Source organism: Ruditapes philippinarum, unplaced genomic scaffold, assembly GCF_026571515.1.
Source record: "Ruditapes philippinarum isolate M1 unplaced genomic scaffold, ASM2657151v2 ctg2933_1_1_1_1, whole genome shotgun sequence".
Taxonomy (NCBI): domain Eukaryota; kingdom Metazoa; phylum Mollusca; class Bivalvia; order Venerida; family Veneridae; genus Ruditapes; species Ruditapes philippinarum.
In genome coordinates this window covers 1-72,089 of record NW_026862688.1, presented here as the reverse complement: position 1 = coordinate 72,089, position 72,089 = coordinate 1, and the positions used below count along the sequence as shown (strand labels likewise).

Sequence of the window (72,089 nt, the reverse complement as noted above, 5' to 3'; positions counted from 1 at the left end):
TATCTGGTTATATTTGTGCACATGATACTTGCATACTATTTTTTACTCTTTTTATGAGTTACACAATATTTTGACAACAGTTATGAGAACTATAGGTTTGATGACTTGGATATACCATTAATGAACAGGTACACCTGTGCACTATACTATTATTTAATAAAACCATTAAACTATCTATTCACCACTTATAATGTTACATCAAATTATCCTTGCAGATTATGTTTTGATCAACAATTACTAATATTTTCCTGAAAGAAAGCCTTGAACATCTTTGCTGTATGAACTATGATTTAATCTAAAATACAGTCATAGCGTTACATTCAATGATACATGTATATCCAAATTGTAATTGTAAATTTTATGCATAGGGCGACCCCTTGTAATATTTACCACTATATATACATTGTTATTGCATTTGATATGTGAATTCTAGCCTATCAGTGTTCATTTCATTTTTGCTCCTGGTTTCTTAGTACAATAAGATGGATAAAAAGTATTTATTTAAGTTCTTGCAATTGTCTTACACAGACAAATTTTTGTACAGAATAGTAACACATTTCCTGATAAGAAGCCTGTGGTTTGAAAGTGCAGGTGAGAAACATAAACACTTAATAAAATGTATGTTATATACCATTTATCTATTTCATTGAAGTATTATCACGAAGGATACCATCAATTGGACATGTATATACATCAACACTTTCAAGTTTCAATAAAAATTCTGGCATAATTCACAAATTCAGATTTTACAACATAAATGCATAGTCTTTCAGAGCGTGCAAAATAACGCTATACATTGTACATATCTAACATTTTATATTTAATACAAATCTGCTTTGGTAAAATGTGCTTTTTGTTTGTAGACGTATGTTTTGCAATGCCTACCAATAAAATACAGGTCATTTGTCGAATTTATAAGTTGTGAACAATAACCAATATATGATAAAGGTAAGAGCAAAAACATAACGTTGTTGAAGTTATTGCCTAACACGTACAAGCTTTTTTTCATGAAACACAATTTGTTTAAATCTACGCCATTGGTACAATATCAACGTTTTTAATGTTAAACATTATCTTTTCGTATATAACCATTTCTATCGTATTCTTTTCGACATAGACAAGTGTTATTTGATATAACAAGCATATAAACTGTAACGTATGTATTATATCTGTCATAAAACAAACAAATAAAAAAACGCGTAAAATTCCCTTCTTGTAAACATTTTTAGGACAGGTATGTTGCAACAGTCACGACTCTAAACACGTGTTTTCGATCAGATCAATCAATACTATAGCATTATAAGTAACGTAATAATCTCTTGATTGGCATATTGGCATGATTCTAGCCATGTGGTTGATATAAACATGCTTTCTCTGATAAAATTAATGACAAGTTCCAAAATAATACTACACATTTCGCATTATGAGATAAAATGACATTGAAGCAGATAGAAATGTAGTGTTAAGATGTTTTCTTTTCTCCGCTATATTAATTCATTATAGTAACTGAAAAGTATTTCCTTGTTGCTGCCATGGTATGTTGATGCGTTTCATTAAAAAAAACAATCAGACACATCAATAGTATACGCGGTTTTAGCGACGAAAAATCTAACACATAAAATTTTAAACTGTACCAGATTGTACAGTCTTGAAATAAAATGCAATGGATAATTTTCTTATCGAATAAAACAAAGAGAATTTGTCGAGTTGATAGCTGTTATATGAAATCTTTTTTTTTTAAACATTTTGCAACACTTTTTGAAGAAACAAATTCTGGCAATGGGTGTGTAGTCAAACGAATTTGAAATTTATAGATTTAAGAGAAATTATCTAGGACAAGGAATTTAGACAAGTAGAAGGAATCAAGAATTAATAATAATGTAGCAGGTTTAACTCTCGGCTATTATTTGATTTTCTGCATTGCAGTGTTACAACACGAATAGTGTAAACTACGATATGTATTAAGTATAACAAACGCCATATTTGTGTGGTATTAATGTATAAAATATTTAGGAGACAAACCACATACTTTAATTAATCAAAGTCCGTGCAAAAACTAAGAATAGTGGCTATTTTTTTGGGCTTACAATTATTTGACACCGATCTAGAAGTGATCAGTTAAACAAATGACATTGTGTTTCAGACTTCCAAAGCGTATCCTTCCCGTGATCAAGTAAATTTCTGGTACGCTTCTTGTCCTAAATGGGCTGTAAATGTTCGGGTTGCCTTTTCTTCGCAATACTTTGGTCGGCATGTACGATGCCCGTTACCTTTTTTGATATGACGAATATTTTGTGTAGGTATTTTTAAAGAAAATAAAAATAATAATAATAACCTTTTTTGCCATTGCCAAACTTTGCACATGTGCAGATGTTTCTAGATTCAAAATTTTACCATTTTATGTTAAATGTTGAATTCTGCTTAAGCTTTCACTTTTCAGTAACGTTCGGTAATTGATCGGAAACACCTTTTTAGACGGATATGATGAAACAATCACGACTCTGAACACGCGTGTTTTCGATCAGATCAATCAATACTATAGCATTATAAGTAACGTAATAAACTCTTGATTAGCATATTGACATGATTTTAGCCATGTGTTTGATATAAAACATGTTGTTTTCTGATTAAATAAATGCAAAGCTGCAGGTTACATTTCACATTGTGTGATATCATAACGTTTTAGCACACATTTTAAAGTATATAGTATAAAAATGTTTTCTATTTCTTTTCTACGTCAATGCATTAAAGATAAATATACAGAACGATGTTTGCTTATTTCTGCCATGATGTGTTTGTATTACAATGTTGAATACTTTGTTTGTATAGTAATTCTCGTATCAATTGTGTACTTTCTTTGTGACAATAAAATATACTTAGAAATTAGCTATTAAACTGTACAAGTTAATATTAAATGTATTGGGGAATTTATATTGGTAAAATAAACGAAAAAAAACCATAAACGTCCAAATCAGAGCATCTCTTTGATTTAAACATTTATCCTACAATACTAGTTAAAGCATCAAATTTAATTGTATTGCAGATTAAAGACGCATTTATGATATTAACAGATCCAAAGTTATAATTAGGTCGTATACAGTGAATAGATATCTTATTTTCATATTACTAAAATCACTTAAAATTTGAACCATACCTTTGCATAATATGCAATTAAAGAACATGAACAAAACAAAAATAGCTTAGTAAATCTCCATATTTTGCTTTTCTTCATAATTTCATCTCCTGACACACAACAATGGAAATTTTCTGATATTTTGCGATGGCTTTCTATCACATATGATACGGTGATATGCATCAATTAATATCTCGTCATCTAAGGACAGTAACAGGTTAACTTTTAATATATTTTAATAGTAGTGAACAAGTTACTGCATAAATATGATGCTGTCATCCCTGGTAGTTACAATCCTTGTCATTAGCTATCACTTCTGATGGTACATTATATGCAAGATATTATTTAGTTATGCGCGTATTTTCTTTTGAAATGTTCTACGGGCGTATGCGATTGCTTGTAGTTCATTGACATGTTCATTCAAACCGAGCCTGCAACATTTCCAGGTTTGCCGTTTTAAGCGTTCGTTGGATATTACGCGTTATTTCCATTTTGGTGAAGTATTAGATCTGGGTATAACGTAAAAGAAAAGTAATATAGCATTACACTCTGCGGATAATTAGAGTAAAACACATACTTCCTCGGACATATTTGTAACATAAACTTCGAATTGTATTTTTGATACAACATGAAGTCATGCTTACCTTAGTAAACTAAGCTGATTCTTTTGGGCGTCTTCTAAGTATGTCAAACATAAAAAACCCAAATCAACAAGGAAGGGCGGTTTTCAATGAAAGCATCCCACAAGTCCTACTACTCGTAGTTTACGACAGATGTTCTGTATGGTGTATTTCAAATGCACGTAGGTAGTATGTGTCAAGATAAGTCGAGGTTTATTGGTATTTATCTCAGCCAGACAAACACCATTGGGGAACAAAATTCTATTATAAACATGTGAAGTGTGTACATCTTTATTGCACTATCTTTTCTTCGTATTATATTTTCATCTTAAAAAATAATACAATATGTCGATATGTAAGTTTTATCGCATGTAGAACTCTTTATTCTTTTTGTGTTTTATGAGGAATTATTTAGGACATTAATCATTGGTAAATTTACAAAATATACATTATTATTACCATTCATTTTTAGTAACTATAAATTCTCCAAGTTGACCTACTGATAAACTTCCGATATGAACGGTCATCAAACTCTGTCAAAGTTTACGAAAGTAGCCAAATTTCGACTGGAAAAAAATATTATCTATAACTTATCTGCATCAATCAAAACGTCAGACGATTCATGCTCAACAGATTGGAATGTTTGTAACATTTCATAGAAAAGGCAAATCGTCTATCAGACTAAGATGCTTCTGTTTGAAAGATCTCGACATAGACATTACAATTATAACAAATAACAATATTGATAATAACTATGAAACAACTGTTATAATAATATGAATATACCTAAAACAGCCATTTATATGTTATTTCAAACGTCGCGACTATGTGGTCAACAAATACAAATCCAATATTTCTCATAATTATTGGTCGCAGATATTTATTATCATCAGTAGATGTATTTTAATACATGGAAGTGAATTGGCATCTATTTTTACTGATTTTTACTGATTTTCAATCGGTACATCCTCGGCTATTATCTATAATAACCTCGGAAACAATACGGATTGAAAGTAGTTCTACCACGTGGTTTCATATGTAAACAGAAACGGAGATAATATAAAACAAATGTATATATTTTGACATCCAAAAGAAATGTAATGTCTGTTTCTGTAAACTTATGATTGAAATATGTCTGACAACAATTTGTAATTTAAATATACCCACTGATGTACAATTTTAAACAAATCCGACTAAATGTCAACAGGTTTGGTTTTTTTGTACATGCGGTTTCTACAACCAAAATAATTAATATATAAATAATGTATTGTTTGATTTTGTATCTATGAATTCATATATTTAAGGTGGACTTTTACTACATATATTGGAAATTAACTTGTCAACAACTCTCAGCATTAAATTATTATTTGTTTACATGTTTACTTTCTTAGCGTAAGTTAGACCGAAATACCGCATCCGTTCTGTGTATTCATACTATTGTGTTCGGGGTCCTTATCCGAAGACTGACGGAAAGGGTCGAAAAGTTGCGATTGACTGATTTTTACTGATTTTCTTTGGCCTTCGTAATGATTTAATTTAAGATCGTAGTGTATGAATTATTTTATTTTATTATAAAGATCCACGGAACATAAAGTTTACAATTGTTTAGTATAGCACTTTGTAATAATATAGTTTTTATTGCTATCATCAAAAGTTATTAATACAAGTTTTGGGAAAAGTTTATGTGTTAAAAACGCATTAAGCTTTAATATTAATTTCCCAAAAGCTTTTAATTTTGTTCGCCTATTATAGTTTCTAAAAATACAAAATGACCATATACCTGAAACATCTTTGCTTTGATTGCTGTTTGGCAATAAGTACAGTTAAAGTATTATAATACAACCATATATTTCGATGGGACTCAAAAAACCACATTGATTACGGTTTGCTACTTTGAGGAGAACAACTTATTTCAAATTCTGTACTACTTCCTCCAGTAATGAACATGATTGTAACGAAGGAATGACATGTTATAAATCTATTTTCAAGACATTTTAAAACACGTCCTTTCCAAAGACGGAAATGTCTATTTGTTTCTGATGCTTAATGTACAAATTCTAAATACATGTCAAAGGTCTAAAAGCAATCTTTGATCACAGTAAGAACATTATACTTTTCAAACTACACAAAAAGTATATCATCGAAATACCAGAATATCAGTTTGTCATTTCAGATATAATAAATATTTGCCAAAAACTTCTATTCTATGATAGTGAATGCCATTAACTGAATGTGCTGATGTAGACAATAGTAAGATATTTCATGCTCATGTATTCCAATAAACTTTGCCATCATGTTTAACAGCATTTCTCATAATTTGGTTTGGTTTTGTAAAATAACGATTTTGTCCAACATTTGACGCGCAGTCTGATACAGTTGGGTTTCTTATACATGTGATACGAATCAGAACATAAGGATTGACATTAGCTGATCTTTTCACCCTATCAACCACAAATAGTTGCTGCAGGATTGGCGATAACATTATTCGTACACCAAAAATTGTTGTTTATGGATTGTCTGACTTGAACACCGTTAACCAAATTATCTGTTACAATATTATAATAAATACCTCTCATGAATTTCTGATTAAGTATTATCCACAAATAACAAATGAATTAAGTCAATAATTCCGAGCTCGTTACCATTTATAACACATGTCAGGTATATCTAACCACAATGTAAGAAGATATAATGGCATATAGGTAAAAGGAAAGGTATAAGTAATATAAACACGATGTTATAGAACACAAATACAATATTGTATGATATAACTATTATCTGTAATAAAGTTTCTTTTAAATGAGTTTATTCCAAATCAAACACGCCCGTTTAACTCACAACGAGTGTAAAATGTCCATCGGTAAAAATGTTGTGAGCAACTTCCGTTCCTCGTTGTGAGCACCCATCTATGACGTGTGACACGATAAACAAGGTGAGCTTTTCATAATTTTTGAAGATTACATTTATGTAAAAATATCGGAATGCAGTTAGCTAGCGATGTTTTTTCCGAGTATTCACATGTAAAGATATTGCCTGTTGGTGGACAATTTGATGGAAATACCGTGCGACGCAGGCACTCGGGGTAGCTGGAAAACTGGGGAGAACTTCTCTCCGGACCAAAGATAACATTGAAAACGTCGATTCTGGTGAAGTTTTGTGCATTCTAACCTAAAACAGATGCCCACAAGACTTCAGCGTAAATTATTATCTGAAAGTCTTCATAGAAACGAAGATATACCCTTTTTTGCTTTAATCCTCGTTGTGAGCACCATAACCTCGTTGTGAGCAAGACAAGCGCAGTGCGTGTCTGGTTTTAATATGTAATTCAGATGGTGGAAATATAATTTTCAATCTACCAAATGAACAAAAGGCAATAACTCCAAAATTAAGCAAGGCAGAGTTAAGATTCTTCTGCACTGCATATCTATTTAATGAGATCAATTTTCCTACACAGTAGCCTAATTAATTTGGCGTGAACGGTTTGACCCATTTTACAGACTTTTTTTTTCTTACTGTCAAGCCGTTACGCCTAATTTTAACTGTCATTTTTACGCACGGAAAATCTACCGGCAACACTATCGATAGTTTGGACTGATTTTTACTGCTTAAACCTGAAAGTAACTTCAATGTCCTCTAAAAGTCAATAGAATATAAATTCTAGTACTAACTTCTCCTAGAAAAAATATTAGATTGTACCTGTCTTAACGCATACATGCGATTTATTTCAAATTTGTACTGTATACACTATCTCCGGCGGACATGTTATGACGTCATCGTAAAAAATCGATTCCGTGAAAGCTGGTAGTAGCAACCAGAGTGTCTAGCAGGTAAGTGTGGGTTACGCATGAAGATTAAACTTCAAAAAAATATCGGGGAAATAAATCTATTCATTATTTTTAAATAAATTTGTGCATTATTAAATACTATTGAAAAGTATCAATGTGTAATTTAAACCTAAAATACAATGGTAGCAAATAGGCTCCGTACAAGTACTGTTGTTTAATATTTTTTAAATGTTTTAATACATGTACTCAACATTTATCAAAAGATGGTTTGCCTTCTTGTTTACTGCTAATGACTGCCGATAAAATACTGACTTCATTTATACAATGTACATGCATATTTAAATGACAATTAAGAACGTAAAAGAAATAAAGGAATTCTTTTTCACCAATTGCCGATATATAATACCATATTAAACCTACTGATAAAGTTAAATGTCTTCTTGACATACTTTATTAATTTACTAAAAAAGGAACTTTATTGTGATCCAGCCATATGCTGTGTAACTATAAGGGAAGGGTCACATATTTTAATTGAAATAAATTTTAAGTAGAGGATATTAAAAAAAAGTCATTGAGAAGATAAGAATTTTCAAATGAACAGATTAAGAGACTTATACATGTATAAGGTGTATGTCTTGTTGTTTCATACTGTTTTGGTGACACTTTTGTTTGTGTCCCTTGTTGTTTTCTCGTCTATGGTAAGTATCTTTCCTTTGCCCCTAGTTTTATTTCTTTATTCCGCCCCCTCCCCCTTCCCCGAATTTCCTATCCCCTACCACTGTGCCAGTTTACTTAATGGTCCTATTAATCATTCATTTATTTATTTTCTTTGATTTTGATTTCCTTGTATGTTACCATTATTTCTTTATATTTATCATTTTATATCATTTTAGTGATAAGCCAGACCGTGCTCTCTCTTGCGCCGTCCTGTTTTTGTTTAGGATCCTCCTGGGTTCCTTGCAAATGGTTCTTGTTCCTGGGTCGTGCGGGGGTTGCGTTCATTGAACGCGGCCTTTCCTTGTTCATCTTGTTTATCATATTTTATACTTGTATACTGAACCGAACCATAACAAACAGATAATGATTATCAAAACAAGGTTCGACAAGCAAGCAAAGAAATGTAAAGAAAACAGAAAAAACGTATCCACATATCCGCCCTCCAAAAAAAAAAACACCAAAAAAACGCCTGAAACTGCAAAACCGAAACATAAATACACATGGGTGCCAAAGACGGCTCTGGTAGGTACATGTGCTCCCTTGCGCCGGTTTCAACAGAATTCATCACTTAAACATAATAATGTAGAAATTTTAATCAACACCCACAGATGTGTACAAAATACGGCGGTAATCATGGAACTTTCAATGCAACACATTCGAGGTGCCGTTCAATGAAAAGCGGGAACTAGATAACATGGAATTTTAAATGGATATAGGTTTTGGTGTCATTTTGCGACAGTCGTTCTAACAGACGACTACAGTAATCTAATCAGACTATTTCTCCCATCTGTCTTACATTGTTATGCTATTCTACGTCTTAAATAAGGGTCACTAAATTTCCGCTTGCTGCGTTTTTATCATAAACCATATCTGTTCGACAATTGCATTTTACTGAGGACTGTCTGAAATTCCATTTTATAGTTTGAAATTTTAAGATTTTTTTCTCAGAATTTAAAGTTATTTTTGGTTGTTTTGAACTTCTTCCCCTACACAACTGTCCTCAATTTTTTTAAAGATAATAAACTAGAAATTGATAGGGAGTTTAATATAAATTGAAATTCTTCTTTGCTTCATCATGTATAGTTCAAATTCAAGTTATAATTCATTAAGATGTACCTACAATTACATTGTATTTTCATATGTGCGAAATCATGGCAGGGTTATAAAATAAAAAGGCAGTTCAGAAATTTCACGATGTTAAAAAATCCGACATTACAATTTCTAATTTGACAATTTAAATGGACTTTTAAAATGCAGTATGATCTGACGTCGGACATCTAAGTAAGGTTATCAGAATATCGTTATCACATTTTATTTTTAATGCTGAAATATTCTTGTGTGAAAAAAAAGTTATTCCTGCATAATTCATAATAAATAACTTAAACAAATTATATTATAAAGCTTGACAAATACAATCGATTGCCGCCGATACCTGTGTTACACCATGGAAATACAATTTTTACCCTGTTTTACCCTGTCACCGCTTGCGTCATTTTCCAATATGGCCGCTTACAATAATTTTCAACGATTTAAAAAGTTAAAGTGGAATATTTAGACTTGTGTTCGACTTTAAAGTATGATAACTTGGAACTTTGCATAAAAGACGGTTCTCTTTCAGGTAATGTAGACCGTTTCTTTGAAACTTTTTTAGTTTTCGCTCCCAACAACTTCTAATTGGGAAGCGTCCGTGCATAAAAATGCAGTTCGTGGTTGGACTTGGAAAAAGACAGCGCCCGTCCAAAATTATCTCGGTGTCTCTTTGACAAGTCTAATTAGTTGGACTACCTACACAGTTTCTAGTTGATACATCTTATGGTGTCAGAGCTATGTCCTGGACAAAGTTCAAAGTAAAAAAATGAACATAGCGGCAATAACACCAAAATTAGGCAATGCAGAGTTAGGGTTCTTTAGCACTGCACTTCTATTTTACCTACGTACAAAGTTTCATGTTGATATCTCTTATTCTTTTAGAATTATGTCCCGGACAAAGTTCAAAGTATAAAAATAAACAAAGGGCAATAACTCCAAAATAAGGCAAGGCAGAGTTACGGTGCTTGTGCACTGCACATCTACCTAATGAGATCTATCTACCTACAAAGTTTCATGTTGATACCTAATGTTGTTTCAAATTTAAGTCCTGGACAAGAATAACGGACGGACGGACAAAGCGGCGACTATATACTCACCCTTCTAGGAACATAATAACACCACATTTTATGCAAGTGTTCAAAAAAGTATGTACTTACCACATTTGCCTTGCAAGCAAACAATATGACATGTCAAATGATTTAATTAAAAGCTATCCTAATAATGCTGATGATCTCATCTCTGTCATTTCTTTAAATGACGCACATTTAGGTGGTTACAATTATTTTCATTAACTCCATGAAATAATTTAACCCTGCATATCTATATCTTAAAAAGGTACCGATTCGCAATAAAAAGTGATTCTGAAGCAAATCTATAAAATCTAGGAAGAAATTATAGTGTTGTGATGTTTGCTCTCTTTTTTAACCCTTACCCTGCTGCTGGAACCGAAAATAATATGCCTTTGCCACCAGGGTCATGTAGTCTAGCCAGGCTCTTTATTGCTGTTGACCAACTTAACATTTCCGCTTTGACATCGCTAAAATTGAATGCGCAGTTCCAAAAAAGCAAGCTGAACAAGTTTAGCAGGGAAAGGTAAGGAAACTCTTGTCAAAGGATGAAAGTAAAACCATACATATGTACTACCTCGGACATACTAGATTTGTATTCTTGTAACAATTAAAATGATAAAATAAAAACTTGTGAGGGGAGTAACGCACTGTAAATTGCCATGGTAACGATAAATATACTGTAGAATGTATTTTAAATGCACGTTAGTAGCTAATGTCAAGATAAGCCAATATTTATGGGCGTTAATCTCAGCCAGACAGACATCATGGGGGACTACAATTCTCCAATGAACAGCTGGGATATGTATTGCTTCATTATACTATCTTTTCTTGATAACATTTTCAGTTTAAACTTATAAAATCAATAAAATGTGATAATCGTGAAACGTAAAATTAGGTGCGTTTCTTAGCACGTTTAATTCAGTTCAATATGAAATTAAACTTTGGTTGAAGCTGTGTAATACACCTTTTTATCATTATAATTTAACCAAAACAAAAATCTATCAAACACGAAAGTAGGCATATTTCGACTCGTAAATCATCTTCATCAATCAAAATCAGTGAGGCTATTCAAGCTCAACAACATGGAACTTTTGTTATATTTCATAGAAACAGCAAGTCGTATACCAGGATAGGGTTTTCCTTTTTTAAACCAAACAGAATTGTATATTCTAAAAAAAACGCATACTCTTTTCAAATCAGTACAAGTACTCATAATGGTATAATTGACGATAATACATTTGTAACTGCAATTGTTATGACAATCTTACTTTTTAAACAGCAATGAATATATTATTTCAAATAAAAATGATTTCCCTTTTATTCTAAAGTTGAAAGGAAAGTGTCAAAGTATGTTAATGTTCATTTATTAGAATAAAATGATTTGCGTCATTCCCGAGAAAATTCTATCTCGGGTTAAAATATTAAGATACAAAGCTTCACACTATGCCAAAAAGCTACATCAGGTCCATCATATATCATTAGAAATGTTTCTGTAATCAACAAGTTTTCGCTTTTCTTGAAATAATCGTGTTATCAATGGCTGTCTTACGATAATCAAAACTTTTCATCATATATTGGACTATGGGATTATAATCTGGTGCTACAGTCTACGAGAAAAAATATTAACAGGAAACGTACGAGAATTTGGTTTAATACCAAATTTTTTTTTCAGTTCAAATCGCGTTGAAAACTGAACAGTCTCATACATTATTAAAAGACCTAAATATCTAGTCGGTGTATGTTAACATTTCAGAAACACCAAAAGTTATATTTTTTTAAAACTCAATTTGATAAGCTAGCGCTAGGGAAGGTGGTGCAAATGGTAAGCATATTAAACAAGGAGGGTCGCAGGTTTGTACGAGGTTTACATGCAAAACTAAAATACCTTTTCCATTGGGTTTCTTAATTCATGTGATACAAATCAGTGCCTAAGGATTTACATTACCTGATGCTTTCACTCTATCAACCACAAATATTTGCTGCAGAAATGGCGATACCATTATTCGTACACCAAAACTTTGTTTTTATGGATTGTCTAATTTGAACACCATTAACCAAATCATCTGTTACAATATTAGAATTAATGCCGCCTTCGATTGGTAATATCGTGATTTTTTGACTAATTATTATCAACAAATAACAAATGGATTAAGTCAATAATTCCGAGCTCGTGACCATTAATAACACATGTCAGGTATAACAAACTGTGTACAATTTAAGAAAATATAATGACATATAGGTAAAAGGGAAGGTATGAGTAATACAATTTGATGTTATAGAACACAAATACAATTTAGTATGATATAACTATTACTAGTATCTGGTATAAAGTTTCTTTTAAATGTGTTTATTCTGTTGTATCATTTTTACAAACAAAAAAGATAACACACATTTATACCTTTCTATAAAACTGACCGTTACTATTTATGAAAATTCGGACTGTTTCCTCCTTGTCATAAGTTGCGTTCTCTTGTTTTCTTTACACTTTAGTATTAATCTTGATGTGTAGAGTAAGAAATTATAGTAAAAATGACATTAATTCTATTCGAGAGTTTAGAAAAAAATCGGACTGAATTAGAATAACATACTTTTTCCTAAACCACGATTTTTTTTTAAAAAATTGTTCCATCATTTCTTTTGTCTCTTTTCACAAATAAGTCTAAAGCAATAACGTAATATTTCATGTGAAAGCACCCAGTAAATAAATGTATGTTTTTTCTATTTCATTATCGTTTTACATACCGGTATAATAACATACCGTATACAAGCGGGCCTAGAGGGCCCTGGATCGCTCACCTGGGAAATAGGTCAAAAGATCAAAGTGGAGCCCCTTTTCAACACAGAAGAAATAGCGAAAATTCAAACATCGCGAAAAATATCGGATTTACAGTACATATAAGGAAAATCAATGACCCCTGGGACCGGGCCAACTTTTACCCTAGGGCTTTCATATGACCAAACTTGGTGGACATCGACTAGATGTTTCATGCCAAATATCTAAGCTCTAGCTCTTTTGGATTGTCACAAGTAGGTTTTTAAGTTTTTACTATATACATTAACCCTTTACCTCATATATACGCGAAACAACGCACTTTCGACCACCCTCTTTTAGGCCTCAAATAGTGAAAAAATGTCCTATTTGGGCCCAAACACATGTTTTCATTTGAGAAATGTTGCTAAAAAAGTGAGCACTTTTTCGGCGCCGCCCCCATCCAAAAGATACATCAGGGGGTTGCCAGAATGGGGATGTACCCCCTTCTGTTTGGGGGGGGGGGTTTGGAGTGGGGCGACAGTCCCCCTCATCGCCAAGAAAATTTTGGACTTGTGAGAGGCTAAAAATGACCCCAGGTCGATCCTAGGGTAACGTGTAACCAACGCTGAAAAGCCTTTGACTCTATCTCAATCCCTTGAGAAGTTGTAGCACTTTGAAATAAATTTTGATGGAAAAAATCCAGGCAAAATAGTGATTTTTGGCAATTTTGAGATGTCCCCTCGTTGCCATGGTAACAGGAAATTTAAGACTGAGCATGTCGTTACAAAGGCAATGGTCCAGTGAACATTTGTGCCAAGTTTGATTAGTATTGAAGCATTTTTCATAGTTTTATAGCAGTTTGAACTTGTAACAGTAGGCTTTTCAATGAAAACGGTCATTTTTCACAATATGCTCATGAGGGAAAGGGTTAAGGAAAATCAGGGCAGGGCCGAGTTTAACCCTAGGGCTTTTATTTGAACAAATTTGGTAAACATTCACAAGAAGATGTTTCATGCCAAATATCTAAGCTCAAGCTCTTTCGATTTTTTGACAAGAAGATTTTTGTAACAAAAATCTTTCGGTTGCCATGGCAACCAGAGTTCTTCATGAAATTTAATTCTTTGAACAACTTTGGTAGAGCTTTATGCAAGGAACATCACTGCAAAGTTTCAACAATTTTGTACTAGTGGTTTAGGAGTTGTTTAAAGAAATTGTTGACGCACGCACGCACGGACGATGGACAATGCAATGGGCCATCACAAAAGCTCACCTTGAGGACATTGTCCTCAGGTGAGCTAAAAAAAATAATTCTCAATATTGTTTTTATTTCTTTTTGGTTTACGTTTCATACTAATATTGAAATAAAATAAGTAAAAGTGTAGGAGAGTTTTTACAAATTAGACCATTGAAATATTCGTGACTAGGATGTTGCATTGGTTCAATAGTTGGTTTAATAATCAATTATTTTATTCAAAGGTATTAGAAAGGAATCAAACTTACAAAAACAGTGAGATGTATGAACATATATTAACATAAATATATAACATAGTTATTATGTAATGATCATTTTTCACTCAAATTATTTTTAGTTGAAAATGATGATATTTGAAGTAAATAGAATGGAATTCAATGTCAGTATCTTACAGGCACATATGATAGCATCATTTACACTTAATGAGTAACTTGTTTTAATCAACAAATTTTGTTTTACAAAATATAAACACTTCTCTTTTTGAGGTTTGATACAAAGTTTCCTATTGACCCATTCCTAATTATATTGATACAAACTTGAAATGAACAGACTTTTAACTCAATCAAAGGCTTCTAAAGTAGCCAAATCGTGATTCAAGGCAAATACTACATGCAATCAGTCTTTAGTAATTTATACTCGAAGGTTCGCTTACTTTTGTAACATACAGGAAACATGATACGTTATTTTCGTTAAAATGTTGCTTTGAATGTATATGCATACAAAACAATAAAATGCATACAAAACAAAAGAATAACACACCATTTTATGCAAGTGTTCAAAAATCTGTATACTGACCACATTTGCCGTGGAAGCAAATAATATACTTTATGCAAAATGATTTAAAGAAAAGCTATCCTTATAATGCAGATGACACACAATTATTGCAGATTATCTTATTATTATCTACTACAAACATGAGTCTGTGATTATTCGGTATCTCTCGAGCATTCAGTTCATATCTCATCTCTGTCAATGATTTAAATGACGCACATTTAGGTGATTACAATAATATTATTTTCATTAACATTTTTTCAACCATTTCTGATATGAAATAGTTCAACCTTGCATATTTATTCTTTAAAAAGGTAACGATTCGCAATAAATAGTGATTCTGAAGTGTTAAATCTTGGAGGAAATCATTGTTGTGAACGTTGCCTTGCCTTGTTGATATTTGTTCTCATTTAATTAAAGTATATCCTGCTGCTAAAACCTGAAGTGATTAGTCTTTGTCATCAGCATCATGCAGTCTAGCCAGGCTCGTTACTGCTGCTGATCGACTTCAAATCTCTCCATCGCTAAAATTGAAATAAAAGGAAGCAGGACAAGTTGATTTAAGAAATTAAGCTGAGTAAGGGTTGAGAGGCCAATATAAAAATGATAAAAATAAAACACATGCTGTATCAGACATACGTACTACCTCAGATACACTGGACTTGTATGATAAAATAAAAACTTGTTATGGGTGTAACCCACTGTAAATCAACATAGTAACGATTAATATACTGTAAGCTGTATTTGAAATGTACGTTGGTAGCTAATGTCAAGATAAGCCAATGTTTATGTGCGTTTATCTCAGCCAGACAGACATCATGGGGGACTACAATTCTCCAATGAACAGGTGGGATATGTATTGCTTCATTATACTATCTTTTCTTGATAACAGTTTCAGTTTAAACTAACAAAATCAATAAAATGTGATAATCGTAAAACATGTAGGTGCGTTTTATTGGCACGTAGAATTCAGTTCAACATGAAACAAGGCAGTCTGAAGGACAGCTAATTCCCCTTCCGCAGCAGATAAGAATGTTTACTTCTTGACCTTTAACAGACCATGACGTTGATATTGTGCCATGCATATCATAAGCACATAGTCTCATGATGAAGATTATTTGTGCCAAGTTATTTAACATCTTCCATAAAGTCACGGACAGACGAACACATGGAGCGCTTTGCGGAAGGGGATTAAACAAATTGCCCTTGTTGACAAATGGACACAAGAACATTCAGCTAAAACTTAAATTTTTCCTTTAACCTTCTGTTCTTATTACATGAAAAATTAAATTATGATACCTTGCTGCCCATGTTCTTTTGAATGAGCCAATTTGCACTTGGTACCCCTCCAGCATTTTTGACCATGTTTGAAATACTTGCATATCTTCCTGTCTGCAAACAATGAGTAAAAAATCATAATCAAAGGCCTGAAGGACCTTAATTGCTTAAGGGTTTGATATGATTATAAAGGGAAAGGAAACACAGACAGTCGTTGCGTGGCTTTGATAGTATACATGTTCGTGCACTTTTGATAAATATCTTTCAATTCAAAATGTTTTTAAAACATCCTTTTTTCAGTTAAACCATAAAAGAAAGTGGTTTTCATGTCATCCATATATACTGTAAGTAAATTAAAGGTAGAAAGTTTCACCGGCGGAACTATCACCCGACCTTATTCTAAGTCCCATATATCTTTATAAATCCCCTTCCGCATAGCGGGAAGGGGATTATAGAAATGGCCTCCGTGTCTGTCTGTCAGTCTGTCCGTCCGTAACACTTCCCGTATCACTTTCGTCTCCAAACGTTTAAACCGCTGAAAAAAAATTGAATTAACTTGGCACAAGTGATCACTACTATGAGACGATGTGCAGAGCGCAATAATATTGTTGCTATTCCAAAGGTCAAGGTCATACTTAAAGGTCAAGTGTTAAAAAAGTTTACATTTCGTGTCCGCTCCATAAGTTTTAAACCACTGCAATTTTTTAAAATAACTTGGCACAAGTGATCACAAATATGAGACGATGTGCAGAGCGCAATAATTTGGTTGCTACCCCTGAGGTCAAGGTCACACTTAAAGGTCAAGTATTAAGACTGTACAATTCGTGTCCGCTCCAAAACTTTTAAACCGCTAAAACTTTTTTGAAAAAAAACTTGGCACAAGTGATCACCATTATAAGACGATGTGCAGAGCGCAATAATTTGGTTGCTATCCCTAAGGTCAATGTCACACTATTTACACTGTACAATTCATGTCCGCTTCATAACTTCTAAACTGCTGAAACGTTTTTAAAATAACTTGGTACAAGTAATCACAATTATAAGACAATGTGCAAAGCGTAATACTTGGGTTGCTACCCCTTAGGTCAAGGTCACACTGAACGGTCATGTATTAAAATTGTACAATTCGTGTCCGTTCCATAACTTTTTAACTGCTTGTTTTTCGTTGTTTTTTTTTAAACCTGGCACAAGTAATCACCATTATAAGACATGTGCAGAGTACAATACTTGGGTTGCTTCCGCCAAGGTTAATCTCACACTGAAATGCCAAGTGTAAAAAAGGCTACATTTTGTGTCTGCTCCATGACTTTTAAACAGCTGCAAATTGTTTGAAATAACTTGGCACAAGTGATCACCATTATGAGACTATGTGTACAGCGCAATGACTGGGTTGCTACCCCCCAAGGTAAAGGTCACACTTAAAGGTCAAGTGTTAAAAAGTCTACATTTTGTGTCTGCTCGATAACTCTTTTAAAAAGATTTTAAATAACTTGGCACAAGTGATCACCATTTTGAGACGATGTGCAGAGCGCAATGACTGGGTTGCTACCCCCAAGGTCAAGGTCACACTACAAGGGTAATTTTTAAAAAGTCTACATTTCGTGTCCGCTCGATAACTTTTAAACCGCTTAAAAAACTTGAAATTACTTGGCAAAAGTGATCACCATTACAATATACATGGCACAACATCGAGGTCATGGTCTGTTAAAGGTCAAGAAGTACACATTCATGTCTGCTGCGGAAGGGCATTTATCTGTCCTTCAGGCTGCATTGTTAATTTTCAATCAATTTTCACTTAATAAAGTGCACTCTACTCAGAAATGATTTCTGTTTACAAGAATGTACAACATTAGACTAGTTTGTACGGAAAATAGATCGAATTTTAAAGTGAAAATGTACTTTTTGTCTAGGTCGGACATCGCTTGAACTTAAGAAGACGATTTTAAACATAAATCGATCTAATTCTTAATGATAAACTAATGTCAGTGCATCTATATACTATCACTATCGTTATTTAACTAATTTCTTCACATTTCATGTACATAAATCATGACCCCGATATACCTAGTGTTGGTAATTTTCACTCCGGATCATGGCAGTAAGCTACATTGAACGAAAGTGACCTGCGCCGTCCGGGAATCGAGCCCGGGCCGCCCGATTCACAGTCCAACGCACTACCTATTGAGCTAACAGGACGGCTTATATATCTTAGCCACAGAGCTATAAGTCTCTCCTTATGTGTGATGCTGGGTAACAGCAGGAAACCTAGTTTCTAACTTCAGAAACAGGGCATGCGCATTTTGAATTTTACATGTAATGTCGAGCAATGCAAATGGCGCTTTTGCCATGTAATATTCATTCGCGTTGGGTTTCGAGTTTATTCAACTGAAATAAAATTTATAATGGTTACAATAACGAAAATGATAATGCACATACGAATAATCTAACCAAAATATATTTATTTCATAGCAGAAACAGTCAACTTATAAACATTTCAAGAGAACTATTCGTGCCGCTAATGTTTAGATTTAGTGAACTCGTTGCCGTAAAAATTACTCGTAAGCTGGAAAGTTGAATAGGCTGATGTCAGACATGCCAAAGTGGTACAATGACACAGAACTAATGTAGAGATGGTAAAATAGCAATTTTTATACAAAATGTAAAGGATGGGTTGGTGTTAAAAAAAACTTTACAATGTTACAATGAAGTTTAAAGGAATAGCTTCTGTAATCAAGAATATTGCAGAAAAAATATTTTACTGCACAAAAACCTTCATTAAAATTCTGCTTGCTAACACTTAGTGTGTTGAACAGATCTCCATATACTTGGTATATTCTCACTAATTATTCTTTGTAAATTCAATCTAAAACAGTTAATCAGTAAAACTTAATTTATCATTTACATTTACTATACCTTTTCCTCTTTTACTTTCACTGACTTTTTTCTCTTTACCATCTTCTTTATCTATCTGAGTTATCTGCCCTTTACCATCTTCTTTATCTGGTGTAATAATCTGCCTCTTACAATTTTCTGTATCTGACTTGGTTATCTGTTTACGTTCAACCCCATTTTTCAGTACTCCTGGGTCACTTTTACTCTTCTCAACCTTGGTGGTAGACATTTCATCCTTATAAATAAAAACTTATATGTAGGAAATATAAGTCTAAGACTAGATATTATGTAAATAAGGCAGACTGAAGGACAGCTAAATCCCCATTCTGCATTATAAAGTAAAAAAGTTTTAAAGAACATTAAACCTTGACCTTGGGGGTTGCAACCTGAATGTTGGGATCTGCATATCGTGTCACAATGGTTATCTGTTCTGTCAAGTTATCTTAAAAACATTGCAGAGGCTTAACTGTTATGGAGCTGACAAGAAAAGAAGACTTTTTAACACTTGACCTTAAGTGTGACCTTGACCTTGTGGGTAGCAACCCGATTTTTGCACTCTGCACATCGACTGATAATAATGATCACTAATGTGTCAGGTTATTTCAAAACTTTTTCACCAGCACGAAATGTAGACTTTCTAACACTCGACCTTAAAGTGTGACCTTGACCTTGGGATGGCAATCCAATTATTGCACACTGCACAAGTGGTTTAAAAATTAAAGAGCTGACACGAAAGTATTACGGGCGGACAGACGGACAGAAAGACAGAAGGACTGACAGACGGAGAGCATTCCTATATCCCTATCCGTTTTGGGCCAGGCATTAATTGTCAATAAGTTATAGATGGGACATGAAAAGAATGTTTTAACATTGGACCTTTGAGTGTGACCTTGACCTAAAGGGTAGTGACTTAAATGTCGTGCTCTGAATATAATGTTGTAATGGTGATCATTTCTGCAAAGTTACCTTAAAAACATTGCAGCTGTATTAATATTATGGAGCCGATAAAAAATATAGACTTTTCAAAAGTTGACATTTAAAAGTGACCTTGACCTTTGGGGAGTAGCAGCCCAATTATTGAGCTCTTCACATTGTTTTATAATGGTTATCACTTTTGTGAGGTTATTTAAAAAAATTAAGTAGAGCGGACACGAAATGAAGACTTTTAACACTTCACCTCTAAGTGTGACCTTGACCTTGAGGGTAGCGCCCAAATCATTTTTTCTGCACATTGTCACATAATGGTGATCACTTGTGCCAAGTTATTTAGAAATTTTTGCAGCGGTTTAAAAGTTATCGAGCGGACACGAAATGTAAACTTTTTAACACTTTACCTTTAAGTGTGACCTTGACCTTCAGGGTTGCAACTCAGTTTTGCGCTGTGCAATCATCTCATAATAATGATCACTTGTGCTAAGTTATTTCAAAAAATAATTCAGCGGTTTGAAAGTTATTGAGCGGACACGAAATGAAGACATTTTAAAACTTCACCTCTTAAGTGTGACCTTGACCTTAGGGAAAGCAACCCAATTATTCCTTCCCAGAAAAGGATTAATCAAACTGTCAAATAGAGTAATCTTGACTGTAAGCTTGAAGAATTTTGAAGCTGTTGAATACACCTAACTATTACCATAACAAAATCTTTCAAACCCCGACTTAGTAAATTTTTGAAACAAAACAAATATATATAACTAATCTTATCTTCATCGATCAAAATCATGATGTGAGGCGATTCATGCTCAACAGCTTATTTCATAGAATCTGCAAACCGTATAGAAGAATAGGGTTTTCAATTTGAGAAAATTATAGAATAAGAAAAAACGCATACTTTTTCAAATCATTACAAGTACTAACTAGAACTCCGCGAGTCGGATGTGTCGCCTTGTGAACAATGTAGTTTAGGAGAAATAGCCAGGACAAAAATGAAATAGGAAAAATAACAAAGGGCAATAACTAAAAAAATAATAAGTGCAGAGCAGCAGTTTCTGTGCACTGCACTTCTTATCAATAAGATCTATTATTCTATGATGTTTCAAGTCCATAGCTTTCATACTTGAGGAGAAATGACCAGGACAAAAATAAAGTAAGAAAATCAACAAAGGGCCATAACTCAGAAATTAAGAAATGCAAAGTATCAGTTCTTATGCACTGCACTTTTTCTTAATGAGATCTATCATACTATGAAGTTTTAAGTCCATAACTTTTATACTTTCCGAGAAATGGCCCGGACAAAATTAAAGTATGAAAATAAACAAAGGGCAATAACTCAAAAAATAAGAAATGCAGAGTACCTGTTCTTGTGCACTGCACTTCTTCTTAATGAGACCCATCATCCTATGAAGTTTCAAGTCCATGGCTTTTATACATTAGGAGAAATGGCCCGGCCAAAAAAAAGTATGAAAATTAACAAAGGGCAATAACTCAAAAAGTAGGAAGTGCAGAGTACCGGTTCTTATGCACTGTACTTCTTCTTAATGAGATCTATCATCCTATGAAGTTTCAAGTCCATAGCTTTTTAAGTTGAAGAGAAATGGCCCGGACAAAAATAAAGTATGAAAATTAACAAAGGGCAATAACTCAAAAAATAAGAAATGCAGAGTACCGGTCCTTGTGCACTGCACTTCGGGTTATTGAAAGAAGCATGCATACCAAGTTTGAAGTCAATCAGACTTATAGTGACTGAGTTATGCTCCGGACAAGCTTTAGGGGACGCCGACGCCGACAACGACGCCGACACCGACGCCGACACAGACGCCGCCGACGCCGCCGACAAAAATTAACCCCTATATGTCACCTTTTCAAGGCGACACAATAATGATATTATTGACGATAATAACTGCAATTATTATGAAATCTTACATTTAAAACAGTAATAAATGTATTGTTTCAAATAAAATTAGTTCCTTTTTTTATTCTAAAGTTACAAGGAAAGTATCAAAGTATGTTAATGTTCATTTATTAAAATAAAAAAGATTTGCGTCATTCCCGTGAAAATTCTATCTCAGGTCAAAATATTAAGATACAAAGCTTCAAACTATGCCAAAAAGCTACATCAGGTCCATCATATATCATTAGAAATGTTTCTGTAATCAGCAAGTTTTCGCTTTTCTTGAAAGCAAATGTTATCAATGGCTGTCTTACGATAATCAGAACTTTTCATCATATATTGGACGATGGGATTATAATCTGGTGAAAAAATATTAACAGGAAACATACGTGAATTTGGTATCTTACCAATTTTTTATGTCCCTGAAGGGCGGCATATAGTAATCGCCTTGTCTGTCCGACTGTCCTTCCGTCCGATAATGCCAAAACCGCTAGGGAAATTTCAGTTAAGCTTTACAGGATTGTTCGTCACAATGCCTAGTTGTGCATAGTATCTTGACTTTCCGCATGAATTTTTGTTTGCACAGTTATGGCCCATTAATGGTCTTTTTTAGTAAAATAAGCTTGTCCGCGCTTCACTTCCAAAACCGCTGGAGGGATTTCAGTGAAACTTCACAGGATTGTTCCTCACAATGCCTAGTTGTGCATAGTATCTTGATTTTCCGCTTGAATATTTTTGCACAGTTATGGCCCATTAATGGTCCAATTTTAGAAAAATAAGCTTGTCCGCGCTTCATCTCCAAAAACTGTTGGATGGATTTCAGTGAAACTTGTTTGTCACAATGCCTAGTTGTGAATAGTATCTTGATTTCCTGCTTGAATTTTTTGGAACAGTTATGGCCCCTTAATGGTCAATTTTTTAGTAAAATAGGCTTGTCCGTGCATCATCTCCAAACCAGTGGGGGATTTCCGTGAAACTTCACAGGATTGTTTGTCACCATGTCCAATTGTCTATAGTATCTTGATTTTCCACTTACATTTTTATTGTCACAGTTATGGTCCCCTAATGATCAATTTTTGAGTAAAATAAGCTTGTCCGCGCTTGATCTCCAAAACCGCTAAAGAATCATAACAACGAGAAAGCAAAGATAAAGAAAACAAGCAATTATCATAGTATTGCAAGCAATCGATAAATCCCCTACCGGTTAGAACCCCAGCAAAATACTGAAGGGCCATTGGTTATTGAATTATGCCATTGAATGAATGAAAGACATGAATGAAAATAAATTTTTGGAGTTCTTAGTTTAATATGTTCAGTTTCCCTGCCTAGTAATGAAATTGTGTTTATACAAGAGATAATCAAAAGATCCAATTTTCTCAAGATGAATATTTATAACTAATGTTTCAACTTCTCTCTATTTTAAGTAAATTTGTTGGAAAGTTCTTTCAAAGTGATCTCAGGAAACAGTTTTTAGGAACATACATTCAAACTGACAGACATTCGGAGGATACATCTTTATGGATGCTAGATTTATAAGTTCGAGTGGGATTCTGAAAATAGTCAAGCTAGAGTATTGAACCTTCTCTCAAATGATTTGAGTGATAATAAGACACATATATAATTATGAAGTTTGAAGAAGATACATTACGAAATGAAGAAGTTTAAAAAAATCATCTTTTTTCATGAAAATTCTAAGTTCAAGGAGGGTAATTCTGATAATTTTTGTGCTATAGTTGCAAACCTTGTCACATATGATGTGGTTAATAATAAGAATCATATATTTGAAGTTTTAAGTAAATATCTTAAGAAGTAAAGGACTAATTGTGAAAAAGCGTTAAAACTTGAATCAGGAATCTTGACGAGGTCGCCGACGCTTGGTGAGTAGGACAGCTCTCAATATACGATTAAAATGATGTGTATAATCTCCATACTGCCATCTATCCATATTTCAAGTTTCATAAAAATGTTTTAGCTACTTATTGAATAATCATAAATATCGTAATATTCGGCATATTTTAAAGCTATTTGTTACCATAGCAACCAAATTTTTGAACACTGACCCATATTTCAAGTTTCATAAAATATATATTCAGTACTTTCTGCGTTTCACTGGATTCAGTTAATGTGTAAAATTAGCCATATTTTCAGTCTATTTGTTGCCATAGCTACCAAAGTTTCAACATAGGAAGAAAAGAAAACGACGTACATAATCTCCAGACTTCCATCTATCCATATACATGTATCAAGTTTCATAAAAATATTTTCAGTACTTTTTGCGTTATCGCGGGATCCAGTTATGTGGACTGATGGTCGGACGGACAGATGGTAAACCTAAAGTCCCCTCCGGTTAAACCATAGGGGACTAAAGAGATAAATATTATGTACAAGCTCAGTCAAGATTTAACTTCATGTTATATGAAATCTGTAGACATTTTCTGATGTGATATGCCAGAAACTTTGGATAGAACGCTGCATGTATTTTCCTATTTTGTTTTGTTAAGATAGTTGTTATCTTTTGACAAGAGGACCAGCATCCGCTTTTTTGTTATGCTTTATCATGAGTAAAAGAAGGTGAAAATAAGAAAAACGGACATCTGTCTTAGAATAAATAAACTGTGCATCATTTAATCAAAGGTAATACTGCACAAAGAATAAGAGAAAGAAACAGACACAGTCTCTGATACTATATACAATGATCTGGCGTTTAGCATCAATTAGTTAAGAACGTTGTTTACAGACCTAGCTTAACTGACACAAATATACCACGCTAATATTTCAGCACATCTTGTAAAAGACATGTAGGCATTTAAAATGGCCCAGCAAATTCGGCAAGGGAACTTTTTTTAGGATGTTCATAACGGATCATTTGTATATGAGCAAATGGCAATGATGTTCATACAAGGGTTCTACTCAGCAAATCTGTCAAGCACTTCTTGGGAAGCTGTCCATTATCGATCGAGAATCCAGTCTCTATCAGACATTAAAATGGATGGTTATTTCGTATATTCTTATTACATAAACAGAAGGTTATCAACTTAATAAAAATAATGGCTACACACATTTCCATAAAAGTATGAGTGCTGAAACTGAAAATTCAAAATTTTTCCAACCTTCAAGAAAGATAACTTTGTCCAAAATCATTGAACCATGACCAAATTCAAACTTGAACTGCTTATTCCTAAGATGTATCTATATGTCAAATTTGAGTTGAATGTGTACAACCATTGGGGAGATAATGAACGGAAACTTAAAATTTCTGATTTTTCAAGTTCAAGAGGGATAACTCTGTCCGCTATCATCAAACCATGACCAAATTCGAAATTGACCAATGCATTCTTATGACATATCCATATCTTTAATTTGAGTTGAATATGTACAACTGTTGGGAAGATAATGAATGTGAACTGAAAATTTCCTTTCTTTTTTTCAAAGTTAAAGGGGCATAACTCTTCCAAAAATCATCGAACCATGACAAAATTCCAACTTGACCTGCGCATTTCTTTGACGTATCCATATGTCAAATTTGAGTTGAATGTATAATACCCTAGAAGAGATTATGAACGGAAACTGAAAATTTCATATTATTTTGAGAATGAAAGGGACATAACTCTGCCAAAAATCAGCGAACCATGATCAAATTCCAACTTGACCTGCGCATTCCTTTGACATATCCATACATCAAATTTGAGTTGAATATGTAACACTGTTGGGGAGATAATGAATAGAAACTGAAAATTTCATATTATTTTCAAAGTGAAAGGGGCATTACTCGGCAAAAAATCATCGAACCATAACCAAATTTGAACTTGACCTGTGAATTCCTTTGACGTATCTATATGTCAAGTTTGAGATGAATGTGTAATACGTTGGGTAGATAATGAATGGAAACTGAAAATTTCATATTATTTTCAAAGTAAAAGGGGCATAACTCTGCCAAAAATCATCTAACCATGACCAAAATCGCACTTGACCTGTGAATTCCTTTGACATATCCATATGTCAAGTTTGAGTTGAATGTGTAATAGCGTTAGGGAGATAATGAACAGAAACTGAAAATTTCATATTATTTTCAAAGTAAAAGGGGCATAACTCTGCCAAAAATCATGGAACCATGACCAAATTCGAACTTGACCTGTGTTTTCTCATGACATATCCATGTTTGAGTTGAATGTGTAATACTGTTGGGGAGATAATGAACGGAAACTGACAATTTTATATTATTTTCAAAGTAAATGGGGCATAACTGCCAAAAATCATCGAACCATGACCAAATTCAAACTTGACCTGTATTTTCTCATGACATATCCATATGCAAAATTTGAGTTGAATGTGTGCAAACGTTCCTAAGATAATGAACGGAAACAGATGATGACGGAACAGGGTAACACTATATGCCTCTGCCATTATATGCCGGGGGGCATAAAAATCTAATCTAAAGCAAGTCTCAATTGTTTTCATAGCAATTTGATTAAAAACTGTTTCAATTCTAAAAAAGGTTTCATATGTCACATATTAATCAATTAATATAACAAAGTTATTTGATCTCAAAACTTATTTTTTAGGTTTTTTTTGTCTGCCCCATACATGAACTGTTGGTCACTTTGCAAGTTTCACGGATACTTTGGCCCAATTATTACAGCCTCAAAATACTGCAGGTCTATTTGTAATTTTTGTTTTGGAGATTTTGGTCACATGGCTTGTGTTAGAACACCAATGATAGGCAATTGTCAAGTTTCTGAAGAAATATTTTGAAATGTGCTCTTAAAAATTCTTTATTCAATAAAAGTTTATTTAGTGGAATAGCTCTTATTTTGCTTTAAATACAACTAGACCTATCACTAAATGAGATTAATATCCCTGCAAGACTGCTTCGGAAATGAAGAAGTTACTAGTAACAGAATAACTTGTAAAAGAATTGAAAGAGTTGGTTGTGGGCAATTAAAGACAGTTGTGGTTCTTGTATGTTGCATTTCAGTGTGGTTGACCATTGATGACGTTTTATTGAATTACTGCCTCTGTATTAAGTCCAGACAGAGTTACTCTTCTTGAGCACTGCACTTCCTCTCACTGTGCCTGACCATTGTATGAAGTTGTTTTGAATTCCAACCAGTACTTTTCAAGTTATGCTCCGGACAAGGAAAAGTACCAAAGGGCACTATTAGTCAAGATTGAGTTATGGTTCTTGTGCACTGCACTTCCTCTGAATGTGCATGACCATTTTATTAAGTTGTATTGAATTCCAACAAGTAGTTTTCAAGTTGTGCTCTGGACAGAAAAAAAGCAATGGAAAAGTAACAAAGGGCAATAACTCTATAATTACTCTTGACAGAGTTATGGTTCATGTGAACTGCACTTCCTTTCATTGTGCTTGACCATTGTATGAAGACGTTTTGAATTCCAACCAGTATTTTATAAGTTATGCTACAGACAAGGAAAAGTATCAAAGGGCAATAACTCTGTAATTTGTCAAAATAGAGTTATGGTTCTTATGCACTGCACTTCCTCTTAATGTGCTTGACCATTGTATGAAGTTGTATTGAATTCCAACCAGTAGTTTTCAAGTTATGTTTCAGACAAGGAAAAGTAACAAAGGGTAATAACTCTGTAATTAGTCAAGATAGAGTTATGGTTCTTGTACACTGCACTTCCCTTTATTGTGCTTGACCATTGTATGAAGTTGTTTTGAATTCCAACCAGTAGTGTTCAAGTTATGCTCCGGACAAGGAAAAGTAACAAAGTGCAATAACTCTGTAATTAGTAAAGATGGAGTTATGGTTCGTGTGCACTGCACTTCCTCTATATGTGCTCGACTATTGTATGAAGTTGTATGGAATAATAAGTCTTCAAGTTATGCTCCTGACAAGGAAAATGCAACAGACCACTGGACCGACTGACAACCACCAGGTGACTCCTATATACCCCCCCCCCCAAACTTCGTTTTGGGGGTTTAATAGAACATTATTTCATATAACCAATCAAACCTAGTAATTGGATTTTCTCAACAAGTGTTTAACATTAGGCCAAGAAAAAGGAAAAAAGAAATCAGATGTATTTCTCCTTGTAATTGTTTCCAATGCAGCATGTATGCAACAGTTATACTGTTTACAAAGTATACTACATAAATCATTAAAGCATGATCAAAAAAACATGAATAATGCTATTTACAAGTATCCGTATAACAAAATTATATAGTCATTGTGTAATGTCTTGGTGTGATATTGCAACAATTTCAGTCACAACAAAAATATGATAATTAAAAGTCACCATAATACAGCACTAAATTGTATCAAGCACTTTTTCAACAAGATATCCCACTTTCATTATTTGTATAATTGTTTTCAAAATAATTGTTCGGAGCATATGACATTATTTATAATGTGTAAATCCAAGTTTGTTTTATTTGATGCTTTGTATCTCCTGTGTTAGCACTGTCTATTGAAATTGTTACTGTTAAGTCTTTCCTCTTGATCGCTGAAGGAAAATAAAGTACACATTTGTTACATTTTATATTCATTATCTGAAGATCTTTTTCAAGATTGAAAAATTTAAATATTCTTAACATAAAAAATTACCGGCTAATATTGTTTTATTTTTCATTCATATCAGAATTTCCACATTAACATTCAATATATACATGTATATAAAGAGAGAGGATATTGGTTTGTTTTGCATGTTAGATGGAAATATATTTCACAGAGTGAACACCAGATGCAGTTTTTTATGAAACATCAGAGCTGGTGTTCACAAGGGAAATATAAAAAGTGTGACTTCTGTGAAAATTATATTCTATAATTTCATTGTGAAATTATTAAAATATCATTCCACTGTCCACTGAAAGGCATGTAATAAATATAAATGTTCTCCACATACCTCATATCCTTTATCCTCTGGCTCTGATTTCACTGCCGTTATATCTACATCCATGGCTTCACCATGCGGTGAAGGGTTTCTGTGTCCAGGTGATGGGTTACGTAACTGAGGTGATGGGTTCCTTAATATATCAGTGTTTCTCCTCCTTGGTACAGGAGGTAAATCTGAGAGATCAACAGAATCCCCTGGCTCCGGATTCAAAGCGGCCATCCTGGTATCTCGAGATTCACGTCTTTCGCCTCTACTTTCTCTTCTGTCACGTGGCGGTTCTGTTTGTTAAAAAATAATTATATATTACTTTTTATTCTTTGTATTTGTATTACACTCTATCTTAATTTAAAACACATGTAAACAGGATCTTTTTTTATGTCAAAAATATATCTTACTTGGGTGAAAAACTTTGTAACAGTAATACATTGAACTGAAAAGAACAATTTTGCAATACAAATCATTCTGCCTAAAAGATAAAGTTAACAAGAGGGCCATGATGGCCCTGAGGTCGCTCACCTGTATATAGGCCCCCGGAGTGGGGCCAGTTTAAACGCCAGGGCTTTTATTTGAACAAACTTGGAAGACACCCCATTAGAAGATGTTTCATGAGGTTAAGTTTTTACTACACACATATAATGAAAAACAATGACCTCCGCCCCCCCCCCCCTTTTGGCAGGGCCAATTTTAACCCAAGGGCTTTTATTTGAACAAACTTGGTAGACACCCGCAAGAAGATGTTTTGTGCTAAACAATATAACCTATAGCTCATTGGGTTTTTTAAAAGAAGATTTTTTAAGTTTTTACTATACACATATAGTTAAAAACAATGACACCTCTGGGGCGGGGCCAGTTTTAACCCCAGGGCTTTTATTTGAACAAACTTTGAAGACACTTACAGGAAGATGTTTCATGCTTAATATCTAAACTCTAGCTATTTGGGTTTTTTCAAAGAAGATTTTTAAGTTTTTGCCATACACATATTAGGAAGATCAATGACCCCCGGGGCGTGGCCAATTTTGACCCCAGGGCTTTTATTTGAACAAACTTTGTAGACACTCACTAGAAGATGTTTCATGCTTAATATCTAAACTCTAGCTATTTGGGTTTTTTCAAAGAAGATTTTTTAAGTTTAGCTGTACACACATAAGGAAAATCAATGACCCCCGGGGCAGGGCCTATTTTGACCCCAGGGCTTTTATTAGAACAAACTTCGTAGACACCCATTAGAAGATGTTTCATGCTAAATATCTTAGCTCTAGCTCTTTGGGTTCTTTAAAAGAAGATTTTTTAAGTTTTTACTATATGCATATAGGGAAAATCAATGACCCCCTGGGGCGGGGCCAATTTTGACCCCAGGGCCTTTATTTGAACAAACTTGGTAGACACTCATTAGAAGATGTTTCATGCTAAATATCTTAACTCTAGCTCTTTGGGTTCTTTAAAAGAAGATTTTTTAAGGTTTTACTATATGCATATAGGGAAAATCAATGACCCCCTGGGGCGGGGCCAATTTTGACCCCAGGGCTTTTATTTGAATAAACTTGGTAGACACTCACTAGAAGATGTTTCATGCCAAATATCTAAGCTCTAGCTCTTTGGGATTTTTTTTAAAGAAGATATTTAAAGTTTTTTCTTTTGGTTGCCATGGCAACCTGAGTTCTGCATGGAATTAAATTCTTTGAACAATTTTTAAAGGTGACCAACAAAGGAACATTCCTGTGAAGTTTGGATGAAATTGGCTTAGTGGTTAATGAGGAGATGTCAATTAAAGTAAAAGTTTACGGCCGGACGCCGGACGAAAAGCGATCACAAAAGCTCACCCTGTCACTTTGTGACAGGTGAGCTAAAAAGTTGATATAACATCAACTGTTACCATAGTAACAATGATAATGTTGTAAATGAAGTACCTGACGGATCCCCAGCACCTCCATGTTTTATAAATACTGGCTCACTCGGATCTACAACATCTGTTTTAGCTGGTACCCTGTTTTCCTTAGAAGGTCTCTCCCTTTCTCTACTCCTTGATCGTTCTCTTGAACGTGCTCTTTCCTGTAACAAAAGGAATATTTTAAAATCACAAAAATAATAACCCAATTAAAGTAATCACAGAATGTTGGTTGTCAATTTAATAACAAATCAAGTGATAAATAGTTAAAACATTTAAGAAATAAGAATGATTCAAAATTAAAATTTACAGCTTCAACTTACATCTCTTCTTTTGTCTTTTCTCCTATCATTTTCAGATTTCTGTAAAAGAAACAAATGCTAACATGAGTGTCACTTACAATGTATGATTTATCTTAAAATATACATGTAAATAATAACCTTGAGTACACATTATTATTTGAAATAAATACTTTTTTCTACACTATCAAAATAGAACTCCATGTAACTTGATCTTTTTCACTTAAGGCTGATAACTATGATCAGATATTATATAATGAAACGCTGATACAAAGCTATAACCTAGTTTTCATATTACCTTAATTCAAAGTGACAAAGTTACAGATTTAATAAAACATATACAAGTAAGATTATGTATATTACATCAGCAATTTCCCGGTCTTTTTGCGCTGCCCTCGCCTCAGCTTCCCTTCTGATCCTCATCATTTCCTCTGCCTCTTTCCTCAATCTCTCCTCCTTCGCTTCCTGAGCAGCCCTGGCCTCAGCCTCACGTTTCTCTATCATAGGGTCAGTCTCTAACACCTGTATGATAGCTGGGGAAAGGTGAGATCTCTGCAATATAGGAACAATTTTACAATATGGATAAGAATTAAGGATGTAACTTGTAAAATAATAATTTATCTTTAAAGCAATATTGCAAGGCAGAAACGTTTTTTTCCTAACTAAAGGAAAACAAAATTTATTTTGTATATCAAATACAGTACAATCACTTGGACAGTAAACACTGAAAATTACATGTAAGTACATAGACAAATTGATTTTTTAGCCAATCTCCCTACAGTGCCATCCAAGAATAAACGTCTGTGCAAGGACATTACTTAAAGTATCTAAAATTCTAGTCAATAAATCATCGCTTTATGAGTTGTAGAAAAATTAACTATTAGCCCAAGTGACTTAAAATCCCATCAACGTGTAAAAGGTCATCAATGCAGTGTTACTACATATCAAATATCTATGATATGTAACCTTGTGAGAGAAGTAGTGACCAGACCTTGATGAAATCAACTTTAAACCAACCTAAAAGTTAGAGGTTTGGTACCTAGAGTATAACAAATATCTAACATATCTCTTAATGAATATAGAAGCCATGTTTGACAAACAGTAAGTAAATGCACAGAAGGATCGAACCATATGTTCAACAAAAATTTGGGGAGCATTAAAACTATGTTGTTTCAATAGTATAAATCAATATGTGAAAAATAATCAATCAAACTAGCATTAAAACCTGTGTATCAGTGAGTTTGTTGACATGGTTGAGTAGAGGTTCCTGTAACTCTTGACATATCTGGAACACATCTTTCAGCTGGTCTGCTGGTAACTGTAACAATACCTGAAATGACTGTGGTTTTGTTCTCTGACAACATCTTACAAATCCTTCCCATACCTTCTTCTGTTTCCATACCTGTATATGGTAAACATAAACATAATTTAACACAGGAATAAACTTTAATAAGGACACCTGTAAGTACTGTAAACTATATAGTTTTAATGTAGCAATATTTCAGTTCACAAGCAACATTGAAATTTTAATTAAGTATAATAGTTTTTGAATAAAGTATATGTACCTGCTTTAAAATCAACCTTTGTAATATATTGAGAACCAATCCAAGCAACCTTGGGTACATGGACAATGCTTGTAAAACAGTTCTCATGAATAATGTAGGGAGTGGTGATCTTTCCATTAGATTCTGCATGACCAGAGCCAGGACTTCCTGAGTGTAGATCTTCTTCTCTCCAAAACATAGATTGGTTGCTGTAGAATTCAAACAAAACATTTCCACTAATAGTTTAACAACAGTTTCAATACCATAGATTAATGAAGATATATTAATTTCCTTAACATAGGTCATATCTAAAAAGTGTACTTTATTTCAAACTGTAACAATAAGTATTAAATTTTTTGAATGGGTGAATAAAGTGTTAATAAAGTTTGTGACAAGCAAATCTGCACAATTGGTTCATGTGATAAGATTCCTTAAAATGTGTATGACCCCTTCAATATGCAAATGTAGTATATACCAACTATATACAAGTAATGTCCAATCTAGAATGCTACATAAATTTCTGGATAATGTCAAACCTTTTATAGTTGTTTTCATGTCAACTTTATCATCTAAATTATGCAGGGCTATAAGTAGTTCTGCAGGAGTCAAAGGTGATTGGTAGGCCACATCTCCTGTAACAATAAAAGTGATAAATAATGATGACAATAATAATTTAAATCTTAATCAATATGAACTTGTCCTGCTTTGAATCTGAACAATACATTTTCACAAGCAGTTACAATATCAAATGAGCCGCCCAGTCTGGTCTGGATCCATGCTGGTCGCAAACGCACTATGTTGGCTTTGTCGTGACGCGGCTCATTAATTACTAACAGTATTGTCAAGTAACACTCCATGGCTGTGACAGCTAGCCTAGCTCTATACAAATAGTTTAGCTGTACATCTTATAATGATGACAATGAAAGGCATTTTCATACCAATTGTAATTCTATAGAAAATCATTATTTCTAATATTAGAAGCAACATAATAATTTTGTATTTAATTCATATTCTGTGCCTTGAATAAACCATGTATAAAATTTGGATTTAACTCACTACTGTGTTCACCTCTAGACACTTAACATATATCATAATCACAAGAAGATAAATATTGCTTTTTTTGGTGATTCTTAAATTTTTCATTCATAAACGTATAAACCGGTGTAAGATGATGAACTGGTCATCTTAAGATGTATTTTGGTGGGTGAGAAGGCAAAATTTTAGCAAGTAATCATTCAAGCGTCTTGTCCGCTGTATACCAGGATACAGTATTTAGTGTGGTGCTCCAACACTTTTTTAGTCTCACTCATAAAATTAAGGACACTAGTGTAGAAATGATCACAAATACATATATCACCCTACATCTCTCCAGGAACATGTCAAGAAGAAATACAAAAATACTACAACATACCATGTCCTCCCAGTAATCTATTGAAGACTTCTTTTACAACCACAGGATTTAATTTGATCAGTTTAGGTAACGCTGCAACCACTTCATCCTACAATAATACAGTATGTTACAACATATATCAACATATACTTAGTTAAAACACGTTCTATTCTTTGCATTAAAATCTTTATATTCTATGACGTTAATTAATCAAACATCCCATTGACCATCAAAGAAACCACAAAATAACATGTCATGATCTCTCAACATTTAATGTTCACATCAAAAATTATCACCTGTTAAATACATTTTTATCGAGTATAAAATAAAAGGGCTCTTAAATAATTAATAAAATATTACTTTCAATGCATTTAAAGTAGTAAATACACAACTAAGTATCAAGTATAATTAGTGCAAATTGCTCATTTAGTAATTGACATATGAAACTAATGTTTCTAACACCTGATTATCTTTCAAGATATGCACAATGTTCATAAACATGTTTAACTTGAACATAATTATGTCATCATAAATCACGACTGCTTTAATTGCTTTATTTATGAAGATGAGCTCTTCAAGTTAAGAACATGTTATATTGCAATCATGAATACAAGTCAAGTCACTTAACTGAATAAAAAACAGTAATACCTCTGTGCACTAAGTCACTTTGCAAATACAACACACCACCCTTCCCTGAACTAACCTATCAAATTTATGAAGTTTTTTGTTAAATATATTAGTTCAACTTTTACTGAAGGTATTAAAGTCTATACAAACCTTGTTAAGTCCAATCAGTACAGGTATGAGGAAGCGTACATCAGGTACACGTTTATGGTACAGGTCACGAACACGTTCAACAAGCTCCGGAGATGGGGCAGCTATAAAATATCGGTAATAAATCATTACTGCATCACATTTGCTAATAAGTATTTTTATTTCTTCATATAAATGCAAGCTTTAATCATGTATAGGACATTGTTTTCTATTCTTTTTGTAATTCAAACTAATCAATTATAAAACTACTGGTAATTTGAATTTAAGTTATCAATCAAATGCTTTAAAACTGACAAAAACACAAAAAAAAACAACATTGAATATTAATTTTCCAATTTTCTTATTTCAATTTAAAGTCTTGATATCTAATTAGCATAATTAAACATGGAAATCTAAATTAAACAATAGCTGTTTTTGTTAATTGATTAATAATTAAAGCTCATTACAATTATCTAAATCAATGACTTTATTTTTAGTGCTATTTCAACTATTTCACGAAAGAAATTTTTTACCTATATTTTCACACACAAAAAATGTCCACTTTTTGTCATTAGCAAAATTTTTGAGACACAAAACTATCCATCCATATAGTTAAAATATGGTAAGGATCCAGGTGTCAAATTAAGGTTAATATCTTAAACATACCAATTAACAAGCTTAAACACAGAAACTTTCTCAAATATCTGTATGTTTTATTTGACCATTATATCATTCAAAAATGGGTCAAAGACAGAAAAGGCCGGGTTGCATATGTGTACAAAATATCATGAGGCTGTGAAGTTACTTAAATTTTCAACCACTGTCTGACCACAATCATGAAGCTGTGAAGTTACTTAAATTTTCAACCACTGTCTGACCATTGATGTTGAAAATTTAACTTAGTTGGTAAACCTGAAAAGAATGAGCATCAGACCTGAAATGGAATCCCACAATATGGGACCACAGTCATGTCAATGCTGTGAACCACATATCAAGAGGCTGTGGTAAGAAGTTGTTGAGACTAGAACTCCGCGAGTCGGATGTGTCGCCTTGTGAACAATGTAGTTTAGGGGAAATGGCCAGGACAAAAATGAAATATGAAAAATAACAAAGGGCAATAACTAAAAAAATAATAAGTGCAGAGCAGCAGTTTCTGTACACTGCACTTCTTATCAATACGATCTATCATTCTATGATGTTTCAAGTCCATAGCTTTCATACTTGAGGAGAAATGACCAGGACAAAAATAAAGTAAGAAAATCAACAAAGGGCAATAACTCAAAAATAAGAAATGCAGAGTATCAGTTCTTATGCACTGCACTTCTTTTTAATGAGATCTATCATCCTATGAAGTTTCAAGTCCATAACTTTTATACTTTCGGAGAAATGGCCTGGACAAAAATTAAGTATGAAAATCAACAAAGGGCAATAACTCAAAAATAAGAAATGCAGAGTATCAGTTCTTGTGCACTGCACTTCTTAATAATGAGATCTATCATCCTATGAAGTTTCAAGTCCATAGCTTTTATACTTAAGGAGAAATGGCCCGGACAAAATTAAAGTATGAAAATAAACAAAGGGCAATAACTCAAAAAATAAGAAATGCAGAGTACCAGTTTTTGTGCACTGCACTTCTTCTTAATGAGACCTATCATCCTATGAAGTTTCAAGTCCATGGCTTTTATACATTAGGAGAAATGGCCCGGACAAAAATAAAGTATGAAAATTAACAAAGGGCAATAACTCAAAAATTAGGAAGTGCAGAGTACTGGTTCTTGTGCACTGCACTTCTTAATAATGAGATCTATCATCCTATGAAGTTTCAAGTCCATAGCTTTTTCAGTTGAAGAGAAATGGCCCGGACAAAATTAAAGTATGAAAATTAACATAGGGCAATAACTCAAAAAATAAGAACTGCAGAGTACCGGTCCTTGTGCACTGCACTTCGGGTTATTGAAAGAAGCATGCATACCAAGTTTGAAGTCAATCAGTCTTATAGTGACTGAGTTATGCTCCGGACAAGCTTTAGGGGACGCCGACAACGACGCCGACAACGACACAGACGCCGCCAACACCGCCGACAAAAGTAACCCCTATATGTCACCTTTTCAAGGCGACACAAAAACTGTTACGAAAATTTCCTACTATCTATTGATCATTAATTGTGTCAAAATTTAACTAAATCGGCAAACAGGAAGTGGATGAGCGCCAGACCTGAAATCAAATCGCACAGTATGGGACCACGTGATAATGCTGTATACAAAATATCAAAAGGCTGTGATAAGAATTTGCTGTGTAAACTGTTACCAAAATTTCCAACCATTAACCATTAATGTCAAAATTTTACTAAGTCGGCAAACAGGAAGTGGATGAGCGACTGACCTGAAATCAAATCCCACTGTATGGGACCATGTGTTAATGCTGTATACCAAATATCAAAAGGCTGTGATATATAGTTGCCAAGAAAACTGTTAAGAAAATTTCCTATTGTTGACCATATTAAATGTTGAAAATTTAACTTACTCGGCAAACAGGAAGTGGATGAGAGACAGACCTGAAATCGAATCCTACAGTATGGGACCATGTGTTGATGCTGTATACAAAATACCAAAAGGCTGTGATAAGGAGTTGCTGAGAAAACTGTTACGAAAATTTCTTACTATTGAACATTAATGTTGAAAATTTAACTAAATAGGGAAACAGGAAGTAGATGAGCGACAGACCTGAAATCGAATCCCACAGTATGGGACCATGTGTGGATGCTGTATACCAAATATCAAAAGGCTGTGATAAGTAGTTGCTGAGAAAACTGTTACGAAAATTTCCTACTATTGACCATTAATGTAGAAAATTTAACTAAGTCAGCAAACAGGAAGTAGATGAGTGACAGACCTGAAATCGAATCCCACAGTATGGGACCATGTGTTGATGCTGTATACCAAATATCAAAAGGCTGTGATAAGTAGTTGCTGAGAAAACTGTTACGAAAGTTTTTCCCCGCCCGCCGCCCGCCCGCCCGGACGCCCGCCCGCCGCCCAACATTCACCATACTATAACCCGGATTTGCACCAGTGCAACCCGGCCAAAAATGCTATAACATTTTCATTAAATTCTTATGTTTAACCTATTGACTCAGTAAAACTCAGGGATCATCCAGTGAAGTGACTACAATTAACTAAACATAGATATGTGGCTCTGTCTACAAGATTTGTGAAAATATGAAATAAGCTAATGATATACCTTTATCAGTAAGTATATGTATAACCCTGGTGACTAGTGTTTCTGCTCCTTTAGGACAGTTCTCCACAAACAACAACAACTCTGGAGAATCCATTCCCATACCCTTCACCTGGTACAAAAAAAGATGTATATAATTTTTACTTTCAGTGGAATGGTTAGACTCACTAAGTAAAATATGGTATTCAATAAAAGTTTTATCAAGATTAGAATTAGTATATATTATCTAATAACTTATCTTGTCTTCCCACAGTCAAATGTATTTTCTCCTACCTGATTCTTATATTGCATATTTATGTAGTCATGACCATGTGACATGTAAATCACTTTGCATGACAATATACTATGTACAAGAATAAAATAAAATGTATGTTCTGTCTGTCTGTTCTGTTATAATCATAAATAACTGATGAAGACTATCAAGCAAGATTACTCTTACTATCATGAATGTTACATCAATTTACTTATTTCTCAATTTTTGTGGATATGCCTAATACAAGTAGATCTACATAAAACTGAAAATTTAAATTTTAAGCAGGAAAACTTACAGGAGCTTCTAACATTCTTAATATTGTTCTTTTGATATCTGCATTTGTGGAAGTATAAACTGTTGCTAACCTGAAATGTTCACAATATTTCAAAGTATGTTATTAGAATAGTTGCTCTCTCTACAAATATGTTAATGTATGTCAATGTATGATGTACTTTCATATAACATGATTGAAATGATAAGAATTTGTAGAGGTATAAAATGCATGAAGAATGGAGAGAAATTCCTGATGCACTTCTTACTGAACTAATTACCTCAGATAATTAACACAAGATTCAATTAAATACAATTTTATGAGAAATGAAGTATTATCATAAACAATAATGAATAATTAACAAATAGGTTTATAGCTATATTATATAGATTAGCATCACTTGTTAGTTATGCTGACACTTAAACAAACATTTTGATCTTCTAGCTGCAGTATTTGTATGACATATATTTATTTGAGACATGCGGTTATTCATTGAGAACTAAGATAACTTACTCATGAATCAGTTTATGGTTACATGGAAGTAGACCTAGGTACAAGTATAAAGACATCTTTATGGCATCATCATTCCATGTCTCTGGGGCTTCTGTATGTAATAAATACAAATTACATCACATACTTTACCTAACTGCTTCTTAACTTGCAATTATCAAATAACTTTATAAGAATGCTGAGTATTTTGTAATGTATGAAAACAACTTATGAAATTATAAAATACCATGAATAAAGGTTAACAAAATATAGCATAAAGCTAGATTGCATGCTTTACCACAATGTGTAATTTTTAACTTACATTTTTTATTCACTTAGATAAAAGATTGAAAATGACACAAAATAAACATGAAAGAAGCGCTATAAAGATAATACCACTTATACACTAAACTAACCTTGCCTTCCCCTCAGTTTAGCATATAATTCTGGAGATGGTTTTGGTAACAATAAATATTTCAACATCTGAACAGCATAATACTGCAACAAAAAACAATCAATAAATCATATGAAACAGTTTATGACAATCTGTAACCAGCTATGAAGAGTTAACCTAAATAGATTTAACACTTAGTACAATAGCTTATTGAACAACACAACCATTTACAAGTCCAATGTAGCTTCTTACTCATTGCAAAATAAACTGTAATGAGCATTAAGTTGAAGAAATGGATGCTGAAGGGCTTTTATGATCAAGTCTAACTTGTTCTTTTATTCAATTAATTGTATTTGCATTTGGTTACTTTAAACATTAGTTTACAATCTATGTATGATAAAAGGTAAAATAGTTTACCTCAATAGCATGATGTGCCTGTTGTGTTTCATACAAATTCTTGGTATATGTTATGGCCTGATTTCGCAGCTGTAATAAACAAATATTTCAGTTATAAATGACTTATGGTCTATAGTTCTAAAGTCAACATCTGCAGGTATACTGTTATCTGATAAAAATTATCTTATCACTGGAATTGAGATTGGTAAAAATCATGAAAGAAATAAAATAATCTAGTACTTGATGTGGAATAGTTGTAACTACTGCTTTACCATTTCCTACAATTTTAACTGAGGATATTTATTTTACAAACTTCTTCAATAATCTATCAGATCTAATAAACTGAAATTCTTATGGGTTTCAAACTGACTTTAATGTGAAAAAACTTCACCACAAAATTTCAATCACAAATTTAACAATCTTTTGCATCCTAAAAAACTGTTTATCTTTCTCACAAGTATATGACCGATACTAACTAGTGTCTGACTGATATTACATAATATCAGCTCTTAACTCAACTAACCAGAAGAAGCAACTTCTGATCATTATCATTCATGAAAACAGAACATGTATTTTGTTACCTCTGTGTGATCACTAGATGTGAACTCCAGTAAAACATCCAGGAATCGTAACCTATGGGCTGGTCGTGTCATTATCAATTTTTTCAATGTTTCTAAACCTGATTCTACACGTGTCTGAGAAATAAATATATCACTTTCCTTTGTATGACGGTTTATTAAACAATAATATAAAGCAAAAATATTTCTAGTGAATCTTGATTTACATTTTTTTGAAAGGTCTCATTTTATTTAGCTTTATGATAATGTTGGCTTTATGTAGTTATTAATAAAACAGGAGGTTCACCTATTGCTAGATTGATACGACATTTATAATAGAAAAGATTAATAGGTTTCTCACTCAACTTCAAAAGAACCTACAATATAACAGTTAAACTTACATCATCAACACAAAATCTTCTAAGAATATATAGGGCATTATCTGTTACAGCTGGGGCTTCAAGTAAAACTCGGTGAAATAACCTGAAATCAATTCATATAAATATCAATTATTAATGGCAAAATTTAATACAACTGAAAAATATGTTAAATACAAAATCTGTTATCATTTTACTTATAATATGTAATATTTTATGCCTTCTTCAATTTTTTCTTTGACACATTTCTACATCATTATGATGTTTTCCAAAATGGTCAATAGTGCTTATTTAGAAAATGATTATAATTTTGAATTTATAAACTGAAAACAAAAATAAAGCCCATTTCATATATTATTTACAATAGAAGCTAATCACTCTTACCCTGCAAGTGTTCTTGATTTTTGTCAATTATTTAACAAACAAGAATGTCAATTACCTTATCATAAGCAGAGATGTTTTTATAAACTTTCAAAAATCTAATTCATCGTAGCTAAAACCTTACAATTATTTTCTCATGTCATTTTATATTTCTAACAATATCCTACTTAAAACATTCTATGAGAGATGATACTCAATATCAACTTATTTTACAGGGTTTATAACCCTTGCAGCCTTGTTGCTGTACAAACATTTAATATAATCTATTTTAAATGTTATAACTTACATCTCCTTCTGATCAACAACCTCTATAAGACTGTTTAATATTCTAGTGAGACATTCATCATAACTGGACATGTTATGTTTGTTACCCTCCACTGATGTTGACATAAAGTTCATACAGTTAGCATATTCCTGATATAACCATGCAAATGCTAGTTCTATTCTGTTACGTAAATCTGAGAAAATGTAGTTCTGTATAACTGAAAAATACAATTACAAAATGTTATCTATCAGTAAACATAACATATACAATTATACAATGTACTAATATCAATGTTTACTATGAAATATTACATTTAAAGCAGTTACTGTAATTGAATCGAGACAAATTTGGTGGCACAGGCAAAAGTATTATCATATCATCTTATTACAAGAATTAATTTAATCAATCAACCCTGCAATATTTCAGTTCTACCAAGTAATACAACCTCTAGCATTACTATTGGACTATGTAAGTTTACAGGTTTCTTTTTTGCAAGAGCATTACATTTGAGGGGAAAATAATGATAAGAAAAACAATCTTGAAGTTATTGTAACTTTAAACCATTTTTACTAAATATTTATATTAAGTTCTCACAAAAGGAACACTTGTTTATACTTACTGTCTTTAAACTCGCCTCCAAACTGGGTAACAAGACATGATAAAATTTTGGTGCGAGCATGCAATGCATTCCCCATTGTTGCTTTCTCTGAATATAATAAACAATCAATTAAATATAAATCTTTGGACACAAGACAACAAGACATAAGCTACACAAACAAAACCTTAAGTATTTACTGTCTTAATGTAAACAACAATAATATATATAACGTTTTCAATAGTATATTACTTTTCAGATTTATTTTAATTATGAAACTGTATATTATTATGTTTAATAAACACATACACTATCGGTAGATATAATGAGAAACTTACTTTCAGAAGCTAAAACTCTATCCAGTGCCATCAAAGATAACTCCTCGGACTCATTCTCTTCTAATGGTCTAGTCACAGCTGATAACTTAAAATGTTTTACAACACGCTTGGAAGGAAACTGTGAATCATAAAGATAAAATTATGAAATATAAAGATAAAATCATAAATAATGTAGAATAATGCAGCAGCTTCCAAAGAGAATTATGTTACATTTTATCACATAAATTGCTACAATAAGATATGTGCTTATTGTTTTTAATTTACAATGCATGTGTTAAACAAAAATAGCTGAAAAGTTCCAATTTTACAACATTTATCTCCCTTTGGCAGCCTCTGGATGTCATTATTCAATCTAATTTACAGAACATGAAAATAAGCAAACAGATAATAAATTATTTTATCTATGTAAAGAAAAACATTAAACCAGCTTCACTATCAAAACGTTTTTTTATTATCTTTAATAAAGATAAAATAATTGAGATTCATTATTATGTAATATGATATAATTTAATGGGAAAGATCCTAAATGGCAACCAAGAGATAGGGGGTGTTACATGTCATGTGAAAAGCGTCTTCACTTACCAAAGGTGGTGGTGGTAACATGGCTTTGTTAATAATATCTAGCTTAGATGTTGCACTTTGACCACCTAAAATTATAAAGACAAAATTCATACAAAAAATATTTTCTTAACATTACTTTGCTCCTGTTTTTTTCTTGCCTTTTAACATTGAAATGAAAAATTAAATATATAATGCACAAGACAGCAGGCTCCACTTTTCACTGTGCTGCAAAGTATAATAAAAGCATAGTAGTAAAAGGGCATAATTCTGCAATATCAAATGCATGCACTGGTATTTCATCACAAATACAACCTGATAGAGAACAAGAGGGCCAAGATGGCCCTAGATCGCTCACCTGACCCGTCAAACTCATCCGAACAATTACCTAGACAAGCGTTCTGACCAAGTTTCATGACAGGTGTGTCAAAAATGTGACCACTAGTGTTAACAAGGATTATCCATATTTGAGCAGTGTGACCTAGTTTTTGACCCCAGGTGACCCATATTCGAGCTTGACATTCTAGCAATTACCTAGACAAGCATCCTGACCAAGTTTGATGATAATTGAGTCAAAAATGTGACACTAGAGTGTTCACAAGGTTTTTCTATTTTTAGCTCCTGTGACCTAGTTTTCCATCCGAGATAAATCATGTTCAAACTTATCCAAGCATCGACTAGACAAGCATTCTGACAAAGTTTGATGATGATTGGGTCAAAAATGTGACCACTAGACTGTTCGCAAGGTTTTTCTATTTTTAGCTCCTGTGACCTAGTTTTCCACCCGAGATGACCCATGTTCGAACTCATCCAACCAATTGACTAAACAAGCATCCTGACAAGGTTTCTTAATAATTGGGTCAAAAATGTGACCACTAGAGTGTTCACAAGGTTTTTCTATTTATAGCTCCTGTGACCTAGTTTTTCATCGGAGATAAACCATGTGCAAACTCATCAAAGCAATTATCTAAACAAGCATCCTGACAAAGTTTGATCATGAATAGGTAAAAAATGTGACCACTAGAGTTTTTAAAAGGTTTTTCTATTTTTAGCTCCTGTGACCTAGTTTTTCATCAGAGATGACCCATATTCAAACTCATCCAAACAATTGACTAGACAAGCATCCACACTAAGTTTGATGATGATTGGGTAAAAAATGTGACCACTAGAGTGTTCACAAGGTTTTTCTATTTATAGCTCCTGTGACCTAGTTTTTCATCAGAGATGACCCATATTCGAACTCATCTGCACAATTATCTAAACAAGCATCCTGACAAAGTTTGATGATGATTGGGTCAAAAATGTGACCACTAGAGTGTTCACAAGGTTTTTTCTATTTTTAGCTTCTTTGACCTAGTTTTCCATCCGAAATGACCCAGTTTCAAACTCATCCGAGCAATTGACTTAACAAGCATCCTGACAAAGTTTGATGATGATTGAGTCATAAGTGTGACCACTAGTGTGTTCACAAGCAATTGTGGACGTACGACGGACATTCACCGATCCTAATAGCTCACCCTGAGCAAGCTCAGGTGAGCTAAAAAACTGTATGACACTTGAGTGTGATCCAGAATGACATTGCTGGCATTATGCCAAGTATGTTATTGTTGAATACACACAGTTTAAATTCAGCAAGACATATAACGAAAGAGTTATCAAAGGAGTATCTTGATCTATTACTTGTACTTTAATAGAATGGATGGATCCCTTTGACTGGGGAATCAGAAATTTTATAATATTTGAGCATGTTAGTGTTGCTCATAAAGTACTGGAATACAATTCAACAGTTTTGCAGTAGCTGAAATACCGGTCCTGTTGGATCATTGCACCTTCTGAGTCTCACAATAATGAAGGAAAACTAAGATTAAATAATGACTTACCAACAACGGTAGAAATGAGTTGTTTTGGGGACGTTCCCTGGAATGCTGGTGTCTCACTGCCATCAAATGGTGAGGTTTTCTTCTCAGCAGCCTGTGATGATTGATATAAACAAAGATAATGTCTGCTGAAACCCAGTTTTCAGTCATGATTCCTTAACAATATAGCCAATAATCTCTTATAGATGGTTTGGTTAGGTTTAAAGTCACACCAGTGCAATAAATGATTAACTCCTATTAAATCTAGATGAACTTATTCTGTTACTGCACTAAGGTGACTATATGGCAGCTTTCCAGATTAAATGATGTAGGAAGACGAGAGGTACTCCTCCACGCATTATTTTAGGCACAAACAGGCACTAGTATTCATTAAAAGCGTCAGATAGTCTCCTAACATTAAAGAATCCAAAGTTCCTGGATAATATTTGAACCGAAAGCCAGTTAATGTGAAGTCAAAGACCTAACCACTTGACCTTGGACACACCAGAACCTTTTTCACTAGATATATCCATTCTTGTAAACAAACATATGTTTTACCTTACAGTCCTTATATCTGTTTATCTCTTCAGATTAATAGGTATAATTTGAAGTTTTTACTTATGTACATTTTGTCATAAGAAGATACTTATGTTATGAAAATGTCTTTATGCTCTATCCAAAGAAACACGAGGCTAATCTTACAATCTAATCAAGACAAGGTCTGGAATAATAAGTTACCTCTCTTTGTACTTCTGCCACACCTTTTCCCATGCCAGCCATAGTGAGCTGTGTAGCTAGTAGCCTGGCCATGTGACTGACCTGACCATCTGTACCAGCAGCTGCTATAGGGGTATAGGTAGCCTGGAAGTGGGCAGGCATCGTGTCTGGTAACATTACCTATCAAAACACAACAAACTGAGTTTGACAACAAACAAAGTGGATCCCCTTATTACATAAAACTGTAGCATGAAATACATAAGAATTTCCATGTCAAACTTTAAAAAATAAAGAAATAGTAAAATAAAACAAAATAAAAAATAGTATCATAAAACAAAATAAGAAATAGTATCATAAAACAAAATAAGAAAGAGTATCATAAAACAAAATTTGTTTGTTTATTTGTTTCATTTTACGCCTTTGCCCAACAGTATTTCAGTCATATAGGAGAGTAGTTTCCTAACCATCGTTCCTGGAGAGTTACACCAGTACTAGACTACCTTCCTCCGCGCTAAACTACCAAAGCATCTCCCAGGGATTGAACCCACGCCAGAGAGGTAACTGGATTAGAAGTCATCGACTCTAACCCCTCGACCACGGAGGCGGTAAAAACAAAATAAGAAATAGTATCATAAAACAAAATAAAGAAATAGTGTCATAAAACAAACTCCTTTTTTAACATGTATTACTTTTTCATATTTCTGAAAAAGAACTTACAAGACTGAAATTAGCAGAATTTATACAATAAATACAGTAAACCATTTAAACATTTATTTTGTGCTCCAGTTCTCTTTTCTTCATTTGTTTTCGTAATATCTTGTCTAATTTACCCTTATCTTTCGTAAGCAAACAAACATTGATTAGGTTGTTTTCCAGGTCTACTGCTGAATGTTTCTGTGTACAGCACAAACCACATACATTCTGTGTACACTAATAACAATCTTTGATCAAATACATATAGAGAAAAAATAACTATGTATTATATCTCACCATGCTTATAAGGACTAGATCTGCCACGTTGTTAGCATTAAGTCTCGGAGCCAAATCATCTGCTGTTATATCTATAGCAGTCTGTCTCAAATTTACATTAGCTAGTTTCTGGTCAGTGGCACGATCAGTCCATGGTGTCATTCCTATATCATCATCATCATCATCATCCTGTCAGTAAACAAATTATCAATTGAAGAAATTTCCAACATTTTAAAACTTCTGAAACAATTGTTTCTATATTTCAATCTCACCGTTTCAAAACAATCATATTTCAATATAGGGCTTTACTAACAATATCAAAAAAGATATTCAATGCAAACTAATTTGTTTATCAAAGTAAATCATAAACATGATAACACTGTAATCTTACATTAGCTAAAGAATCAAGTCTTAAAACTGTCAATAATTTCAACTAAATTTAAGGAAGCTATAAGTTATCATAAAGGATGTTTAAAGATAAGTTACAATGAAAAGTTTACAATGGAAATATTAAAATATTCAGCTTTACTGACCCTTTCTATTCTTATTTTCTTCGTTGAAGATTCAGCTTCTTGTCTCTTCCTTTTCTTGGACTCATCTATTTTTGGCATAACTTTTAATACCTACATGAAACAAAACAGTTCACCATTAATCTTTATTGAATGAAAAACTATAAAAATTACACCAACTTTTTTCACAACACCTTAGATCAAAAACACAAGAACATCATTAAATACAATCATTAGAACACATTCATTGTCAAAAGTTTTATCTTCCTCATTATAAAGGGTTAACATCATCAACATAACTAATACTGTCATTATCTTCACCATTATAACACTTTTCTGTCTTCTTAATGTATTTCTAGAGGATAATATTTATTCATTAAGTGTTTTTTTAACCAATATTTTTATGATTATATATTTAGCATATCAAAATGTTTGTCACATCATAAAATACATCACACGATAATATCACTGACCTCAGATTGAGTGGCCCCAAGATCAGTAAGTAGTGTTGTTATATTAGGTAGATAATCTACAGCACACTTGTGTTTGAGCAGAGACAACATCTGCATCTTGAGATTCTTACGAACACTGCTTACTTGTGACTTAGCCAATGTTGGTGGAAGATTCACTGAAAATAAAGAATTTACCTTTTACTGTTTTATCTCAATATTTACAGACAATATAAAATTTGTTTGCATAAACACTTGCAGAACAAGAAAATGCATCAATGAACGAATTCATTTTCATAAAAAAAACATAATAAAATAAAGTATACAAAAACACATAAATAGCAGTCTTTTTTATGTAAAAAAGCAAGCTTATAATTAAGTAAACTTTTAAGGCACTATTTTACATTATCTTATTCAAAAAGGTAAGTATTCTTTTTGAAAATTCAAATAATAATTTTTGCAGCAGATAAACAATATATAGCTTTATTTGCTTTAATCTTGACCATGAAACTAAAGTCCTTCCACCTACAAATTTCATAGGCACCTTGATGAGCTCTACCAACAAGAACCACTTATAGGTCACAGGGTCAAATTTACAAATGTTACAAAGTTCAAGGCTTCACTGTGGCATGCCATTGATTGGAACATTGCTCCTGTTTGAGCATGTATTCATCCAAACATGGCACTTGTTTAGAAAAACATTATATTTTCATTTGTGTCAAAAATGTAAAGACTTGTATTACTCACCATGTAATGTTTCAAATGCCTGTACAACTCTACCAAAGAAAGCTGGTCTCTGTTTGGCAATATTACATAAACTGCTCATAACAGTCATCAAATTTATACTGTAAATTGTAAATATAAAACCAGTCAAATAAAACTTAAGGTATACCAAAGTAGATATTTTAAGCAGTTTACCATGAAATCAAGGATTTAATCAATGGTACAAGTCATTAAACTAACAATTTAAACACTCAGTGATGAAAAGAAAACTACCCTCTTCTTCCATATACTTGTAGTGATTTAACATCAACAGGAGTATGGTGTCAAGAGTAAATATAATTTGTAGTACTAACAATAATCCTTGAATAAATTAGTTTAAGCAAACACATAGTATTAAACAAATGTATTAATGCAGTATTCTCTGAAAATCTACAATGTATATTAATTAGTACAGTACAATACATATAAATTATACACAATTAAAACAAGAACTACCTAGAAATGTGTGGTGAAGCCTGGAACTGAAGTAGAGCATCAAACATTTTCTTTCCTTCCTCTTCTAGTTTATGAACTTTCAGATATTTACTTGATTCAGGTATACTATCTAAGGTTACATTTTCTCCGCGGATCTTTGGTACCTCGGAATCCTATAGCAAAATTATAAACATATACATCATTTCATAATATACAAATGGGGAATAAATCAATTTTTTGGTATTTATACAGGTAAAATTTCAACTAACTTTAGCAGACATTTTTTTTAACAGTATAAGTGGGTTTTTTCTGCGGGCTCCAAATTCTGCGATTTTTCCAAATTTTGGCATGTTTTTATTTCTGCGGACATTATTTCTGCGGCACATTCTTTGGACACATCAAAGTCTAAGTCACATTTCTCTACCTATTTTTTCGCACGTACACATTTGTTTAGCTTCGTCACCACAAAACAATAAAGTAATTACAAACAAATATACTGTTTGCTTTCAAACAAATATAATGCGCAACAATAGAAAGGTATGCAGGTTTTGATCATCGTGAAATGAAGTGTGAAAAATATAACCCAGTTGTATCTTTAATTCTATAATTAAAAAGTTGATAACAGTTGACCGTAAATCAGATGACAAAGTTAACGACGATTATTTAGCATTATAAGGGTTGAAATGGTTTGAAATAACTTTATTCTTAAATTAGCATCATTTACAATTGGTACGTCCTTACAAACACAGATTACATACTTAGCCTACAGCAATTTAATACAATTTGAAAACCCGCTTATCGTTATAATCCGTTAGTCGTTATTACTGTAGACGAAACAGGTCATAATGCAGGACACATAGCGTAGCAGGTGAGTGAAATATTCTGCGGTTTTTATTTCTGCGGGCAGAAAACGCAGAAATAAAGTCACCGCAGAAAAAACCACTTATAGGGTATTTGGTTTTTATATACAGAGAAAAATTCAACATAGTTTATCGGGCATTTTTATTTCTCAAACACCCTGTCTTTAAAAAAAAAGTTATTACATAAAATAAAGATTATGTTAAATAGATATTACAGACTGAAAGTAAACCATCATTCTACTCACTGAGGTTTTCCTAGATAATGTCAAAATGATCCCTTCAGAAAACTTCACCGCATGTGTTCTTATACTGTAATAAAATAACATTTATCATATTATGTTAATTCTTTATTGTAGAATCATTTGGATCAGAATACTACCTTTCAAAACTTATTAGTTTATTCTTATAATACATATAAAAACAAGACCGTGTTTGTTAAACACAAATGCCCCCGGCTCCGATTCTTGTCAGTAGCAATATTTCAAAAAAAGTTTACCCATTCACTCAGTTATGGACAGAAACATTGCCAAAAAATTGTAAACACAAGTTATATAGCTTGACAGAGTCATGGGATTTTGTAATTGTGAAATATATAAGTTGCCAAGTCATTGCTATGACTTGTGAAGTGATAAATATTCAACTTTATCAAATATATATAAATGTAAGAAATCTATACTTGGCACCCTTGACCTTGACCCACTGACACCTATAGAATATCATGCAAGTTATCTTCCTACCAAATATGAAATACACCTGTCAATAAATAAAGGCTGTATGGGCAAAAATGTTAAAATCTATTTTGAGCATTGATGACCTTGATCAAACTGACCCCTAACTCAATCCAAAGGAAGAATACCATGCAAGTTATCTTCCAACCAAATATGAAATAAATCTGTCAATAAATAAAGGCTGTATGGGCAAAAGTGTAAAAATCTATTTTTAGCACTTGTGACCTTGACCCAACTGACCCCTAACTCCATCCAAAGTAAGAATAACATGCAAGTTATCTTCCTACCAAATATGAAATATATCTGTCAATAAATAAAGGCTGTATGGGCAAAAGTGTAAAAATCTATTTTTAGCACTAGTGACCTTGACACACTGATCCCTAACTCAATCAAAAGGAAGAATACCATGCAAGTTATCTTCCTATCAAATATGAAATACACCTGTCAATAAATAAAGCCTGTATGGGCAAAAGTGTAAAAATCTATTTTTGCACAAGTGACATTGACCCACTGAACCCTACCCCAATCAAAAGGATGAATACCATGCAAGTTATCTTCCTACCAAATATGAAATATATCTGTCAATAAATAAAGGCTGTATGAGCAAAAGTGTAAAAATCTATTTTTAGCACTGGTGACCTTGACATCTGTCTGTAGAATATGGTTAATACACCTGTAAAAATGTCAGAATCTATTTTTAACATTGGTGACCTTGACATTGGTGACATTGACCTTAACCCAAATGACCCCTTACTATACCCAAAGAAGGAGGCCCCCTGTTGGCATGTTTGTATTAAACATGAAAGACATCAACCAAAAAATAAAGGCTGTATAAGCAAAAATGTTTAAATTTATTTTCTAAACTAGTGACCTTGACCCTAGAGACCACAAAAAATTAGAGAACCATTAAAGGTATCCACCTACCAAATATGCAAGATATCATTAAATAAATTAAGCAATTAAGAGAAATTTACGATAAATCCAACCTTCGGAATAGGTTAACCAGACAAGGCCCTATTTTCAAAGTGAAAAAAGGGAAATAACTGGGAAATATGGATGACACAGTTATATAACTTGGCAATATCATGTACTTTGTATTGATAAGTGTTGAAATTATGAAGCCATTAGTATAGATAGAACTTAAGATATTTCCAACTTGCCGTTTTAGGTTAACCATAATTCATTTTCTAAGTGCTGAAAAGGGCAATAACTTGGTAAATATGGAAGCCATAGTTATGTAACTTGACCAGATCATGTACTTTGTATTGATTAGTAAGTGTGTAAACTAAGAAGCCATTGGTACAGGTAGAACTTAAGAAAAATCCAACTTGCCATTCTAGGTTAACCTCGTACGGACAGATGGACAGACGGACGGACGGTTCAATTACTATATGCCCGGGGGCATAAAAAATTATTTAAAATGATAAACAGAACAGCATTTGTCAATTTACTAACCTGTGATTGTTTAGTTAGCACTATTGTTTTAGGCATTTTACCTTTTTTTATTTTCTCATATCCATATATACATGTACATCAAAGGTAACAAAAATATAATTTGAAGATGACTATACCATGAAAGCAAGCAAGTGCTTTTGTTTAAGTTAATTGATGACTATAGTTGATACTGCTTGATAGACAAAGTAACACCAGAAAATTAACTCTCCAAGCATCTAACTCTCATGTCATATAAAAAGATACTATTTAACCTTAACCTAAGGTTTTGAGAACTTTAAAATATAAATAACAGACGTCCACATCAGTATATTCTAATACAAAGTAAAGTGCTTATAAACTTATAGTAATATTTACCCATCATTTTCAGAATCCAGCATATCATATAGTGATTTCTTCATCATGGCCATGATATCCCACACCTGGGTCATCTCCGGGGTCGGATGTTTACTTTTTGCTAACCACTGTAAGCAATCAACATATAGCAAATATTAATAAATAATGTCACAGGGTGAGAAAAATGTGCAGCCTGACGGGGACTCGAAACCGTGATCCTCGAAAAAAACGTACTGCTGCTCTATCGACTGAACTATCCGACAGGTTACACATCTTCTCCCCTAAATAGTGAACAGTTCTGAACAGTGACAAAAACATATTGTATAGTTTAAAATACATTGAAGTCTTTGTTCAGAATATACAGATTTCACCACAAGATTGGAACTGGAATCATGAATAATATTTGAATGTCAAAAATGATATGTATCTTACAAGATACTGAGACAGTTAAAACTGTAAGGTATTGTGCAGAAATTATTTACAGTCATTCAAAGTGTATCAATAATATCATTTTGCTCATTAATGCTTGATCCTGGAGAAACCTTGCAGGTTATCTGATCAACTTTCAAATTTGTTTTCTGTTACACTGTAACTAACTAGTAATGATGCTATGACACTAGTAGGGCTGGAACCCATGATCCTGGGCTAGACATGCAGACACCTTTATACCACCAGGCCACTAGACAAAACAAGGATGACAGAATATAATAGACTTACCATGATTAGTGTTTTATAGATTCTGGACAGTGAGGTTGATAGTTTATTTATAGACTTACCATGATTAGTGTTTTATAGATACTGGACAGAGTGAGGATGACTCTCTTCTGTACATTGACATTTTCATCATTCAACAAATGTTGCAGACATGGCATTATTTTTGTTAATAGTTCTGGATCTTTCTTACTGTCAAAATAAATAATCTATACTATCAGACAAAACAACAAATTTACTTACATGTAGAGATAAATGTATTGCATACTATAGAGATTGCAAGCAATCTTCTACTACATGATGTTTTCAGACAAAAATAAATCTCTCATTAGGTGTGCAAATTGTTCAGCTTCATTAATATATGTATATAACTTTTGTACTACTGTGATAATCTAACTAGATATTAGAATTTAATAAAATAATGACACATTGTAGCTGGTCATGTTGAACAAAGTCACTTAATACACAATGTTCATTTGCACAAGTTAAGATTTTACTCCATTTAAGGTGAAATATAAAACTGCCCAATAAACAGAATACAGTATGTTTGTACTATATTCTAGATACAGCTCTAGATGAAATGCTTTAATTGCATAATAATGTAAGCTCTCAATACATTTCTCATAAATAGATTAGATTTTAAAGAAACAATTACATCATTCTTACATTAAAATATATAACTGAAGATACAAAATTTTACTGTCACATATTTAGTGTAAAGATTGGGACAGTCTTTGTGATGAAATTCACTTACCAAGCTTCTTCCATAAATCCTACTACATACTTCCTTACATCTACAGATCTATCACTTTGAAATGCTATCATTTCCTGCAATGACATACAAGATATTGAAGTAACTGTGCATTGAATGGCTTATGAATTAAGATAAAATTTATCAACAGTCAAATTATATTGATTCTATATTCTTATAGTTGATTATCTAAAGAGTTGTAACACAGAATGTCTCACATGAATATTGTATGTAAACAGAATTAATGTTTCGGAAAAATATTCTCCCTTTATAACTAGTGTTTTAGTTAAGCCCCTGGCAGGATTTGAACCTACAGAAGGGATGAGGCAAGTGGGACAAGTCAAGGTTCATGTATAGCAAAATAACAGATAAAAAACACTTACATCAAAGAAGTTGTCCAGCAGATTAGAATCTTTGTGAATAATCAACTCTTGTACCTGATATATAAAATGTTTTGTAAATCAAACATATAACTGTATACTCTTAACAATAGATCCATTTTCTAAATAAACTAGAACTGCCACTATCATGGCGTGAATACCCCCGCATACCACTTTGTCAGAATCAACAGTGGCCATTTAGAGCTCAAGGACAACCTCCCTGCCAAATCTGAGGTTACTAAGCCAGTGCATTGCTAAGTTATGTATTCTACATGCTTCAAATGTGAAAATGTCAAAATCAATACATTGCGGACAGGACATTCTTTAGCAATTGAGAAGAAAAGCTTTTTTTTGTCAAGGTCCCTGTGACCTTGACCTTTGACCCAGTGACCTCAAAATCAATAGGGGCCACCTTATAGTCAAGATCAACATCCATGCCAAATATGAAGATTGTGGGTCAAAGGAATCTTAAGTTAATGGGTGGACAAACTTTTTGAAGTCAAAGTCCCTATGACCTTTGATCCAGTGACCTCAAAATCAAAAGGGGTCATCTACTAATCATGATCAACATCCATGCCAAATATGAAGACTGTGGGTCAAAGGAATCTAAAGTTATTGGGCAGACAAACTTTTTGAAGTCAAAGTCCCTGTGACCTTGACCTTTGACCTGGTGACCTCAAAATCAATAGGGGTCATCTACTTAATCATGACTAGCCTCCATTCCAAATATGAAGACTGTGGGTCAAAGGAATCTTAAGTTATTGGGCAGACAAGCTTTTTGAAGTCAAGGCCCCTGTGACCTTGACCTTTGACTTGGTGACCTCAAAGTCAATATGGGTCATCTACTTATCATGACTAGCCTCCATGCCAAATATGAAGACTGTGGGTCAAAGGAATCTTAAGTTATTGGGCGGACAAGCTTTTTGAAGTCAAGGCCCCTGTGACCTTGACCTTTGACCTGGTGACCTCAAAGTCAATAGGGGTCATCTACTAATCATGACTAACCTCAATGCCAAATATGAAGACTATGGGTCAAAGGAATCTTAAGTTATTGGGCGGACAAGCTTTTTGAAGTCAAGGCCCCTGTGACCTTGACCTTTGACCTGGTGACCTCAAAATCAGTAGGGGTCATCTGCTAATCATGACTAACCTCCATGCCAAATATGACGACTGTAGGTCAAAGGAATCTTAAGTTATTGGGCGGACAAGCTTTTTGAAGTCAAGGCCCCTGTGACCTTGACCTTTGACCTAGTGACCTCAAAATCAATAGGGGTCATCTACTAATCATGACTAACCTCCATGCCAAATTTGAAGACTAAGGGTCAAAGGAATCTTAAGTTATTGGGCGGACAAGCTTTTTGAAGTCAAGGCCCCTGTGACCTTGACCTTTGACCTAGTGACCTCAAAATCAATAGGGGTCATCTACTAATCATGACTAACCGCCATGCCAAATTTGAAGACTAAGGGTCAAAGGAATCTTAAGTTATTGGGCGGACAAGCTTTTTGAAGTCAAGGCCCCTGTGACCTTGACCTTTGACCTAGTGACCTCAAAATCAATAGGGGTCATCTACTAATCATGACTAACCTCCATGCCAAATTTGAAGACTAAGGGTCAAAGGAATCTTAAGTTATTGGGCGGACAAGAAAAAACCGACGGACGGCCGGACAAGCTGATTCCAGTATACCCCCCTTACAACTTTGTTGTGCGGGGGTATAAATATGTCATTACATTTTCATTAATCATCTAAAAAATTTAAAACCTCAAAAACAATTATTTTGAGAGAAAAACTAGGTTTTAATATCTTTAATTATCAAATTATATGATGTTCTTTCTTTTTGAAACTGATCAACACTTTTACCTGCTTCAAATTGCCAACTTTTTGTGCATCTTTAGACATCAAAGATGCTTGATTCAATAAATCAACAACCTGAAACATAAAAATTCTTAGATTATTACATAATAGCAAATGTCATCTTATTTTTTTACAGTCGCCCCTAAATGTCATCTTAGAAAATCTGGCATTGACTTTTAAATGATGATATATTTGATTGTAACAAGTACTGATATAACATGCTACAAGAGTCTATATATAGCAACACCTTATGCTATGTTTTCAATACCTTCATCAGGCACAGATTGTCTACACTCAGTTTTGATCTTTATCATTGACAAGGTATTGAGAATACAACAGATAGACCAAGAGGACTTTAGTGGATCATAACTTGGAAACTGGAAGATCTCAATTTTGCAGACTGTCCCACATGCAACAACATAGGCAACCAAAGATGATGTGCCTTCAAGAGGTAACAAGACAAGCCGGGCTGAAGTTCAATATCAAGAATATTAATGTCTCCTTGTCAAATCCTCAAAGGTGCATCCATCTAACCAATGCTTTGAAGGTGTGGACTACTATCACATATTTCCACAGCATTGTGAGCAAGGCAGTGGGCAAAGAGCAAGACCTACAGGCCAGAATCATGCCTTGGTATTGCTTTGGTCACCCCAAACCCTGTATGGTACAATAAAACATTTGCCAATAAACTAAAGTCAGTCTGTAAAACAATTGTAAAACAGAGCAGAAACCTAGAAACATACCAAAGGTCTATGTGAAGTACTTCACAAAGAACAAGTCTTCATCAACTTCCTGAGGAAAAAAGTAAGTTCAAAGAAAAAATATCAACCAGCACTTATGGCAAAATCAGGTCAGCTACCCATCACTGACTTCATTTTGCACATTAAGCTGGTGTTATTAAGTTGGTGTGGATTAAGCTCATAATGCACATTAAGTTGGTGTCTGCCCTGGCAACATCCAAAAATAACTTGCAAGGATCCGAGTGAAATCCACAAGGCACCAGAAAAAGAGGCTGACCTACCATGATATGGAGAAGGTCCCTAGGCAAAAGCTGTAGGGCATCATGGGGCAAAGCGATGGTGATAGCCACAGACCATGCCCAATAGGGAGGATACCTCATCTTTATCCACTTGGCACATATCAGCCCCGCCTGATAAAATTAATACCAAAAAACAGTAGCATGTTATTCTCCATCTATTGAGTTACATGCCACTTGATTTCAAAAAATTCAAGTAAGTGTTCCTTCCAGCATATTTCAATACACACCTCACAGCGGAGTCTTATATATGTGACTTTGAATTAAATGCATGATTTACTACAGAATGACACATTTTATTATACTACATCCGGCTAAAATTAGAACATGTGTAAAACACAGTGTCTCCATCTAAAGGGGCACTGTTTTGCATTGGACAAAACACATTGGTGATATAACTGTTGCATTGTCATAACACCGATTGGCGTAGTGCTGTGTGGATGTAGTTCTGGGTTGCCGCTTTTTATATTTTAAAGGCATCAGACATGTAACATAAAAACACTATAAATATAATCAACATAAAAAACACTATACACGAATTGACAAGTTTCCGAACTAGCAGACGACAGGCTATTCTTATCAGTAGAGTTACAAGTAAATATAACTGATTGCATATCTCACTGTATACAACGTATGTAAAATGGTCTGACTTGTGTTAGGTCTAACCGGAAATTTAAATACCTTCAGTGTCAAACAATGTGTTGAAATATATACTGAGACATAGCTAAGAGCACAAGCTTTTCATTGGTGTAAAAAAATTTAAAATCGGACATTAAATCGCCCCAAACTAGCGGTTTAAAACGGCTAAATTTACATTGTTTTAGCATTAGAGATGTTGATTTTACTCAAAGATAAGGGAAACAACTTGTGTTTTTTCACCCGATATACCTCGGTTATTTACATAGTTCATATAGAGACTGTCAATGGGTGTAATATTGGTAAGCTTTCCCTCTGGCATTTACTTAAGCTAGGGGATCATAAAACAGATATTGGTACGGACTACGGACCTAATGGAATAGAATTTCTGCATTGTAACGCTTCCCATTTAATTTCACTTAAAATCACAACTGCCGGTTGTCAAGGTAGCATTTTATTTCACCATTTTACACTTGCTTAAAACCTCGCTTGTCACTACAAATAAACATTTCTCTATCTATCTATCTATCTATCTTCCATATATTCAGACCCCTGCTGGGGACCTAGACTTGACACGCGTCAACTGACAAGAATGTTAGTAAAAGAGCTGAAATAAAAGAATATAAAAGTAATGGAAATGAGTATATTGTTAAAAACAGGTTAAAAACAGAACAGGTATTTTAGGGAGACGTATGTTCAATCCGGCTTACAGCCAGACTGAACTCGGGGCCAGACAAGTTTATGATATCAGGTGGTAAAGCATTCCAGTGGACTATTGTTCTTGGGGAAAATGAATATTTATAGTAATCAGTTTTAGTTTGGACTTGTTGGAATGCATGGAGATGGGATTTTCTAGATGATCTTGTAAGAGGGATGATATACTTTGGGAAAGGGATAGCCTACTGGCCATGCAAGATGTTGTGAAACGTGACCAGGCATTGTCAATACGCCGAACGTCAAGGCGCCTCCATTGAAGGGAAGTCAACATGTCAGTGACACTTGACATACGGCCGAAGTCATGTTTGACCAACCTAGCAGCCCTTCTCTGGACGGACTCTATCGGGTCAATGAGAGTTCCTGTGTAGGGGGACCAGACTGTGGAGCTGTACTCAAGCTGGGGCCTGACAAGTGTCTTGTATGCGGTTGACTTTAACCTTTCTGAGTGAACTTTGATGTTTCGGCGTAGAAAACCAAGTGTTTGATTCGCCTTTGTTGTGATGTTGTTTATGTGTTTGTTCCATGTTAGATCATTTGATATTGTAATGCCAAGGTATTTTGCAGATGGAACTGTTTCTAATGTGGTGTTATGTAGAAGGTATTGTGTTGGAATGACTGTTTTTCGTTTTGTGATTTGGATAACCTGGCATTTTGATGGATTAAATTGCATGTCCCATTTTGTCTCCCATTGTTCAAGTTGGTGTAAGTCATGTAAATGATGTTGTAGTAAGCTAGAATGAAAAGCGACAGTCAGAGATAGATAGATGGCCGTGTCATCAGCAAACAGGCGGACTTTAGAGGATTGGACATATTCAGGAAGGTCATTGATGTATATAAGAAATAAGAGGACCAAGCCCTGGGGAACACCGGAGGAGACTGGTATGGAGCTGGATGTGGAGCCATTTACCACCACTGACTGTGACCTGTTATCAAGAAAACCTTTGATCCATTTAAGAGTTTGACCCCTAATACCGTAGAAATGCAGCTTATATAGAAATTTTTCATGGCTGACCATATCAAAGGCCTTAGAGAAGTCAAGAAGGATTAAGTCTACTTGGCTTCTCTGATTTACTGACTGTAGGATATCATCTATAAGCATTAATAATTGGGATTGACATGAACTTTTTTCTCGGAAACCATGCTGCAATTCATAGAACAAGTTTGATCTAGTAAAGTGCTTTGTTATACTGGAGGAGACAATGTGTTCCAGGGTTTTACACAAGATACAGGTAAGAGAGATAGTTGGCTGGGTCTGACTTGCTACCTTTTTTAGAGACAGGGGCGACATAATTTTGCCATTTTCCAGATGTCTGGTAGTGCTGGACTGCAGTGATTTCTGGAAAAGTTTGGACACTATAGGGGCTAATTCTTTACTGGTATTTTTGAGCACAATGGGTCTAACATTTGATCAGGTCCTGCAGCCTTACGGGGGTTGAGGTTTTTTAATAGCAAGAGTTACCTTCCCTTTGAAGTTTTATAAATTAGATCGTCTCCCTTTTATAAAAGCAAGGCACACAAATAAGAAATCAATTGAAAGTAAATGAAACAAAATTAAAAACTTAAATAGATATCACGTACTTTATCATAAACGGAACCAACAGAAGGTCCCGCATCAGGATCTCCCTCCTCCGTGAAAAACTGTGCAGCGGCAGACCGCCTCGTGTCCGCCATTATCTTAAATAACTGAATCAATCTATATTGAGGGCTATGTTATTTTGATATGGAAAGGCTATAATGTCATTGGATTTAAATAGTGGCAATGTAAAAAGGTTCTATTTTTATTATGGTTGGATATGCACATTTTAAACGAAAGCTAGTAAATGTGTTCATGTTCGATTATTCGCATTTCATTGATTCAAATTTGCGAATTCAAAAATAGAACTGATTATAAATTGTGTGATATAAAAATTAATAAAAGATGAAAATGTTTATATGACCTAATAATGCAAGTATTTAAACAAAATTGTAAATGCAAATATGCGGCTTCATAATGTTTCTCGAAACTCTTATCCATACTATTCATATTATCTCAATGCTAAATGACATCACATGCCGTACCTGATTAAAACTAGAAATGTGTCCGTATGACACAGGTACATCCACATTCCACTGTCTACTGACATACTGCAGCGGGGGACAGACAAAAGGAAATTCTACATGACTCCCCCTACCCCTAAATGGTTTGGGCATAAAAACAACATCGATTTTTTCTAATGTTGACATACCGAGTTTTGCACAACTACATGTGCTGACCAACAGTCCTGTAAACGTTCATGGCTTAAGGTCAAATACCTTTTGAGCGTCACACAATTTGAAAATTGTAAATTTATACTAATTCAAGGGCAATAACTCTTTCAAAACTAAAATAATCTACATGCAAAAACCCAAGGTGCACAGCTTCACATGCATTCCTGTAAAGTTTGTTGATTCTAGCAAAAGCATTTTTAGAGGTACACATGACACAACTTTTGAAACTTTTTTGTAACGGGGACTTACTCTTCAAATTCTGATTAAATATTCAAGAAACCTCCAGGTGCACAACTACAAATGCTGACCAAGATTTCTGTAAAGTTTCATGACTCTAGGTCAAATATTTTTGCGATATGTGCGACAAAAGTTAAAAATTGCAATTTTTTACTAAGTCAATGTCAATAACTCTGACAAAACCATGCAAAACCCCAGGTCTTTTACTACAAAAATAAGAGGTCAATATTGAACACCAGGGAACAAAGGTACACCAGATAACGAGAGAACGAGGTTCTCAATTATGAAATCATTTCTTGTTATGTTATACTGTTATTATACTAGTTTTTCCCTTTATATGAACTCGTACTTTATAAAGTTCGTAATTTCTTGTTTGATAAAATATTCATTAACGTGTCGTAATCGAAAGTATTAAAAATGCTTTGTCACAAATCTTTAATTTATTATTACTATGTTCTGTTCATTCTAAAGTTTCCACTTATATTTTCTGTTTGTATTATCTCTAAGGACATTGTATTATAATTATACGACAGTGATGTAAACCATTGGATAATTATATGAAATTCTTGTTTTGTGCCTAATTTGGTCTGTTTTGTGCCTTTGGTCAGATACTCGCGAATACGTTTTGACAGATTTTTAAAAATAAATTATAGTTGATTTATCAGGACAAAATTTTGCATGGACAAATCTGTTACGTTGATGTCCAACATCATTTTATTGACTTGGATAAAAACTTTGTTGACTTAAATTTAAATTTAGAGCTTCAACAATAAAATGCGAAATGAGAAATATTAGAAGTATTAGAAACGTTAGAAATATTTTTAACCAAATCAGACTAAAATTCGTTAAAAAGTTAATTAGATCTAGGTTATTGCTTTCTTTTTAGGTCAAGTTATCATTTTATCATATTATGTCGAGTTATCTGATTCTAAGATAAAGCTAATATGTTTAAACTACTTCTTTTTTAATACAACGAAAGTGATTTTTTTTAAAGAAATAATGTTTCATATTTGTATTAATAATGTCAAAACTAGTAAAGATTAAAGAAATATGTGTTGTTTTGGAGTATTTTAACTATTAATAATGTACTAGTACATGTAACTAAAAGAATGTCCGTATTATAAATTTTGTTCTATATTTGTTGTTTTTCATTTTTTTGGCTATGAGTACAGAGCGGGATATTCTTATGGATATATCACATATATATGAAGCTGAAATAGTACACTAACTCAACTTTGGACAAAGACCTTTATATTGATAAAGTTTGATATCAGACTATTAGTGACTACTCAAATTTTTTAATACGTGATAAAATTTCTCAGTTACTATTTCTGTTAGAGTCAGTGATCACGTTGTTCATTCGATTACAATTTGCACACAAAAGTTAGTTAACCACTTTCAAAGGGACTTGCGATAAATATACGGAAATATTACGGGTTTTGTGGATTTTATACATGTTTGTACCTAACAGTAAGGTGGAGTATTTATACTAGAAAGTTACTTCCGGGGTATTATTTTTTTTTTTTCAAAGAAAAATTAACTAAATTAATATCTTTAGCAAAAGGAAAAATGGAACAACGTTCAATTGCGTACTTTTCTTCCATTAACCCGCTCGCGAGAAAGATAATAAAAGATGAAGGAAATTTGAAAAGCGCTTTAAAGGGACGTTGGGATGAATTAAACTGGCAAGAACAAGAGGCATTGATTGATGATTTTCTGGTTGACAACTCTATTAGACAGCGATATGCTGACACAGAAAAAGTTCATTCATATCCCAAGTCTTTCCCTAAGCTCAAAGTTGAAACTGGAGAGAAGATTGTTGTTGACTTTGAAAATGATGTAAGTTATAAAGCGGTGTAAGTCTAACTTGACCCAAGACAACCAAGCCCAAAATTAGTCATTCCATCTCCAAGTGAATCAGATATATCTAACTTCCATTAATGTTAAACGGGAACAAAATGATTGCACGCCAGATTCGCAAGAAAATTAAAATTAGTTAATTGCTTGTGGATTTTTTCAGTGTTTGTTAATTTTGTAAAGTAATTGCCTTTTACTTAGTAATTTAAGAAATTTGCATTTTTCAACTTGAGTATTTGAATGAGAGTATGCGTAGTTATACATCTGTGGTTGGGAAAAATCAAGATGACAACATTGGAAAAATTGAATGTTGTTTTTAAAATTTTATGCCCCGGGTAGTCTCAATATTTCGACTGCAAGACGGACAACTTTACAGACTGATATTACACAGACGTCGGCCTTTAAAGGCGCTAACTAAGTAAGTATATAAAAATAATGTGATATAAAATATTTTTAGAGCTGTCATTGTAAATTATTTTTCAGTGCTGGACATGGCAAGATGAGCATTCATCTCCTTTTAATTGGCGGACAAAGGTAAGCTATACAGTGTCATCTCTTATGTACTTGCATTACATATATTAGTGCCTTTTTATAGATTGTATTTAGCTGCTCACAACTCAAGGTTCAGAACTGAGTCTTTTTAATGAAGGCTCATCTTGCAACAATAATCATCGGCAAAAGCATTTGAGAATCAGTGCATTATTTATCATGGCCATCATAGCCAAACACAACATGCTTTCTTGATAATAACCATAAATATAATTACATTATAAAAAACTGCAATATTTCGATATTGGAATTCTATTTATTTTTATGAAATAAAAGTCTTATTTTAATGTAAAATTTAATGATTTTAGAGTCAGCAAGATCTTACACTAGATGACCTAGAAGCAGATGCACTGTGTAGTAAACCAGCATCTAAAGGAAAGAAAGTTGAGACAAGCATTAACCAGCCATCTGAATCTATAGAAGAAAGAACAGATGAAAACAGGGAGTTTTCAGTACAAACAGGCACAAGTATATGGGAGTCACCTTTCCTACAAGGAATGAAGAAACCAGACTTCTTAAACAGGTCAATCATTATCATAGAATAAAGTTCTGTGAATCATTGTCAAATACAGTTGACTCTCAATAAGTCAAAATCGCTTTACTCAAAATTCCGCCTTAGTCAAATAATTTCTTAAGTCCCGTCAAATTTCCTTCTTTATTTTTGTATTTTAACTTCGCTTAGGTCAAATTTTGACTTACCGAGACTACTGTTTAGTCGAAAAGAAAATTTGGTCCCGTCAATTAAAGCCCAAAATATTTTCATCTCAATTAGTCGAAGTGTGAAAACAGCCGACTGATCAAAGGTCGGCGACATCAAGGTGAGATGTTGTCACTCGTGATTTACACGTTTCATAGTAATTTTTAATTGCCGGTCATCATGTATTATTAACACGTCGTAAAAGTGGCTTTAATCCGTTTCAGGACTTAATTGGTTTTAACAGTTAGATAACTAAATTTAAAATTTAATTACATTTCAAGAAAGTTGACTCGTGCCAGTCTGACGGGTGTTAGTCCAATAATAGCCTAGGTATTGATGTGTGTTATCAATGTAAATGACATTTGTATAATTAATGTTCCGTCATATTGCATACATTAAATGGTACTTCCGGTTCACGATAGTTGCTAATTTCGTTTTCGTCCGATGATCAATTAAATCAAATATAATTGTGTGTTTATGTTACTATTAATATACATGTATTAAATTTTGAATTATATATTTTTGTTCATTTATAATTTGTTGTTGTAAGTGATTTACCGTCATTTCAATGGTCAAATATTGCAGCATTGTCGCTAACAACAATAACAAACCTACTTCTTTACACATTCAATCAGGCACATGTATATACATGTACGAATGTCAACGTAATGGCGGTAGTTCCACATTACTCGAATTCCGTTTCTCTCGAAGTAAAATGCCCAGTCCCTTGGATTTTGAGTTACCGAGAGTCAACTGTATATCATTTTATTTTGTACATACATCCAGAGACATAGATAACAGATAGGCAACTTCCTTGCCAGTTAAAATATCACACGTGCCTGCTAAACTACAAACTTGTAGCAAGTAAAACTTATTAACCAGATATCAAAATCAGTAAAATAATACATTTTCTGAAAGCTTATGCATTTGTCTATGGCTGCAGGTAAAAATATTTACAGTTCCCATTTAAATAAATGATACATCACTTTTCTAAAGAGAACTACTTAATAATTTGTGTTACAAAACTATTTAATGACGAAAAAACAGGCTCAGTGGGTATGTTCTGCTATATTTTTCTAAGTGAAAGGCATGGAAAGTTACCAATATTTTAACATGCAGCAATTGATAAAAGATTTACCTTTCAAACGGTATATAATATTAAAGGATCAAATGTACATCAATTAATTTTTATTTGCTTCAAAATGCCTAATTTTTCACTTTTGATAGGCATGAGTGATATTTCAATGGAGTATATAGGAGCTGCTTATCTCTGTTATCTATGTCTCTGATACATCTATCTTTTTTAAGACCTGTCAGAAGGAATTATGACACCATTTTCACTCAGAAGAGTAACTTTTGTGTTGAATATCTTTGGAACTTATTAAAACATTATTTTTTAAAAGTTTGTTGTGAAGAAAGTATTTAGCTAATTTGAACTTTTCTTGAGGCAGCTTCCTTGAATTAAGTTCACTAGTACTGGTCTGTTATCATATGAGGAAACAATCTACTGTAAGTACCTAGTAGGCCTGGAAGCCATGAAGTAAGGACCAAGAGGCTGACATGTTAACCATTAGTCCTATACTTTTATATATGAAGGGTTAAATTTAAGTTCCATAATATCTTTGTAAATTAATTTTTTAATATAACACCATTTCAGATCAAGAAGCACAAGTCCTACAAAGTCAGCAACATCAAGAGAATCATTGATGACAAGTAGATCTAAGACACCAGAGGAAGTTAACTATGCTTTTACTGGAAGTGTTGATGATTTATCCAGCTCTCCAAGTATTGTAGGAGACAGATGTTCCTCTGTCTCCAGCGGGGAGATACTAGCAACATCACCCTCACATGAATCTGTAAATCCTGTCAAACCATCAAGAAGGAAGAGATCAGTAAGTAAATCACCTTCCAAAAGCCTCCTGTCATCATCTAAAAAATCAGATTCTGAAACTGGATCACAGTCTCTTGTTCAGTACAAAGATGATGATGAAATGGCTTTTGACAATCCAGTTATAGGAACAAATTGGTCATCATTCGTAAATGGTCAAGAGGAGGAGGAGTTAAGTAGTGCCACACCATCTCCATACAAGAGTTTGATTAAAGAACCAGACCCAATTGCAATGGATAGAGGTGAAAATGTAGAGCAGTCCAATTTATTATCTGGTTCTCAGAATGAGTTCCAGGACGAGTACCTATATGTTGAAAAATCTATTGATGAAGATCAGTTTACAGGTCAAATTGATGAATTGGATGCATCAAATCTGTCCAAAACCGGTTTCGACTTTCTTGATAACTGGTGAGAGCAGAGAAAATTAATATTTTATGTTAGTTGGAGGCCAGTAAATGGGTGAAGGAATCTCATCTATTAAAGGAAATATTTAAGAAAGATTTTAATGAAGTAAGCACCTGTATAGTGTGGTTTTATATATCTTTGTAATACACTGTTTTTTGTGGAAATTTGATATATTTATGATTTAAAAACTGGTGGCAATAAAATATATTTAATATTATAGCAATATATTCTGGGTATTTACTAGTACCCTTTCAGTATATAGCAAACATGTTTTGAATGTACATTAATGTGCAATATATGTTAGTATAAATATTATATGATACAGCAGAATTTATCAATTTTATAGTAGTGAGAAAGTATTATTACATCGGTATATTTAACTATTTATCTGTAAAATGAAATGCATATTTGGCTCTCTTAATTTATCTAAGCATTTGTGCAGCACTATTGTGGATGTATTTTATCATTTTATCAGAATTTTTATAGTTGAGCCTTGTTGAAGATTAAGTTTATAGATTCAATTAAAACCAACCTGTATTGAACAATAAGCGTGAAGCTCTATGCTAAAGGAAACAATGGCTTGCCCTTGACAGGATTTGCACCCACGATGCCAGCAGTCCTTATGTTACTAGTCTGAAATATTAACTTCTAAGTCATGCCACCTTTTTATAAGATTCAAAGATTAAAGGATTTTCCATTATTTCTGTTATCAGTATGTAACGATTTTAGTGTTAATGTAAATTTGTAATTAGTTTGAATTTTCATTCAATCTTTGCTTTTCACGTGCTTAACTTAATAGGAAACACATAAGGTGGTCATAAATTAAACTTTTATCATCTTTATAAAAACAAAATATAAGTTAAAATATGTGAAAAAAATTCCTGATGTGTAATAATTAGTTTTTTTTTGCAGGTCTACCAATAAGGGAAAAAATACTATATCTGTTTTTAATTATATTTAATGATGATTTCATTGTTTTCATAGAATGAAATTGCATGTACATCTATTTGGTTGTCTTTTTTACAAATTTAAAGTGTTTTAGATTATTTATGGATATAAATATATGTTTGCTTGTGATTATTTTACATTTTTCTATATTTTTTGTATAAATATATAAACAAAATAAAGCCTAATTATTCATGTGGAACTGCTTTTTTCCATAGCATCTGCATTTTCGTGATATGTTTGAGTCTCACTCGTTTATTGATTCATTTATACCTCTCTCTGAAAGAGAATTAAAACAGAACAGTTGCTGTTGTACAGCAATATATAGACAGAATGACATTGAAATAATTTTCTGTTAAATCAAAAAATTAATTGCTAGTTAATCATTTACTTATAAACGAAATCTCTAGATATGTAATGTAAAGGTATAATTTCTGATGACAAAAATAATAATTCATCAAGTGATCCAGTTTTTCTCGTCCTAATTGTTTTGACTTAGAATAGGGTTCTTCAAATAGAATTTGAAAGACTTTGCTTAGAAATACAAGAAGCTAAGTAGTTATCATTTGGACAGTCTATTTCTTGGATTTTCAAAAGACAAATCAACTAAGAAGTCATTTCTATCTGATTGCTCTAATAAAAAATTAAAGTCATTGTTTATTGACATAGTGTCATGAATCTGACATAAAGAAATTATTTCATGATAATACTTTGGAGTCTGTTATATTGACATAGTGTTTCAGGACATAAAGAAATTACTTCATGCATTGTCTGTTATACTAGCTATGTTTTACCATAGAAATAATACATGTATAATTTTGTATATAGGTTAGATTACAATTATCTTCATATTATGTATGAAATGTTGTGAAATATAATAAAAACGTAATGTTGTGGGGAGATAGTATTGCCAATATGTGTTTAAAATGTTTGAATATCAGAATAACCAGTGTCTATATGGTGAATTGTATGTGTTCAAAACAGTATTTTCATTTATATTATTTTTGTAACAGTTATATATACATTTGTACCTCAAGCATGTTCAATTTTATTACAAAAATACATTTCTTTGTAGAAAATGATCAGACTATAATAGTGCAAGATTTTTTTATATTTTACACAATTTTAGTTTTTTGGCAACTGCTGTATTTATATGTTGAACATCACCATTGTTTACATTACTGATCTGTGAAGAATTTATATATTAAAGATAAATCTTTCTTTTTCAATGAAATAAAACATAACTAAATATAACTATTTTGTGACGTTTTTCTTTGCTTCCCAAATACTTGTAGATCAGAAGAGCCAGGTAGGACACTGGTATGGTAAATAGGGAGGAGGGTATATAGGAGCAAGCTTGTTGGTTGATCAGTCCACTTCATGGTTTCTGGGTGATTACTTTTGAATGAGGCAATGGATTTTAATAGTTGTTTGGAATGCAGAATACAGATCAAGTTTGATTTTGGATATTCAGATCACTGAATTCTTTACATAGATATGCCACTTTTTCATCTTCAGATTTGCAATAATATAAATGTTTCCAGATGATAACTGGTTAAGGAGTCAATGGGATGAAATTATTTTTGGTACACATGCGTAACATCAAATACAGGTCAAACTTGGGTTCACACAACTTAATATCAGTTTTGCAAAAAAAAAGAAGAAAAAAAAGGTTTTCAGATGATAATTCTTCAAGGAGTTAATATATTGAAATTATTTTTGGTACAAATACTGTAAAATACAGCTAGAGATCAAATACAGGTTCAGACCACTAAATATTTACACAGTTATGGCCTTTTTCAACTTCAATTTGCAAAAACTGATATACGCATGATAATTGTTTACGGCCACTTGTTTGAAATTATTTTGGTACACAGAATGACGAAACAGCATAAAGTAAGGTTGAGTTTTAATTTTGATTCAGACCACTTTATATTTACATAGTTATTTTTATTCGCTCTTTTGCAAAGAAGGATTTTAACATGATAACTTTAAGAAGTCAAAGGATTGTTATATATTTTGTACACAAATGCAACATCATTTAATACAGGCGATTTCAGATTTGGCTACAGACCACTAAATGTTTAAATAGTTCCGGTTTCTTTTCAATTACCAATTTCAAGCTTGTTTTGTTGACTGATATAATTATCTGTACAATGTTGTCTTCCTTTTCACTAGAGATAATTTCTTTTTGCCACATAAGTAATTTACATTTCCGTTAAGGGCATCTGTGGGTGGTATGAATCTCATTTAGCGAAACATATCAAGTTACATATTTTCAAGTGCAAGTATGAGCTAGAAGCACAGTTGTTAAGGTCTATGACTTGAATTACACCATCGACTTTGGATTGATTTATGTGTGAAAGATTATCCAGCCAGCTTACGGGAAGTTGATGGTTTTACACAGGTGCCTGCTTGTGCCTGAAATAATACCCAGAAAACCACCAAAGGTCTTAATCACCAAAGCAGAAAATAACTGTATGACTTTAAATCAACAGTTTGGTTAGATTTTTAGCTCACCTGTCACAAAGTGACAGGGTGAGCTTTTGTGATCGCTTTTCGTCCAGCGTCCGTCCGTCCGTAAACTTTTGCTTTAAATGACATCTTCTCATAAACCACTGAGCCAATTTCATCCAAACTTCACAGGAATGTTCCTTTGGTGGTCACCTTTAAAAATTGTTCAAAGAATTTAATTCCATGCAGAACAATGGTTGCCATGGCAACCAAAAGTAAAATCTTTAAATATCTTCTTTTAAACAACCCTAAGAGCTAGAGCTTGGATATTTGGCATGAAACATCTTCTAGTGAGTGTCTACCAAATTTGTTCAAATAAAAGCCCTGGGGTCAAAATTGGCCCCGCCCCAGGGGGTCATTGATTTTCCCTATATGCATATAGTAAAAACTTAAAAAATCTTCTTTTAAAGAACCCAAAGAGCTAGAGCTAAGATATTTGGCATGAAACATCTTCTAGTGAGTGTCTACCAAGTTTGTTCAAATAAAAGCCCTGGGGTCAAAATTGGCCCAGCCCCAGGGGGTCATAGATTTTCCCTATATGCATATAGTAAAAACTTAAAAATCTTCTTTTAAAGAACCCAAAGAGCTAGAGCTAAGATATTTGGCATGAAACATCTTCTTGCGAGTGTCTACCAAGTTTGTTCAAATAAAAGCCCTGGGGTCAAAATTGGCCCCGCCCCAGGGGTCATTGATTTTCCTTTTATGTGTATGGCAAAAACTTAAAAATCTTCTTTGAAAAAACCCATATAGCTAGAGTTTAGATATTAAGCATGAAACACCTTCTAATCAGTGTCTACAAAGTTTGTTCAAATAAAAGCCCCGGGGTCAAAATTGGCCCTGCCCCGGGGGTCATTGATTTTCCTTTTTAGTGTATAGCAAAAACTTAAAAATCTTCTTTGAAAAAACCCAAAATAGCTAGAGTTTAGATATTTAGCATGAAACATCTTTTAGGAAATATCTACAAAGTTTGTTCAAATAAAAGCCCAGAGGTCAAAACTGGCCCTGCCCCAGGGGTGTCATTGTTTTTAACTATATGTGTATAGTAAAAACTTAAAAAATCTTCTTTGAAAAAACCCAAAATAGCTAGAGTTTAGATATTTAGCATGAAACATCTTTAAGTAAATATCTACAAAGTTTGTTCAAATAAAAGCCTGGGGGTCAAAACTGGCCCTGCCCCAGGGGTGTCATTGTTTTTAACTATATGTGTATAGTAAAAACTTAAAAAATCTTCTTTTAAAAAACCCAATGAGCTAGAACTTAGATGTTTAGCATGAAACATCTTCTTATGGGTGTCTACCTTTCTTTGAAAAACCCAAAATAGCTAGAGTTTAGATATTTAGCATTAAACATCTTTTAGGAATTATCTACAAAGTTTGTTCAAATAAAAGCCCAGAGGTCAAAACTGGCCCTGCCCCAGGGGTGTCATTGTTTTTAACTATATGTGTATAGTAAAAACTTAAAAATCTTCTTTTAAAAAACCCAATGAGCTAGAACTTAGATGTTTAGCATGAAACATCTTCTTATGGGTGTCTACCAAGTCTGTTCAATAAACAAATAAAAGCCCTTGGGTAAAAATTGGCCCGGGGGGGGGGGGGGGCGCTATATACAGGTGAGCTACCTCAGGGCCATCATGGCTATACCTAAGGTAAAAACACAAACAAATAATCTTAAGATGACCATATCTTGTACATTATTTGTATTCAATGAGAACACATAATGTGGTTACCATATTTTATTAATATTTTTTATACAAGTATTACAAAAATCAAAAATTAAAAATATACAAAAATTTCTTGTAAATATTTCTATAATGATATGTATATATTTATGAATGAAGTGACTTCAGAAGTCTGATTATATGCTCTAAACAAGCTGATTAAACCTATCTGCACCATAGCCATGCCTACTTAACTTTACTCTTGACTGGGTCCTATATAACCCTATGGCTCATCATAAACTAACACACTAGGTAAATATACAAGGTTAGTATCGAGATAAACCACTACACAGTATCCAGTACCGCATAATGTGAAAAACAAATGAGCCGCATCATGACAAAACCAACATAGTGCGTTTGCGACCGGCATGGATCCAGACCAGCCTGTGAATCCGCACAGTCTGATTAGGATCCATGCTGTTCGCTATCAGTTTCTCTACTTGTAATAGGGTTGGTAAGTGAACAGCATGGACCCTGATCAGACTGCACGGATGCGCAGGCTGGTCTGGATCCATGCTGGTCGCAAACGCACTATGTTGGTTTTTTTGTGACGCGGCACAAATTTAAGTACAGTTCAGCATGTGTCCTGCACCAACAGTAGCATAGTAATATCTCCCTTTACTAAATTACAGCAGTCAAATAATTATGCAGTATTTCTAGCATCACATAATGTAAAACATAAAACAAAAATAAATGCATAACACACACTAGCACTGAACATACCCTACCTGAGGTATTACAATAAAATTTACAAGAAAAGCATTGATGCAAAGCATCAAAGGCGACGCCAAAAGAATTTGATCCAGGTTTGCACCTAAATACTTAACAAAAGATGTGTACTTTAACT

At 33.3% G+C, this 72,089-nt stretch overlaps 2 protein-coding genes across 4 annotated transcripts; one reads left to right on the top strand and one right to left on the bottom strand.

Annotated features, from left to right (window-relative positions):
• Window positions 1–15,542: 15,542 nt before the first annotated feature.
• Window positions 15,543–60,026, bottom strand: LOC132719895 (symplekin-like). Of its 3 annotated transcripts, XM_060703847.1 has the most exons (37): window positions 59,765–60,026; window positions 55,804–55,872; window positions 53,948–54,001; window positions 53,568–53,641; window positions 52,879–53,005; window positions 52,124–52,230; window positions 49,832–49,895; window positions 48,748–48,899; window positions 48,277–48,374; window positions 47,554–47,708; window positions 47,105–47,194; window positions 46,593–46,760; window positions 45,624–45,782; window positions 44,910–45,000; window positions 43,054–43,118; window positions 42,472–42,589; window positions 42,158–42,244; window positions 41,560–41,755; window positions 40,917–40,998; window positions 40,540–40,653; window positions 39,980–40,048; window positions 39,585–39,666; window positions 39,193–39,283; window positions 38,704–38,773; window positions 38,159–38,267; window positions 34,943–35,043; window positions 34,187–34,274; window positions 33,312–33,407; window positions 32,797–32,984; window positions 32,457–32,633; window positions 31,595–31,783; window positions 31,256–31,294; window positions 30,955–31,096; window positions 29,057–29,325; window positions 19,381–19,594; window positions 16,489–16,581; window positions 15,543–15,713 (listed from the first exon to the last, which is right to left on the bottom strand). In XM_060703847.1, exons 1-37 carry the CDS (start codon window positions 59,855–59,857, stop codon window positions 15,679–15,681), a joined length of 4,215 nt encoding a protein of 1,404 aa, XP_060559830.1. In that variant the 5' UTR covers window positions 59,858–60,026; the 3' UTR covers window positions 15,543–15,678. The 3 variants fall into 3 exon arrangements, with proteins under 3 accessions (XP_060559830.1, XP_060559833.1, XP_060559831.1); XM_060703848.1 differs by lacking the exons at window positions 15,543–15,713; window positions 16,489–16,581; window positions 19,381–19,594 and adding an exon at window positions 28,229–28,657 and having other exon boundaries at window positions 59,765–60,025; XM_060703850.1 differs by lacking the exons at window positions 52,879–53,005; window positions 53,568–53,641; window positions 53,948–54,001; window positions 55,804–55,872; window positions 59,765–60,026 and adding an exon at window positions 52,820–52,834 and having other exon boundaries at window positions 15,546–15,713.
• Window positions 60,027–62,166: 2,140 nt separating this feature from the next.
• Window positions 62,167–68,265, top strand: LOC132719894 (uncharacterized protein C1orf198 homolog). Its single transcript, XM_060703846.1, has 4 exons — window positions 62,167–62,509; window positions 63,011–63,061; window positions 63,385–63,599; window positions 65,431–68,265. Exons 1-4 carry the CDS (start codon window positions 62,240–62,242, stop codon window positions 66,071–66,073), a joined length of 1,179 nt encoding a protein of 392 aa, XP_060559829.1. The 5' UTR covers window positions 62,167–62,239; the 3' UTR covers window positions 66,074–68,265.
• Window positions 68,266–72,089: the final 3,824 nt, after the last annotated feature.

What these genes read in the sequence shown, in the direction of transcription:
- LOC132719894 (XM_060703846.1), top strand. Translation starts at nt 62,240, where the DNA reads ATGGAACAACGTTCAATTGCGTACTTTTCTTCCATTAACCCGCTCGCG. An exon ending in CTTTTAATTGGCGGACAAAG is followed by an intron (nt 63,062 to 63,384) that starts GTAAGCTATACA and finishes TAATGATTTTAG; the next exon opens with AGTCAGCAAGATCTTACACT. An exon ending in AAACCAGACTTCTTAAACAG is followed by an intron (nt 63,600 to 65,430) that starts GTCAATCATTAT and finishes ACACCATTTCAG; the next exon opens with ATCAAGAAGCACAAGTCCTA.
- LOC132719895 (XM_060703847.1), bottom strand. Translation starts at nt 59,857, where the DNA reads ATGGCGGACACGAGGCGGTCTGCCGCTGCACAGTTTTTCACGGAGGAG. An exon ending in TCTATAAAACACTAATCATG is followed by an intron (nt 52,231 to 52,878) that starts GTAAGTCTATAA and finishes GATTGCTTACAG; the next exon opens with TGGTTAGCAAAAAGTAAACA. An exon ending in AGGCACATCATGCTATTGAG is followed by an intron (nt 39,667 to 39,979) that starts GTAAACTATTTT and finishes TTTTTGTTGCAG; the next exon opens with TATTATGCTGTTCAGATGTT.